The following is a 72,089-nucleotide window of genomic DNA, read 5'->3' as shown; positions in this document are numbered from 1 at the left end:
AAAGTTCACGCCAGATGCTTTTAGCCATACGCTGTTAGCCATACGCACAAGAAGGAGATTGGCGTGCGAGTCATACTATGGCAAACTGCTGAAACGGTATCACCCAGATCAAGTTTGGGCTCTTTGGATATTTAGATAGACAGTGGCTACGGTGTAACTAATTAAAACACTCCTCCTAATACATAGTTTTATTTTGTATTAATATTCTTCTAAGTATTTTGATATTGAGTTTTTTTGATATTTTTAATTTCATAGCATAAGAGATTCAATTCAATGTTATAATATTGTGAGCTGTTGCCTTTTGGGAAAACGGTAAATACAGAAGTGTAGATAAGAGAAATGTTCCTTAATTTTATGATGAAAATAGTTTAGCTAAGTTACCAATGGGCAAAAATGCTACCTCAGTCCCCAGCAAGAGGATTGTGTTTGTCTTTGATACTACCGTCTGCTCAAAACAAACCGAACTGAACTGAACCACACCGAACTGTGACTGCTAAACTGGCGTATGAATCAAACTGGGGCTTTTGTGTACATTACATCCTTTATTAACTGTGATAAAAGAAAACTTAGTTTAAATGAAGTATATCAGTAAATAACCCACAGCTGAGAGAGCTATGACAAAGACAAGTTTGATATTTACATTAGATATTTTATTTTTGTTTTTTTAAGATTATTTTTTTGGCAGTTTTCCAAGCCAGGACAGACAGGAAATGGGGTGGGAGAGAGAGGGGGAGACATGCAGCAAATGGCCACAGGTCGGAGTCGAACCCGGGGCCGCTGCCTCAAAGACCTTTTAGCTTCTTTAAAAAGGGGAACTGCTCTAACCACTCAGCCAGCCAATCATATATTTGTACATTAATACCTTTTTTCAGTCTCAGTTTCATGCTTGCTATACTACATGTAGTTTTGTCTGAGTTTGTTTTGGCTTTCTAATTATTTCTTTTGTTTAAGGAGAGATTATTTGATCTTTTTATAGGATTGGTTAAGACTGGGTCATGGTTAAAGTTAGGAAAATGTCAGTCGTGTTGTGAAGAAATGGTTCCCGGTGACAATATTGTGCTTTGTGGTTTTGCAGTTCTGTATCAGTTTCACGCCACCTTGGCTAATGTTCATAGATATTTTGCTGATGTTACACCGACTCAGTATCATGACAATGTGTGGAGGTGAACAGTGTGTGGCCCATAGAGCCATCACACTATAAACTTCTGCCTACCAAGCTGGTTTCTTCTGCTTTAGCACTCCGGCTAACTTGAATGGGAATTCAATTATATAGATCTTGTGGCTCTTCGAGATTTTCTAAATGTCTATCAGACCAAATGAATCCAACTCTGATATTAGCACAAGTCATACTGTTGGGATTGTGACGTCTTTTTTGGCATGTAAGTAATTGGGGAAAAGTACTTTTGCGCCAGAGGGCATCAACTGACCGACCCCGTAATTGCAATTCCACCATTTTGGTCAGTATGTCAAACTGGCCTCAAAGTCTGACAGTTTATGAGAGGAAACTGATTTCTTGAAAATAAAAATAACAAAGGAAAAAGCCTGTATCTACGAAGATAGCAGGTTTTATATCCGCCTGAGATTCTCGTTAAAACATATGAAATCTGATCTCAGGAGTTCAAATTAAGACGACAGCTATTTCACATTGTAATTGGTTATTGTTTGAATGACTGTATATTGCATAGATCAAGTATGGCCAAGAGAGATAAAGAGACAAAGAAAGGTGTTATCACCAATTGACAATTTTCTTTTATTACAACTATCTACAGCATCGAGGCTGTGTGTTCCTCTGGGTCTGCTTATGAAAGTATCCACAGTTTTAATATCCTTGAGGTCCTGCTGTTCCCAGCTGGGGAAAACAATAACCGTGTGTATCTGAAAACAAATGTCCTTGCTTTGAAAACTGCACAAACCTGCCTTCAGGGAATAAAAAAAAATGTTAAACTGTGCCTAAATTTCACATTTTGAGAAGAGCCTGTCCTCTGCGGTCATACACTCCATAAAGAGGACCACAAATCTGAGCTATGCATGAATTATAATAGTGATAATTGAATAAAAACAAAAGCCCAAAAGCAATTGGAGCACAGCAAAACTTTTAGAGGGCAATGGATTTTGGTCTCAGCCTCCCTTGAGTACATATTGCCCAGAATGGACAGAAAGCCACATTTATTTTCTCTCGTTTTTCATTAGTGGAGAATTAGAGTCTGCGAGAGAGAAAATGAAGAATGGCTGAAATTGAAGGTGAACAGCTGTACTTTTGCTGACTTGATTGCTTTGAGAAAAGCAACAACCATTGGGCCCCTCAGACATGCCACATCGCGGTGGGGAGTATTTAGCCCTGGGAGAGCCAGAAGAATGAAGGGTTACTTGAAGCACGAGCCAACTCACTTCCTGTCAGGGGCCACCTGTTCTTGCTCACGACTCAGACACAGGGGAAATAGATGGAGAGAGAGGGAGAGAGAGAGAGAGAGAGAGAGAGATGTCGAAGAGCTTGGAGAAGTGCATACTGTAAAAGCCAACAACAAAGTTTAAATAGGCTGTAAATGGTGCAGTGTCAAAAGCTTAAATAGGCATACGATTGCACACTTTCATGTGAAAACATGCGGGTGCTACCGTCTAACTGAGTGCAAATGATGTAAACAGTTTTATGGGCAGAATGCTGTTCTTTTTCCAACTGAAAAAAAAAAAGACTGAAATGCCATGAATTATAGATAGATGTATTTGAACACACAGTTGAGTTGAAGTTCCATATGTGACACATGCTTTAGTGTTTGTATGGACAGGAGAAACTCAGAAAGAAAAACTCACCAAATCCATTTTAAAGGGAGCAGCTAAGAGCTCCATTTGCAGCCAGAGAACAAGAGAACGCCTCATGCATTAGCGGCAGAGTGGAGGGAAAAGCAGGAGAAGAGGAGGAGAGAAGGCATCAGCTCGATCCGTCAGTTGAGCTCTGATCGCTCGGCTTCCGGAGTATCATCCCCCGAGTGCTTTGGGCGCCGCCCCTCTTTCCTAACAGGGCACTAAAATAAATGAAGGGTCATTTAGACAACTGAATGAAGCTGCAGTGAAATCCAACAACAAATGGGTGCTCTAATAGAATTATATTCAGCTGATGTCAGCAACGCCTCTGTATTATTTTTAGGAGTCAGCAGAAGCACTCCAGCAGCATGAGGTTTTACTTAATACTGTGCAGCTATAGATTTCCTGTGAGGCCAATTGAAGAAGAGGGCAATAGGGTGGGTGAATCAACCGGCGGTGCTGATGTGTGTTCGCACTGACCCGGTACAAAAAAAAGATAAAAAGTGAGCTTATGCTCTGCTAATGCACACATGAAAACTGAGCAATGATGTCCGATGAGAGCTTGTGTTAATGTTCCTCTCTACTCCTTATCTCTTTGCCTTTCGTGGCCGAGTTCAGCAAGAGGTCCGTTACATACTATGACAATATCACAATCAACTATTGTATCCTGCAAGAAGGTAAAAGTTAGATAGTTAAAAAGTCAGATGAAAGATGAAAACTTTAGGGCACAAATGACTATAAAACTGTGCTGATTGTTGAATTTAATTCATTTCATTTAATTATTTATATCTTATTGAATCTGTCGTCTAATTGAAAGTAGACATCTCTCAATGCAATTGATGTAAACCATTTCAAGATCTGATATCATTGGGTTCTACTCATAATGACAATGTTATATGTATATTGAATAATGATTTGAAGATTGATAAGATATCTCAGTCTGGACTAAAGGAGTGCACATACCAACAATGCCATTACTAGAGTCAACTTTTTTAGCTGCTAGTCTGGCTTAAAAAAAAGGTTTACCATGTTTGTGTCACATCAGTTTACCTTTTTAATAAGCCAAAATGGAACTGTCAAAAACAGCAGTTTTCTTATGGTCACTTGAGGCTGCCCCATGCTAAAATGACACAAAAAAGGTTTTGGTCTCTATAGCTAATGTCAACGTTCATGGCAGCTGTATGGAGAGGGTGGTGAATTTGTGAGGAGGCTAACTCACCTGTAAAGTTATGCATAATAAAGGTCATGGTCGCTGTGAGTGACCTGTGGGTGCTTTCACAGGTGGGTGCCGTCACAGGTGGGTACCGTCACAGGTGGGTACCGTCACAGGTGGGTACCATAGACTGAAGGCTTCATTCAGTCCACCTCAGGTCCCCCAACGCTCCACCTCATTGCCCATTTTTGGATTAGCCGGGAGTTATGCAGTCGGCCACTGCCAAGGTGGTGACGTCTGACGTAATGGTTCAATGCAATTCATTTTGTGTCACTGCAGAGCTCGTGCACGAAACCGCGGTGCTTGTTTACAGTTGCCAAATGTAATATTTCAAATGGTATGATCTAATTTCTGTTCTCAGGGTATGATTTGTTCATTTGGCCCTAAAAAACTGAACTCAGAACTCACCAGAGACTCTAAGTGATGACCTGAGCCGATTCATAAAGCCTCAGGTTCTGCAATTGTCATGCTCGATTTGAACAATTTTCAATAGCGCCACTTCAATTCACATCTTTCCAACTGCCGCGTCTATAGTTTGTGTCTGAGCACACATCAGAGACACACATCCAGTCACATCCCATTTGAAACAATGACATTTATTTCTTAATTTTAGCATTCTCTTGGATGTCACAATGTCATCTATTAAAGCCGCATTGAATCTGCTTCTGCTTTTCACTGAACCTCATCAAGGAAGCCACGCTCAAACGAAGTCGGATCATCGAGCTGCTTTTCATGCAACACTGAAACAAATTAGAACCATTTACATAATATGAGTCTTTCAGAGCACTAAGACAAAACTCTGTTTGCATCAAAAGTGTCAAACTACAAACGCACATTTAACTGATGCCCATCATACTGTATGAAGCTAATGACGTATCACCAATCTTAATAAGAATAATTACATTAGGTGGAATAGAAGTGAACAATGAACATGTTTAATTTGCTTTGGCATTAGACTCATAAGAACTCATCAAATGTGAATTAGAGTCTGAGTTTGATTAAAGAGTCGGTAAGTAACCATTAGGAATAAGACAGCTTACATGCGTATTTCCCCATCTAATTACCTTGAACTGTGAACAATTATTATACTTTTTAGTGGCATAAGATTGAATTAAATAGCAACTCAAGAGGCTGAATGAGAAGCCGCGGAAGTTTTTTTTTTTTCATCATACAATTTGTGCAGTTAACCTGGAATTCAGGCGCAGAAATAGCTCTTTGGTAGTCGGTTCACATCTTCTTTTCCAGGACATGTGTCAGGAGAGCTTATACTAGCATGCACAGTATGTAGTATATTGTTGTGTTTTCAAGGCCGTGCATTGAAACAGAGGTGCCCCTTCCCTGCGAGCAGCCCTTGGCCTTATTTGATCCAGTCCTCTGTGAAATAAGTGGCGGCCTGGGCTCAGAATGCTAAGTGGGATTTGAGTGCAACTGTTTATTCGTGTTTGAGGCAAAGGTGAAGGAGCCTGCATAGAGGTGCGGAGGGTGCGGGCTGGACCTCAGTGTAGCGAGGAAAGGGATAGAATAAGCCAGGATAAAGTGTCAGTCTGCAAAACAACAGCATGAATGCACCACAGCGGCAGTCACTTTTAATGCATTTCAAAAACCATCTGTCCATCTGTCCGTCCCGAGGCTGTTACTTTAAAATTTGAGCACAGGACAGTGATCTTCCCCCAAGTGCTTATTTAGCAGATGAATCACAGGTTGTGGGGAAGCGATGGTCGGGAGGAGGGGTGTTAATAACAGGGTATTAATGTCCGTCACTGTGGGAAAACAGAGGCTCAACGGGCTCTGATCTTGTCCCTGTCAGTCAGAGCTGCAGACGGACAAGAAGAGAGATCACGTAACGGGAAACGACAGAATATAAATTACAACTGACATCAACAGCCACGATGGCAGTTTGAATCGTCATTACAGTGAAGACATTTCACTTTTCACACTCTAGTAGCAGCGTGATAACTTTGTTAATCTCCACTTGGAATGATTTAGAAGACAAATATAAAGCATTTAGATTGTTTCCTCAGTGACCATATCATTTGATTGCATTTGGTATTGTTTGCCATATTATCATTTGTCTCCCATCAGGGATCACAATGGAAGGCAGCAATTGAAATAGTAAACAATTTTCAAGAGCTCGATAATAAAGGCTGACGCTGACACAATTTTCCTCTCAAGATAATTAAGCAAATGAAAACGCTATATTCCAGTATTTTACAAAGTTAGTTAATTAGCCAGCTGCAGTAATTACCTAGCTTAATCCTCCCCGCTGTGAGACTTTGACTTTTACTGTTCAGCTCTTTTACAGACCAGAGGATTTTCTTTTATTCTCCAGGCTTAAATGTACATGAACATATTTTTAATCACATATTTTGCATTTTAAAGCTGCGTTAATCACAATTATTACATTCACAATAGCACTACATGTGGATGGTGTTTCGCCCAACTCTGCAGCTCCCTGCAGCTCTATGGAGCATCTTAGTATCTGGAGCTCCCTGTTTTTGTTTCACAGCCTGCAGCTTTACTGTTCTGGTTCGCTCTCACTGCTCTTACCACAAGGTTGTCAGCCCCAGCAGGCAGCTCTGATAAACTCACTGTATGCTACTTGCCGATAAAGTTAGTAACTAGCTGGTGAACACAGTGGAGCATTTAGCAGCTAAAGAGCTAGATATTTCCCTCAGGAGTTGGTAAAGAAACCTCTGGGGCTGAAAAATGAAGCCAACGCTGAAGTGCCAAAAACAGCCGTTCCTTCAATGATCACTTGAGGTTGGCTCCAAAAGCAAGCAAATTTCCATACATCCCCATGTAACAGAAATACCTGTTTAAATATATTAAATTATTCATGTATTATTATATTTAATGCTTAAAGTTCTGTATGATTAAGGGAATGCTGTCTTGAGTGACAGGTGGGTGCTGTCAGTGGGGACTGTAGGCTTAATTTGGCACGCCTTTGCCCCGAAGATTGGAAGTTGACCGCCCAGGTTGACCGCGTTCTAGTTACAAAGTTTGAAACCTATTATATTTAATGGGTTAACCCTTGTTAGCAGCTGTATTTTGTCCACAGATTAAAGATGAGCAGTACTTAGCATAGCATAAGATTATTTAATGAGACACACAACACAAGTGAGAGTAAATGGTGTATACCTACAGCTTTAACTACTATAAATGCGGGGCGCTGCCATGTTGGTCATAGCTCGGAGAGATCTCAGGGGCGTTCCAGTTGAAATCTGCAGTTTAACTGGAACACAGCATGAGGTGACGTCCTGCACTGAGGTGGCAACGGCTGGAGCCACTCACACTGGAGTTCACAATGGCTCTTCAGAAACCTACAGTATGGGTGATGTCCCGGGGACTACATCCATGTTTTATACAGGTTATAGTGGAGACCAAACCAGAGCTAAAAGCACAGTCAATTGTATGCTTACGTTTGTCAGGTGGCCATAATTATCACTCCAAATAAATACTAATGTTGCTCTGTGTTTGCTGGATGTGTAAACGGACAAAAGTTTGCTAACACATTAACAATATCCACTTTCTAAGGAGAAGTTATGCCAAAGCTGTTTGCAGATTAAGTTGCTCCAAATTGGATGAAAATCATAAATTTAACTTTAAATCCCTTTTAAAAGATGCAAGTAATTATCATCATTGGGTGTCATATTTGAAAGCTTCAGATGCAGCAAAAGGAGATTCCCATGGAGCTGTTGATGCAGAGCCCTTGGCTGTATGCCAGAGGCAGAGATGCTAGTGAATAAACAGCCCAGTGTAGCAATTACTATTCAAAAGCAATACAGTTACTTTTCTGGCATCAATTTATCTTTCCTGACACATGAGAACAAATCAGATCGTTCACAATGCATAAATCTTCACCCTTCACATTTGGAGTTAATTATCGATCCAGCAGCTCTAGTAGCGGGGTGGTCAGAGGGGCCTGTGGAATCGTCTTCTTTGGGATGTGGGATGGTGTGCGGTATGAGTGCGGGTCGATTGAGGTGGAACTCTTGGTGGCAGTGCTCCAGATACACTGGGCTGCCCTCTGATCCACTTCCACCTGGAAGCATCTCTCTGGCTAAAGTCCTACTCCAGACGGAAAGCCCAGTCGAGCAAACACAGAGTCAGTGATCCGCGTTAAATTTCATCGACCGGTTTCTATGTCAGCAGAGAGATAACATAGTTTACTGTGGACATTTATTTTTCAATTCTTAAGTGTCTTCACTAGATATTTCAACTTTTGCAGTAACGGAACCATGTCTCAGTCCAACTTCAATCTGTTAAGGAACATAAATAACTTATATAAGTCTTTGTTATAGCTGATGTATTTATTCTGATATGTTTGTATGTGTTGTAAACAAAGCTCACAGTGATTGTGTTTTGGGTCTGAGTGCTGCCAAAATGCAGTTGGCGTTATTCAAGCTCCACTCAGTATTGCACCTGAATGCATCCTGCGCACCCACAGTTTTAAGGCCTTTACACAACCGGGGGCAGTTGCACGGAGGCTGGATTAAGACATCCGGGATAAATGAAGCCAGCCTTAAACTAGTCTGGTCTGATCACCCTGGCTTAATCGGTTGCATGTACGCCAAGCAAGGATGAGAAGGTAATTCAGATGGATGCGCGTTCACGGATTTAAAAGGAAAACTGCGACCACTGATTAACTTATGCAGACATGGAAAAGACGCATGCAGCTGTCTTCTCTGTGTCAGAACAGCAAGAACTGATGGAAACTTATGAGGAAGTGAGGCATGTCATTAGTTTAAAAAAAAAAAGGGAAATCCGGTCGCTATTATTAAACAACGAGAAAAGGGGTGACGGGTAACGGACCGACTGAACGTGCAAAATATACGCCTATCATGAGTAATTAGCCTAGTCTGGACCAGGCTAAAAGTACTAAAGAAATATCCATGGTAACTTAGGTAAAGTTTTTGTAGGTTCTATTCTCTGCATTTTTCGGATCTGTTAACAGCTGTTTGACCACTCAGATCCACCGCACTTATATCATCCAAACCCTTTTGATGAATTAAAATTGATTCACTTCGTCTCCCAGCAAAAAGCACTACATGACAAAAAAAGTGCAGAATTTAAAGTATCATTTCATAAACTGTAGATTATTGCCTACTATCAATGGGTCAGATAGCAATGTTTGTGGGTGATAATTAGGGGGGGGGGGGGTGAAATGGAGGATGAGGACAGCACACGGACATTATATAGATGGAGAAGGAGGACAGCTCAGCCCCTTCAGGTAGCTGCACTGCCAAATGCAAGACACAGTAAGAGTGGTGACAGCTGGGGCGATTTGCTAATTTTCCCCTTTTTTATATAATTTTTAAATTCATTATTTGGAGTTTTCCTAATATCTCTGGCAAATGCCTGGCCTGAAAAGAAGCTTTGGATAAATATACTGTAAGTGTTAAAAAAGAGGACTTTACTTTTGTTTCTTCCTGTCTTCCCTCTGTCCACCTGTTTTCCTCACACAAGCGTGGATGCAGGCAAAGGAATTGCTGTACTGTAGCTAGTAATTGCGTCGTGAGGAAAAAAGACAGTGTAACAGCTGTGATTCCCAACACATGATCCCATGGGGTGTTTGGGCAAAAATAATTTCCCAGTGTTTTAATTTCTAAACCATCAGTCATCTTTGCTGCAAGTATTTAGCAGAAAAAGTGACAACATCTTTGTCCAAGTGATGCTTCATTTAGAAGATGAAAGATGAAGTCTCTGGAGTCTGTTTTGATGCCCAGAGGTAAATCACTACCTGGTTGTCTGTCTTCAATGGAGTGAGGAAAAAAAAGTATTGTTATGATGCTTTAAAGAAAACAAAGATGCTGTCACAGTACAGAGTGCTGAGATGATGTTGAAGCTGTGCATTCACCGTAACAGACTTTATTACTTGATGCAGCACCGGCCTTTGTTGTTTGCATCGAGTTTCACTCAATCATGCCTATTTCACTCATTAAAGCACATTCTTATAAAAACACTGTATTTCTGAAAACACTTGCCATTAGTCCGTGCCACGGTTTGGCATTTTCTCAGTTTGTGTTTTCATTGTATTTTAAGCTTCAGCTGTTTGCAGAAATAGATTGTTTACTCAGAGAAAACAAACCACAATGATAAGCGCTGTGTAGCAGCATGATGACACAACCTCTAGGCACTTTAATCTCAGATATTCATTACTCACATCTCTATCATTGGCGGATAGATAAGTGTATGGTCAGGGAGATGGGAGATCACCGTGCTATCAATGCAACAAGTGGTTGATCTCAAACACACTCCATATCGGAAATACCTCAACAGCTACGAATTACTGAAATTAGTTTTTACGTATTCATTGTTGTTTGTTGTTTGTAAAGAAGTCAGTGGGAAAAGGATCCAACTTCTCACTTGATTTATTACCTCAGTAAATATTTTCCTTATGAGTTTATGTTCTCAATAGCTACTTTCTTCCATTCCACACGGTGTCCATTCTGTAAATATGGTCCTTTAGACTCAAAGAGACCATAAAGCAGGGGATGCTTTAGGCGTGGCTGCCTTGAGGACTCTAACTCTCTCATTTGTCTTCACTTCATCAACTTTAATTGTAGTTGCCTAAAAATGTCTTGATCAGCATTAGGGTTGCACCTTGTTAACAAACCTAACAATAGATAGCCAGCTCTAGTGTTAGTTGGTATTTACGGGAACTGCCAATTCTCAGTCGACTCTGTGTCAGTGCGGTGCCAGAGACCAGAGATCCCATCTCACCCACCTGCAATAGTCCACTGAATGACTCAGCCAGATGAAAACTGTCAGTTTCGCTCTTTAGCGTTTAGCTAGGTACCATATAAATGAAAGATATAAACAGCCTGAAGCTCATTTGTGTTCCTTTGTCCAAAATATGGTCATCCCATGTCCAAATAATGTCACGTCCAGTTACAAAAAAACAAACAAGATAGACATACAGCCAAAATGCCAAACTCTTGGCTTCAAAACTGTAGTCCCCAAACCAATGGCTATGTCATGGTAGCTGTCCATCTCTTATATATGATTCATTAAAGTTAACTCTCAACGGGCTGTAGCCACATTTAGCATAAAGATATGAGAGGGGTATCTAATCATCTAACTCTCAGCAAGAAAGCAAATAATTCCAACAATAAACATTAATGTCAAATAATAATAATACATTGCAAGTGTACTGTTAAAAGTGTCCATCTCTGTCATTACCATGTTTTGGAAAATGTATGAATTTTGGAACTATTGTTTTAATTTGTTGGCTTTGTGGGATTGTCTAACAAAGGATTGGTTCTCTTCTGTGTAGGTGTGTGTGTCTACTGTGTGTATCCTGTTTCAAGGTTGATGGTTCAGAGTTGATTCATATTAACTTAACAAGACTGATGCATGTTTGTTGGGAGAAGACATTTTAGGTAAATATAAATCATTTCTCCCACACATGGCTTATGCAGCAACGGCACTAGTCTACAAGGACATCAAATTAGACTTTTTTTAAGGCAACACATGGGGTTAGCCAACAAAATACATAGATGCCTCGTAAAAACCTTAAACTTAGTGTGTTAAAATCAAATTCATGACCATCCATTTACAATATAATCAAAACATAAAAATCAACTCACTAGCACTTTCAAAGCTTTTGTGACCCAGCTTTGTATAATTACACCAGCATACAGAGACACAGTACAACTCTCACTTCAGTGTATCTCTGTTTATATCCACTGATAAAGAGAAACTGTGCTTCCCATACCGTCGTCCTTAAATGCCCTGTGTTTCAGCAGCAGGGAAAAATCAATTTGGAGAGTGTCCCTTCTTTCCACGCCGCGGGAAAGGAGAATACTCCTCTGACATCTCAATGGTACGACTCAATCCCTGAGGTGAATTAGTAGATTAGGAATGGGAAGGTTTGGGATGGATAAAGTCTCTTTTCCCCTTTCAGCGATGCAAACTTCCTGTAAGCTAAATGCATTCTGATAAATGTCATTCACATTAAAGCAATCATGTAGACATATTTCATATACTGTACAGTATGTGCCTGCGTTCAATTCTCTCAGCAAATCTTCACATACAGTACATAAATACTTGCAGTGACTGAGTAAATCTAGAAACGGTGGTTGTTCAGAGCGTGCCATCCTCCTCCCCAGCATTCTTCTGCAGAATGAAGCTGGTCCAATAAATTGCTTTCCAAAGGGATGAAATGTACAGTGCACCCCGCTACACCACACAAGATTGCTCACTCGTAGAATACAATCCTGTGATTAATAACCCCACAACTTCGAGCCTTTTTCCAAGTGCTTACCAGATCAGATATACACCACAGTTCTTTCCTTTTACATACCTCAGGTATTTTGTTTGGCAAACACATGAGGCGAAACCAATGAAACAAGAGTGTAACTGTGTGTCCTGTGGTCTGCTCCATGTCTCCATCACCATAAATTAAATGACAGAGCTAAACAGGAAAAGTTGCAGTTATTAAAAAAATAATGACTATGCCAGGTTAATCAGGAAGCAATGACCCAAAGCCCATCACAGCATTATGATCACTCATGGTCTATCAAATGCTAAGCATACTTTGATTAAAAACCACATATTGTCCACATTTCAGTCAGAAGGAAAATCCTGCATATAAAATCAATTCATTTTTTGATATTTTTACATTTATAATTTATATACATCCATTCCTCACCCAGAAGGCAATGCAGGTTTTTGTCCAGGCTCTCATCATCTCTCATCTACTGCACTTCCTGGCTGATCTGCCTGCATGTGCAATCTGACTTCTGCAGCTCATCCACAATGCAACACAATTTAGCTGGTCTTTATCCTACCCAAGTTCTCCTACCCTACCCCGCTCCTCCACACTCTGCACTGTCCACCAGTGTGGGGCTCAAATACGATTCAAGTCACAGGGATTTGCCTACCATGCACGAATGGCTCAGGTCAAACCTACATCCAGGACATGGTCAAACCTTACACCCCCAGTCCGTCCACTATGCCCTGCTACTGCCAAACAGCTTGCTACTCCCTCACTACAGTAAGAGGGGGCTCTAGCAACCTCTGAACAAAATTCTGACTGTTTGCCAGCCTGGTTCCACAATGGGGACGCAAACTTCCTACTGACATTGGGGCAGCAGAAACCCTACAAATCTTCTCTCCCAGACTGAAAACTCACCTGTTCAGGCTGCATCTTGGCCCATGAAACAAAAATCAAACAAACAAAACAAATCTTTCTCTCTTGTCTCTAAAATATAGCAATTGAAGATTGATTCACTTTGGATATGAGACTAATTTTACTGATAACAAACCTAATCACTATCATGAACCAAAAGTGTTAAATGTCAACCTATTTCCACAAAGAAACTGCAGAAAAATGGCCGCAATGACCAATCAAATGGCTGTAAAAAGAATTACTCATTTGATCCAAGACGAGGCCATGTAAATACAGTAAAGTGGAGCTACGGACCTGCATCAAAATCCCCCAACAACAGGTGTTGCAGGTGACACTCAGGTAATACAACTCAGCAATCAGGACACATCAACTTGATTCTTTCCACTACTTGCCAGCCTCATCTCCTGGGGAATGTTCTTGCTCGGGGCTTTCTGCTCTCAGATGACCAGAGCCTTTCATAGCGGTCATCCTGCCAAACACGTGACCCTCCACTGCTGTAACAGGAGCTCTGCTCAGAATCATACATCTGTGTTTCCCGTTCCTCCACACAAAAAAAAACCTTGCACACACGGTTCATTCACTGGGAGAAAATGTGAAAAAATTCCCCTAAAATCGAGCTGGTAATGAATCAACCCTTTGTGAAGCATAATGTACATCTTTTTTTTTCTAAAACTAGGTCAAAGTTTATGGATTTCAATGATAGTTTCCTTTAGCAGCGTAGCTCTATGTTGGTCTGTCTCTGCACCACTTTGCTTCAGACTGGAATATCTCAGCAACTGTTGGATGGATAGTAGTTACATTTTGTACGGGCATTCATAATCCCCAGAGGATGAAGAATGCTGATTGCAGTGATGCCGTGACTTCCCTGAGTCCCATGTCTTGACAACTGCTGGATGGATTGCCAATTTTGTCATTGTCATTTCTTTAGTTGTCAATTCAAAAAAAGCTGTAAAGATTTTCCTTAAAATTGTACTTGAATAAGTGTACTAAATGTACCACTACATTTAAAAAGGCCTATTCTAAAAGTTTAGGCCTTAATGCCAAATGGCCATAAAATTGTAATTTCAACATGCTCTTTTATACACAATATGTATTAAATTTGCAATAGTGCTGCCAATAGTAGTCCACTTCTATTCCAACTACCACAGTGCTTGTATTCCTTTTTTTTACTTTCCATAGAGGAGTGTCCAAAACAATGCTCACATTGCACAGGCTACAGGTGTGCGTGCAAGACAACATTTTCACCATATTCTCCTACAGCTGGAAAAAGCTAAAGGCCCAGAGTGAGCTGAACCTGCCCGTCCGCCAGCTGGTCATACAATCTGGCACAAGGTGGGGGTCTTGTGTTAAGATGATGGAAAGGGTGTGAGAGCACGAGAAAGCCATCACACTAGCCGTTCCAAGACATCTAGGTATTCGAAGCAATCAATGAAGCACTAAAGCTGCTCTGAGATTTCACAGACGCCCTATCAGGTGAGGAATATGTCAGTCTCCTGATGTGAAGCCAGCCTTCCATCTAATAAATTCAGATATCTTGAAGCCAGAGGAGGACAACACGGGGCTGAGTGGGGACATTAAGAAGAGGATTTTGGATTACTTAAGTTTAAAAAAACAGCGAACCTGCATTTGACCATGGCAACATTTAACCAATGAGAAGGAGGAAGTGAAGAGAAGAGCAGCAACTGAGATCAAGGCCTTGGATGAGAGGACAGCCAGTCTATGTTGCCTCTTCTACATAGAGCCAAACAGAGAGTGAAGCTGCTGCAAGAAGCCCAAGTACAGCCGGGGGAGTTTTTTCTAAAAGTGTGGCAGTACCAGTGCATCACCAAAGCAAGGAATTGAGTCAAAGCTGGACAGCTACCTCCTGATAGTGAAAGCTGACAGTGAGTGAAATCCACTGGAATGGTGCCGTCTGTACTGTACACTCATTCCGTGGATAAGCCGCTTGGCAGAAAATACTAGCATCTCGGCCACAAGCTCACCCTCCAAGCGTGCATTCAGCACAGTTGGCAATATCGTCACGTGCACCGGGGCAAAACTGAAGCCAGAAAAGGTTGACAGGCTGTGTTCCTGGCAAAGAACCTGACCTGTTTTTCTAATATATTGCCGTATGTATTATTTAACTTTTTTTTTGTTATTCTATTTTATTTTTAACCCTCCTCTGCTGCACACATGAACTAAGTGCAGAGAAAACAAAAAAAATACCGTGATAAACCGTAAATTTTAGGTTGTATCATCCACCCTATACTTTACGTAAACTTCAAGATTAAAAGTAGTGAATAACAAGCAATTTCTCCTTGGATTAAGAGTCCTGACACACCTGAGCGTTCAGCAGATTGAAACCTGATATGTCAGCTAAAGACGCAATAAGAGATCCACAGCTGAGAGAAGACAATAGGGAGGCTGTAACCTTATTTCCTCCAGACTGCCATGATGAAATCCTGCAGACGGATGTGCCAATTGCTCCGAAATCCTCCGATGAGCCTTTAATATTGACAGAAGGGAGTTTAATCTCGTCTCCGGGTGGAAAACACTCGTGCTGCCCCAAGATTCACCTCTCCGTGACTAAGTGAACTCTAATTTTCCCAGTTGAAGAAAGGCTCTGAACAGATCTGCTTTGAACAGTTATAAGTAAAATGTGGAACATTTTTTAAATCATTAGAAATGTTACTCTGCTTCAACTCATGTTTCCTTTGGGCATGAATTTCCATTACATTCTAGTCTTTATTATCGAATTGGCTGAGTGGTACAATAAGAGCATACTCTGAAAAAGTGTCACACTGTACTTTTTCCTCACATCAATTTTGAACTAGGTTTCTGCACTTTGACATAATTGTATTTTTCCTCACACAAAAAAGGAAAGAAATGCATTAGAACAACATTTATACAACAATACAATACAATAACAATAAAAAGGATAAAAAGTAATCAGATGTCCCAAATCCAATGAAAGTGCAGTAGAGGGATAAATCAAGGGCACAGGAGAATAGACTTTTGCATGCAAGAGGTGCATGCAAGATAATCAGGAAGTTGGCTCCATCTGTGTGTGGATAATAGCCGAAAGCAGCCTCACCCTGTTTGGTTCTTACTCGAGGTGATATAGCTTCTGGTTGCCTCCAAAAGATATGAGGCACTTACCAGCTTAATATTCTTTTAGAAGAGTTTTATTTCAACCCTAACTTTGGTCCCCCATTATCTGATAATATTGTTAAAAATGTGTTATGGGTATTTGGTATACTATATAGTCCCAGAATGAGGAAATCAGAAAAGTGCATCACTTAAACTGTCCCTTATTTAGACATCATTGGACTGAAGCACCGGTAATATTATGGACACACAGTAGCTCCACCAGCACCAAGCTGATAATTGAAGACATTTCTCACCACTGCCTAAAACAGCCCTTTCTTCAGCTACCTTCCTCAAAGTGTAAAACACCCCTCACTTGAGGAAGGGAGTCACATATGGTGGACTAGATGGAGACAGATGCGTCTGTGAAGCCTGTATGGCTCACACAGCTAAATGAGCTGGCCAAAAACGGAAAAAATGTTCGCAGACGGAGTGGATCCGGTTTACAAATCTGACAGGGACAGTGTAAGCTTCAGAAATCAGAGATGGAAATTTTCTAGGTTAGCATTGAAATATTTGGCTTCCAGGTGAGAAACATATAAACCCAGTAAGCCTAGAACAATAAATTATAAAAATGTCATGCCTAGCGCAGGTTGTAGACAAGGCAAAAAAAATAGAAGTATATTCTGAACATTTTACAGTAGAAAGTTGATAGAAGAGGTGGAAGCAAATGAAGGGAGGAAAACATGAGATGGCATGCAATAAATGTTGTCAGCCAGTGAAAAGAGTGAGAAAGTTGCTCATGATCAGTGATGTTCAGGTCTCCCCACCAGGGAACCCCTAAGGGGCCTACAGTTTAATCAGAGTAACTAAACCACTTTTTTTGTTCGAAAAGCAGAAGGTGAAATGTTGGTAATCCTTCATTGCACAGGGGAATTGTGTGCACACATCTACAGTAAGGACGCCAGGACAAAGTCGAACCAAAGAGGCATCACTCGTGGTGCATTCAATTTACTTCGGAAGTTGGAACCAGGAACCTGGAATGATGTCACACCCGGGTTGAGCGCGTCCAGAAAACCATTATATTTAACAGGTTAGCCATTGTTAGCAATACAGTACCCGCTGATAACAATGCATTATGATGTATTCTATCCTTACAAACACAGCAACAACTGTCCACATAGGACAGGTGGACAGTACTGTGTGGATGATTATTTTATGAGACACAAATAAGACAGAAAATAGGATAAGCAGTGTAATCCTTTCTCTTTCACTTCTGTCGATGCTGGGCTAATCCATGCAGGATTGCAAGGTCAGGACTAGATTTTTAACTGAGGAACTCAGTAATTCCAACTTCCGAGTTCATCTGAATGCAGCATAAAATCCAGTCTGCACTTGCCAAAAGGCTCAATAGCTGGCGTATTATCAAACAACATGAGGATGATTGATGAATTTCACTGAGGCATCAGCAGTCTTTGGATTGTAACAAATATTTAATGAAAAATAAAGCAATGTTTATCAGCAGCCATTAATCAAGCGTACCTAAAAATTACAGTCAGGCCGAGGGCACCCAAAGTAATCTTGCATTGCCGTACTTACTCCGGAGCTGGAGATGGTCTGGGTGCATGAGTTTACAATCGGGTATAGGGGAAAAAACGCTCTGAGCTGTTTGTATTTCTTTAAACCAGCCATCCTGGATGGCACGAAGCCCAAAATGCAGCAATCATGCCGTTGGAAAATAGATAGCGGATAACATCCGGCGCCACAACAGATGTCAGGGTTATACCCACTCTGTATGTCCAGTAGGCCAAACTACACCCAAAGAGCACTATGTCTAGTGCCGTCTGCTGTAACCCACCACCATGGCACCTCCAGCTACACTGCACGCATCATACACCTAAGCACCCATGAGGTAAGAGACTGTGTCCCTGCCTTCATTTAATATCCTTGTGTCAAACAAGGAAATTAAATTTGCATGTTTCTTGCACCTTCAAAATTTGCCTTAGCAATGCTACTAATTTTCAGATCTCAGCATTAAAACTAAGACCCACATTACACGAAACCAGGTCTCTTTAACATTTTCACTAGATAACAACATTGACATTTAGAAAATCCTGTGGAACCCAGGGTTGCGTCCAATGCCAATGTTTATAAAATTCTTGTTTTCTACATTATCTGAACACACATGTTATGGTTGAGGTTTGGGAAACTCTGGTTAAAATGTGGTAGGTTCAGTAAACTCAAACATGGCTCTTGCTTGCTTCAGTGCGGTATTGAGCATGCTCACTGCAGCAGGAAAACGTACAATACGTGATTCAGGCAACTCTCATTTAAATACACTGCGTGTGTCTAAAAACCTGTACATAAAAGACTTATGACCTGTTGTCTGGCACTAAACGTGGCTCCCTGAGGCAGCTGTTGCCCATGGTTCACTGTCTAACATGGAAATAAAGTACTAAATCGTCCTATTGTCCCAGCGATGTGGGATGTCACTTAAATGGATGTCCCTCAATGAATCTCTCTGAAGAAAATTGAGTGCCACACTTAGTCTGCATGTGTGACATTGTCCTTTTAAACGCTGCAGCCGGCTGGATCTGAAAGAGACAAAGTCAACATGTAGATTCTCAGAGAGTACAAAGTGTTGGTTCCTGCTTGATCTCATCTGTCAGCAGGCTCTTCAGCCTATTTGAAGTGGCCACGCATGGTCTTTATTTCTTAAAAGGAAGACTGACAGCTTCAGTACAGACCAGAGTGAGAATATTTCACACGATTATCAGTCTCCAGCTCGCCACAAGACAAAATCCTGTGAAAAAGTACCGCCTGTCAAAACAGTCAATCCGCCTCTTAGGTTTGTGAGGGCAGAAGGTTAGAGGAAATCCCTGGGACTATCATGCCTTTAGGTCATGTCAGTGGTAAGACGTTACACTATCTGGTTATCCAGCTGGTCTCTATGCTGGGCACATACTAAAGAGACACCTAAAAATGTGCACCAACCACGTGCAATGACAAATCTCTGCAGAATAATTTTTACGATGCATAAAACTCATTTGGGAGCTTAAAACTCACCTGCATGAATAAAGAAATATGCACATGCAGTCTTTCCTCCATATTTATAAAGCAGTGTGTATGCATGGTTCTGTTGTATAAATGTAAATCTGGGCACACATGCACATAGCCTCATGAGACCATCCTGATCTTGTAAGCCCCATTGTATTTTACGTGCAGATGAGTCTGGTAACATGCGATGGAGAAGATTTTGGGACATTTTTGAGGCGAACTAGACAATCAGCGTTGGTTTTGAGGCGGGTTTAATGGTGACGCAACGAGAAACGACTGTTCAGTGTAAACAACATGGCAGCTTCCGTGGATAAGATGAGTGCAGCTATCAAGCAAGCCATGTGCTAACACTTTTTTCTCTTGGATCCTTCTGTTGGAATACGGACCGGGCACCTGATATTGTGCTTTTTACCCATGATTTTGCGTTACACAAATGGAAAATATCCTTTATCGACATATTGAGCTTTGCCTCGACGCTGTTAGTGTGTCATATGTTTCGTTGATCTGATTGGTTGATTTGGCCCGTATGTTGGTGATAGACAGACGGTTCATCCAATCAACAACCAGTGTATCCGCCCCTTTCCCAAAAAATCTCCAAATGAGACTTCCCAGATGGACATGCTGAGCAAATACAAATAAATCCATCTTGTGGAGTCAGGTTAACATGCACAAGCCTCCACTCAAAAAGTTGGCGGTAATTGGACCAATAATGACCTTTGTTTGCTTGTCAGTTTCATATCTTTCTGCTCCACCAGTCTTTAGATATGTGAACAAAAAGAATGGCAGGGAAGAAGAACTACGGTCTGTGTTGTATTGGCAAAGAATTCATCATTCCAGCATTCAGAGCCACGGTCATCTGGCGTCCTATTGGCAGTTGAGGGATAAGCTGGAGGGAGGGGGGGGGGGGTGTTACGGAGAGGCAACTGTTTGTTAAAAACAACAATGGGGGCTCCTAAAGAGGTTAGCGTAGATGCTGCAATGGCATCCATTTTATCAGAGCTTGAGAGTATTTCTTTCATTGAAAGAGGAGCAGCACTTTTTCAATCAATCGATGGAAAAGACGGTTTCACTCGTCTCCCTGCTGTTTTTGGCATATAGACAGTTGATTCGTCCAATCTCCTGCCAGGTGTTCTATGAAAGCGCCTGTCCTTTTCCAAATAGTTTCCAATGACAACAATCTCAGATGGTTGTGTAAGAAACCATCTGACGAGTCAGTTATGGAAACTTCCTTAATTGTTTTCTTTGCAGGAAGTCCTGCATTAGTACTGATAACGATGCTGATGAAGACCAATAGCCTGAGACTTTTGCACCTTTTTTCTTCTAAGAATAATAAAGGTGAAATGGATAAATAATGATAATTTTAACCATGTCAGCTTGACACTGTGTATACAGCACCATGGCTAAGTCTGTCTTGTATTGCAGTAGTGGTGGCAGGGGCCAAAGAGCTGAGGCTTTACCAGCTGATAAGATAGTGGAGAGGGTCTGTGTGTGGACACTGAAGCTCATTATCCAGCTCAGCAGATGATGACAGTAAACAAGGTAGGAGTGGGAATCCAAGCAAGAAGGCAACCCCGAGCCACACTACACCACAAGAACGAGCAATGCCAAGGCTTACAGCCTAATCAGCTCCTGAAACTCCTCCACTACTCCTCTCAATTATATCGTTTATAAGTCACACTCAGTTTGTTGTGTGATTATAAAGCAGAAAATGCATGTTAGCCGCTGAATGAGGCTGACTATTGAATAGCCCTGACAAAGAAAAAGACAAGGGTTCTTTTATTCCAAATGCAATTTGTGTGGTTAACTTAAATATGAGCATGTAGCCTGTTGATCATAGGTATGAATGCAATGACTGTTGTGCAATGAAAGTGAAACTGAAGTTGAAGTGTCTTTTGCCTCTGCACTGTGACAAAGCCCTCACCACAGCGACTTCCTGGTTGATCCAATAAGGAAGTGCCAAAAATAGAGCAATTTCTCATTGACCCCCAGGTTAAATAAGCCATTTTCATAGCAGCATAATTAAACCTATTAGGCCTTGTGCAAAAAAACATTCTAGTCAGCATGTCAAGGTCATACATCCATGACAACACTGAGGGGGGTGAATTTTTTTTTAAATAATTAGGGGCGCCGCCTCTTGAGCGAGATGGACGTATCGCCATTTCCCTCCAACGTCCCATCAAAGCCCTTTTTGGTAAGAGGAAATGAGGCAGAGTCTTACAAGACGGTGACTCCCATAGGTGAGTATGATTGGATCAAGTTGAGAGAACGGACCTCAACAGCGATGCTACATTCATTTTTTATACAGTCTATGACTTTATGACTGTATTGCCCAGTGAGACAATATTTTAGTGGTGAACAGTTATGAGAGGGATTGGCCCGATTAAAAAAAACAAAAACAAAAACAAAAAAACTACAGAGCACACACACACTACATCTATTTGGTATATATCAAGAGATGAATGATCAAACAACACATACACACTGTATTTTTATTTTTCATCGGGACTCTAAGAGATCTTTGTTCTGTTAATGTGACGTTTTCGGCGAGAATAAAAGACAATTTCCTGCCTCCGCTGGACAATAAAAGTTAATTCAATTACAGAAACATTTTAAAGCAATGTAATAAAACTGCATCTATGGGTGTAGTTAACAGAAATAAAGCTAGTTGGAAATGTCGTACCTAATAGCTGAATCATTTATCATATGTTGAATTCAGTGAGTTTTAAAAAAATGCTATAATCATTCACTAAAGAGCTGCAATTGTGTAAAATGTTCATGGAAATAATCAATGACTTCTAATTCACTTTGAAATCACATCCAAGGATCCACACGTCCTGACTCTAGGGAGCCACCACGGCAAAGTCAGTCAAAGAAGTGTCAAAACTGACTTTAACAATGCAGCGCGCCTGGCAGGAGGCTTAGTCTCACACTGACTAAAAGAGTTGTAAAGAATTAATTTTCTCTTACCTCAGCATGGAGCTATAGCATTAATTGTCCATTAAAAATCAAACCTTCATTATAACAGTCGGGTTTTGTGTCATTATCTTGCAGTGTGAATAGAACACATGGAGCTTTACACAAATTTATGTTTCCTAATGATAAATGACAGATCATTACTCACCTGCTGCATTTCTAAATAAAACACTGGGTTCATAGTGGTGGGTAGGCTGTTCTGTGGTGAAGATCCTGCCTCTAAGATGAGCTTTAAATGAACACACCTGCTCACAATATGATTGACCTCCATCCTGATTGATAATGGGGAAATTGAGTGCCAATTACTCCAAAAACAACATAAGACACTTGACGGTGTATTCATCGTTGTGAAGCGGAACTTAAAACATCTTACTGTTGACTTTTGGTTTCACACAGGCAGTGTTCCAAGAAGTATTATAATCGTGTAATTAGCAATACCACAGTGAAGGAGTTCAAGTACCTCGGGATCATGTTCCAGGTGAGGTTTTGCCGGAGAATTGGAGCAGCGCGGAGGTGTTGCAGTAGCTCTACCGCACCATTGTGACCAAAAGAGAGCTGAGCCGGAAGAAGCTCTCGATCTACCGGTCAATCTTTGTTCCTACCCTCACCTATGGTCATGAAAGCTGGGTCATGACCATAGAACGAGGCCATCCGTGAGGAACTTGGAGTAGAGCCGCTGCTCCTTTGCGTTGAAAGGAGCCAGTTGAGGAGGTTCAGGATCATCTAGTAAGGATGAACTCTGGGCACCTCCCTAGGGAGGTGTTCCAGGCACGTCCAGCTGGGAGGAGGCCTCGGGGAAGACCCAGGACCAGGTGGAGAGATTAGATCTCCACACTGGCCTGGGAATGCCTCAGGATCCCCAGTTAGAGCTGGTTAATGTGGCCCGGGAAAGGGAAGTTTGGGGTCCCCTGCTAAAGCTGCTGCCCCCGCGACCCGACCCCAGATAAGCGGTTGAAGATGAGATGAGACTGTGCATAAATACTCTTATTAGAAGTAAAAGTATGCATTCAAATGTTTACTTATTTACTCAAGTAAAAGAAAAAAAAAGTATTTCCATCAAAATATACTCAAAAAGCATTCATTATGCAGCAATTGCCCATTTCAGGAAATGATCTATTATATTGTAGTATTATAATTATTAATTATTAATGCAAATGTGAGTTTCCCCTGGGGATAAAAAAAAAATCTTAATTTATAATTATACATCATAATTTTTGCTTTGAAAACTAAATATATCCACTACTGTATATATGTAGTGGAGTAATAAGTACAATATTGGCCTCTGAAGGGTATAAACTTTAAAGTAGTAGAAAAGGGAAAAACTCAAGTAAAGTACAATAACCTCAAAATTGCACCTATCCACCACCCAAATCTTTGTCCTTACACAGTTTGTGGCTCATACCATGGCTTATAACTACGTCACCTTACTTCTTGGTAAAAAGGTAAATATGGGTTTTTATAAGCTGCTTGCACAATCGATCTGTAAAGTTGTTTTTTTGGGTGAGGATGGTCTGCTTTTGTGCATATAATAGGCATGCTTGGTGTTGTTAATTTTATGTTAAGTTAGGCTACTTACAACTGCCATTATTTGTCATGTGAGCGGCACTATACATGTTCTGGGATACTTTAAAACAGGACAGATGTAAAGTCTGATGGCCACCTCTCAGCTGGAATAATGTGCAGCTGCACGGGCTCCGTAGTGGAAGCTCGACCAGACAAGCCAGAGATGAACAGATGTTGCTGATAACTGATGAAGCTGCATAAGTGTGCAATTTCTTTTATTAAAAGCACATTAATTGTGACCAATTGGCCCAATGGTTGCAGTGTGTTTTAAAAACAGATTCTAATTGACACCTATGCAAAGAAGCATATTGACAGGACAACACATTTTCTTTTACAACAACAGGAGAAGGCACCGTCTCGGGGGTAGGACCAGACAGTGCTTATTCTGTTCTCGTCATCTGTGTTCTGGTTTGATTGAGTTATGACACCGACAAGAGGGTATGCAATTTTAGATGCAAAATGCGTCAATCAAATGTCAAGGGATTGATACATAGGTCTGTGGACGACAAATGCATATATCAAATTTTAAGATTGGCAAGAGGTTTGTGGTTAAGGATTAATAGGATAATAGGATTAGCCATTAATAGGACCGTGTATATGGGAAACTACAGTATATAGCATGGAGAGTCATGTTTATGCAAACAACCATCACCACTATTAACCTAGCAGTGTTGGGGATTAGACTCACCCCTGATGATATCCATCTCTGGATGTTAGGGCACAGTCACTGTAAGCTGTTCAGTGAAGCTAGTCGTAGTCAGAGATGAGTCATCGAGCTTCAGTTCACTGATCAACACCTCCGCCTCAGCCCCCTGGCAAAGCTTGACACACATACACACCCCTGTGTCAATCTGTCAGAAATAAATGGGGTGAGGTGTGTGTGTGTGTGGGGGGGGCGTGCAGCACTAGCAAGACAACCACAGTGTCATCACTGTACAGACGGAGCAGTGGAATACCTAACACTCTGACATGTCTTTATTTACTCAGCTATCTGCCGAGATATTTTTGTACTGATTCATGTTTTCTCGTCTGAAGACACTGAAGATATCTCATTTCAAATAATATACTTGACGTGCCCCTTGGGGACAAATAAAGTTTCTTGAATTGGAAACACTGTATGCTATTGTGAATCTTACTCAGGAGAAAGCATCATTTCCATAATTCTTCAGCTACATGTTGATTTTTTTAAAGGAATACTTCAACCTTTAAGGAAATACGCTTATTACATTTTTTGCGGAGAGTAGATTAGAAATATATTTTTCAGAAGATTTACATTTTCATGATTGCCATTGAAGACATGTATGTGTTAGGTTAACTGATTACCCTAAATTGCCCGTAGGTGTGAATGGTTGTCTGTCTCTGTTCGTCTCTATGTACCCTGCGATAGACGTCCTGTCCAGGGTGTACCGCGCCTCACGCCCGATGTCAGCTGGGATCGGCTCCAGCCCCCCTGCAGCCCCGACACGGACAAGCGGTTGAAGATGATTGGCATTGAATTTATTCCACCTAGCTTTGCATACATACTCGAAGTTGGGGAGAAACAGCTAATTAGCTAGCTCCCTACATTTAAAAAAAAATTTGCCAACCAACAATTAAATACACTAATAAACATGTTATCTTGCATAAGAGACAAGCTGTTTTTCTGGAACAATTTCTGGGCTGTTATGGGTACAGTATGCACAACTTTACAATGTCCAATGATTATAATTCATGAACCTCTTATTGAAATGTTATTTACTGAATTACTTGTACCAAATTAAGCTCATCTCCCTCACTGCTGGATGGATGCAGGGAACCAAACAGCTACTGTTGGCTTCCTAGTGCGTTAAAAAAAAAAAAAAATCTCACTGTATAGTGCACACTTTTCAGCACCTACTATGCGCGGTGTTTTTGTTGTAAACCAATAACCACAAATGTGTTGCATGCATTTCTAATCACATGAAGCATTTGCTGCAGAATTCCTTGATATATTCACATAAGGATGCAATGTTTTTCTTCTCATTTAGTGGCACATTACACATCTTATGGCCTACTTCCACCAACGAATGAATATGCATGCTGCCATCTGTAGTCAGTAAAATGGCGTAGTGCTTGTACTCTGATGCTCTACAGCACCATATATTACAAAGACTTGTTCATAAAAACATTGCTACACCATGATAGATAGATGATAGGACAACAGTGGTTTAGTATGTTTCACATAATTTTTTATGCACACAGAATGCATGAAATGATAGTATGATAAGCAATGTCTGTTGAAACTGGTTGAAGCTGTGTCAACAATTTATGCTATTAGTTGTAGTAGAGATCAGCATGTGTTTGGTCGTGTGTGAATGAGTGTGTGTGTCTGTGTCCCTATTTAAGTGCACATTAATTCCCACAACATCAAGTCCCACCATGTTGTCACCCTTGTGCGTCTTTCTGCGACTTTCAACTGTAAATCCGTCCGTGGTGATATTTGGCACTCAGAGCAAGTGTTCCAGGATTAAAGTGTAATTCCGGTGCAAAATCATCCCATGGTCTTTTTCGGCACTTACACATCGTACATCAAATAAGCCATCAAGACAGTTTTTATTTCGTGTATGAACTATTAATGGGGCGGCAGTAGCTCAGTCCATAGGTGACTTGGATAGGAACCAGAGGGTCGCCAGTTTGAGTCCCTTTGTGGACCATGAATGGAGCGTGGAATGGTGGCTCTTGAGCAAGGCACCGAACCCACAACTGCTCGGGGCGCTGGTCACTGGCAGTCCCCTCGCTCTAACATCTCTCCATTAAATTACATGTATATAGGTCCTGTTTGTGCATGTGTCTGTATTTTGGGCCTGTGTGTGTGTAACCTGAATAATAATAATAATAGAGTCAAATTTCCCCGTTGTGGGACTAATAAAGGAATTCTTCTTCTTCTTAACGGAGAAATCCAGTAGAGTCGCCAACAGCCAGACATAGCTAACACTGATTGGTTCGGGTCAATTTTACTTTATAATTCATGTCCTGTTTATCACTGCAGTTAGGAAATGGGGTTAAAATAACTGCGTTAGTATCATAACCATAATCACGTCTTCCCTGTGTTTAAAACAGTAATGTGTTGGAGCTTCATATGTTAGATGCCCAGGGTTACTGAGAGCATAGACAAGTGACACGTGGACGGCCCTGATAAAATGGCAGTGTGTGATGCGCTGGGATTGGGTTTGTAGCTATATCATGTCTACATACAGTACATGTGTATGATTGCACACACAGCATTTAAAAAGAAAACACATTTTTCTATCGGCCTAAAAATCTTTTGAAAATTGTTTAATTTTCTACCTCTCCTACTGTAACAAGCTGCAGTAATTGCAAACTAATTTCTCGTAGTAGAATTGGAGCACATTTTACAGCAACACACAGATCAGTGAAGATTTTAGCATGACTGTGCACCTGTGATCAACTGCGGCATTTGAATGAATGTCGAAATGTCAGCTACTATATATTGAAAGGCTGCTCAACAGGACAATAGTTGAAGCCCAATTATATTTTTCAGAGAACTATTTTTTGACACAAATTGCATGTGAGGCACTGCTTCTTTGGACATATGGACTACATCTGATGTTCAAAGGACAAGTTCAGCCATACTTCCGGCACTTCTGCTGGATACACACAATAAATAATAGTGAAAAACTATTTTTTATCATATGAGCTATCATATAGGTTTAATATAACATTACTGTCAAAACACCTTGTGGGATTTGTTTATGCCACCCTAATAAAAGAACACGAAGAGTAGGAGATGAAAGCTGCTTTTGAAAACTCCAATTAAAATATGTATGTCTTTGAAAATGCATGCCTTCCTTTCATCACGTCTGATTCATTAAAGCGATGTATGCGCTCACTTCTGGACTGACTGGCTTCCTTTCAACCTCAGAACAATATACAGGATTTCTCTCAATAGCACCTTTTTTTTCTTACATTTTCAACCCGTATGTATAATAGCGGTGGACTTGTCCTCCAATAATCATGCTATAGGTTGAATTTAAATTCTACTTTGTCGAGGAGGATTATTTTAGAACCAGATACCAGCTTCATGAAACGTATTTCGAAGTCCTGCTCTTGGTGAGGCTCTGTGATCCTCTTTGATGCTTTGATTTCAGTTCAAGGCAGTTTTCTATGATTGCCATGGAAATGCTTCGGTGACCTGATAAAAACCAGATTCATTTCAGCCCAGAGATTTAAAACATTTGAAGCACCCCAGCAGCCTTCCCGCCGCCCCCACCCAATTTTCAGCACAGCTTTCATCAGCTGTATCAAATTTCAAAACCCTGCAGTCCAGGACTTTGGAAAGATTCAATAATGTTTAATATCTGCTGCTCAGTCAGTCAGACACACTAGAATCCGAGCTGAAGAGCACTGCTGCTCATATTGGGGCAGTTTTAGGATTTGTTCATCGACTCTGCCCATTGTCGCCTGTTGATAAGGCGAAAGGAAATACTCCTCTTATTTCCCGGCTTCATTTCCCCCCTGATGTGTTTTTCCGTGGGGATAAGAGGCCATGAATACGCTAAGTATCCTTGAGGAAATGTGAGCAGAAAGCATGGAGTCGATCCAGTTAAGCATGAGTGGTTACTTTCGCTACTTAGCTGTGTGTGAGTGGTGTCGAAAATGAGGCACCAAACAATGGCGGTATAGTTCTCATCAGCGAGCTGAGAAGAAAAAGGGAAATACAACTTTATACCTACTCGAGGTTCAGTCATCACAAGCTCTTAAGATGAGGGAGCACTTAGTGTCAGACATATCTAGGATGGACAATCATGACAAAATTGCACAATAATGATTAGTTTGTGTCGTTTAGACATATAGAAGAAAAATACATTACTCTGACATGAAGGGTACACAGTAATATTCATTCACTAACACTGCAGATGATGCACAGCTGTTATTTTTACCCCATGGTGTGTGAGTGTTGACAGCTCAGGTACACAGTACATATTCTACACTCACTCATTTTATACACAAACTCCTGATTTAAAGAAAGATCATGTAAAAACGTCCAGTGCTAGTCTGACTTGTATTTTCTCCATAGTTAAAGCCTTCCATTGTTTTTTTCCATAATCCACTTCCACCTTAACTGTTACACAGCTTTTATTTAGACTCCAAGTGACTTCATTTGTATTTGTCAAATTCGGGTTGAAAATACAAATCATGTTTTGATTAATTTATGGTTAAAATAGTATGTAAGAAAATGCTATTTTGTATATTTTGTGGGCAGAATAGTTTAAATGCAGAGGTGGCTTCAAACATCTGGGGGCCCATTTTAAGAGCTAATGTGAGCTCTTCAAAACTTTTGGACCAAATGATCAAACTCTGAGAGAGAAACAAGCCTTTGTGTAAAGGGTTGTGATGTTCAAAACTATGTGTCCACTGTTTTATAGCCACAACAGAAGCAACTGTAAGGTAGCCACCTTGGGAGGATGAGGTCGATTGAAACTGAAACAGGTGAAACATAGCATACTGTGTAAGTATGTGGAGTAAAACACAGGAAATGAAGCAGCATAGGTATCTAACGCCTGGTATAAGCCCTGTATACATCTGGTAAAAATCTGATTGCAGACATTTTTGATACATAAACAGATAATAGCTTTGCGTGACATTGCTCCTACAACAGATATTTGATAGAATCTGATGTTTGCCTGGAAGGAAGTGCGGCATTATTTTAAAGCTCTGGGTTATTTCAGAGTAGAGTGACAAAAGAAAGCTCAGGTCCATTCACATGATTTCCCCTTAATTCATCCGCTAAACTGTGGCATCTCATAAAAACAAGCGTTTTCAAATCTGTGCTTGTCAGGGATGTGTAGGTGGTTCCGCCTGACCTCACCAAGCCTCTTCTGGCCTTGATATAAAAGACTGGCTATTGGCACAAAATATGTTATCAAACATTATTCACTGGGGGATTTCGAAGAAGCATTTCCTGCTATTAAACAGTTCCAAAATCTCCAAGCCTTGTAGGAGGATAAAGAAAATGGAAACTGGAAAAAAAAAAATATGGGGCTAAAAAATGCATTCCTTTAACACAAGCATTTAGCATGTGAAACTACACTTTAATCCTTCATGTGGAGTTCACACAGCAAACTCCATTTGCCAGCGGAACACTTAGCGAGATTAAAAAGCCTGCCGAACAGCCTTGTTGAGAGTCAGCTCTCCCCTGTATTAATGTTTTTGTAGATTAGACACAACGAGGGTGCACGCTAGGGGTCAGTGCTAGAGTCAGGTAGAACAAGCAGAGTTTTGCCCCCTCCCGTTACTGGCCAACAGCTGGTTTTTCAACACGCTAGTGGCCCTGCTAATTAGTCAGTTTATCAGTTTATCCCATCTACCAAAACACATACCGATGTGGATACAGACACAACGGCAGGCATACCTCATCCCCGCCTCCAGGTGACACTCCTACATTCAAGTTCATCTCAGGATAAACAAGAAAGAGAGAAAAGGGGAGATAAAATATGAATGAAAGAGTGAGACAGGGACCAAGAGAATAAACAACGAGGTACAATGTATGGGGTCGCCGCTTACATTCTCTGTGTGCTGCCCACAGGCTTGATGTTTCAGAAATGTTGCTTTCAAACCAAACAGGGATAACTAATTGTACATTTCAAATGCAAAGCCTGCCTACAGGGTAGTTTGGCAGGATGGTGTGTGAAAGGATTTATATGTGTCTGCTCCACTGAGAGAAGCCAACGCATGTGCATGCCAAGCTGCATGCCTCTTCTGAGTTAGACAGAAAGGCGAAACGAAACAATCAAACGAGAAGCATTAAATTCTCCTCTCAAAAGACATTTCTGGGTTTGACACAGTAAGCGGGGCTGCAGTAAGCATCTACCTAACATTAAGGAATCTCCGTAATTCTGCTAAGTGACATCACAGCTGAGAAGTAAGGACAAATCTAAGCATCGTGCTGTACCATCAACCCAAATGTAATAGAACAAGGGGAATTATGCACATCGTAATACGTCCACTGCATGTCTGTGATGCATGTTAGGGTGCTGAACTATGAACTATGCTCATGGCACAATTATTTTATTTTTGAAAGACTACTGATGGAGTGTATTCGCTCTTTCTTGTCAATGCAATAGTGGGCAAGAGCAGAGATCCAAGCCGAGCAAAATACTGAACAAGAGGACGTGTTTGTGAAGATTCTCAGTCATTCAGGTTATGGTAATCGCAGAAAGGGTTTATCCGAGGCAACTGGACTTGCTTGAAGTTTTGAAGACAAGCTTGATGATGGAGTGTACACAGCCCAGTGTGGCGAGGAATACACAGACCTGTACATTGGGGAAACAAAACAACTGCTTCAAAGCACATGGCGCAACACAGGAGAGCTAGTTCCTCAGGTCAGGACTCAGCAGTTCACCTGCATCTTAAAGACAAGGGACACTCCTTTGAAGACAACAATGTATGTATTTTTGCCAGGGAGGACTGATGGTTTGAGAGAGGAGTAAAGGAAGCCATCTTGATATCTTGGAACGACCTTCCCTCAGGGGAGGAGGGCTAAGGGCGCACTCACTGTCCATTTTTACCGTGCCCAAGCACACCTCGCGGCTAAAGTCTAGTTCGTGCGACCAGTGTGAGTACAACTGTATCGCACTCAGGCACGGCACGCTTGCTGGGGCGCGGTACACTGCTCCACGCAGCAGCGCTGTTGTTATGTGACGTCGCAGGGGTTAGAGGTTCGAGGTGTGGAGATGACGGCATCGTTAACAAAGTATGCGCTTTCGCCGTCCAGGCGACAACGCCACGGGGGGTGTTCTTAAATATTACCACTGTGGGACCTGGTTAAAGAAAATACCTTTTTCAGGCTCCGATAACGGCGGCTGTGTGTGAATGGTCGCCCTAACCGGTATTAAAAATGTGCATTTATAGGAAAACATGTTCTCGTGTGGCCAGGGCCTAAACCTCTCAAGGAGTTAAATACCTGAAACTCCCCAGTAGTCAGTTAGAACTGAAAAAGCCTTTTGGATGAGAGGTGAAACGTCTTCAAAACTTCAAGAATGAACAAAAGGACAGAATTTTGAAAGGCCAGCAAATGATAGTAGCAATGCAGGCAAAAAAGATTACTTACAGTAATTAGCATAAGGCTGCTGCTGCAAACCCCTGATCTATAAGAGGAATTTTGTGTAATTTCTTCTTTCTAAAGCCTCACTTTAATTTTAAACCTACATTCATTGTTTTGTTTTGTTTTGTTTATTTGATAAGGAAAACGCTGAGAGGGAACCAGAACTTTAAAGTCATAAAAACAAAAACTTAAAACACTTTATAGACTTAAAAAGAAGTGCGGAATATGATTATAATTCTCTGGGGGTTCTTCACTCGAACGACACTCTTCACATTGCCGTTTGATCCATTATTAATGTAAAAATATTGATAAGAGCAGCTTTAAAGACCAGGCAATGTTGGTTTGTGTTGTATTGGTATTAAATTGAACTAATCCCCAGATGTTCTGTGACCATTTTGTGCAAATTATCTCAGATCTCCAAATGCAAACATTTGTATGATTGCTGCCATGCAATAAGCCAACCGTAGCTTTAGATTAAATATTATGAACATAACCAACACTATATTCTGTACAATACGAAACTGAATAGAAATGCTGACTGCTGTTCAACTGCACTGAAGTCTAAGAAAGAGAAAGGGGCTGAGAATGAAAGAAAATGAACAAAGAGAGAGGGATTAGAGTACATGTTCTCTTTGAGGGTGAAAGAAATCCAGTCTATGAACACACGCAGATTTCAAACGGAAAACCTGCATTTCAAAGCCGATGGAAATTGATTAATGTATTCTCTTTGAAGGATGGCCAATTTGTGCTGCGGTTTACTTTCTGTTACAAGCCAAGTATCATGAAAGCATCATCATGCAGGCTGAGTGAGCAACGACTTACTGAGCCCGTGACTATATCTAATATGACTGGAGGGCAAGCATGAAGCATATGTGCATATGCCTTATATGAGCTAAAAATATCCTTATTAAAAGCACGCTAGTGTAGGTAAAGTAATGGAGTGATAATCATGACTTGAGAAAAGCAGATGGTGCATGTTTCTGGTATGAATTAGATCTGGTGAACCCATATGGGTTAATATACGTGATCTGCTGTGAGATATACTGTATATGGAGGTAGGACTTAAGGATTAAATAACACATATTACATTTGACTTGCAGTTTAAGCAAACTCTGGTGCATTTGCCTGTTTTGTCTATATTCCAGCACTGTCGTATGATCTCAGGAATGCATCAAAGAAACACCAACACACTGAGATCAAGGTGGTGCTATCATTCTACCTCATGGCCATGGGAATGTGTAATGAACGATCTCTGGTGTTGGCACAATTTATTAACATGCGGCCACATTGAAATAGAGGTTTGGAATTCAAGGTTTGAAGTTCAACCTTGGCGCTGATGATTAGGTTTCGCTTTCTCTATTAATATTGTTGCATAGTACAGATATACAGTATTTATTAAATTGCTTGCTTGGTTTTGGAACTGGCTGATTCTGCAATAACTGATTCAAATCTTGAATAGCTATCTCTGTTTATCATTGTGCAATTATTTAGATTGTGTATCTCATGAATCAAATGTCCCAGGTTGAATGGGAGAGATGACTGGTAAGGTTAGGAGTGGCTTGTCTGAGGCAAAAGCTTGGGGGCATTTGCAGGACACGGCCTTGCACATGTTTTGATCAAAATAAAAGAAGAAATAAGAATTTAGGATAAATTCAGAGAGAGAGAGAATATGTGATATGCAGTTTTCTAAAACCCTCCACCTTTAGTTACTGCTGCTTTATGCATGTAAAGCTTAATTAACACTACTGTATTAACCATGTTAGCCATAGAGCAGAATAATATACTGTAAAAACAAATTTAAGAAAGGCTAAAAAAAAGATACCTTAAAGCAGGGCTTTGACTCCGAACTTCGATTTAGATATTCAAACGAATATTAGGCAGCCCTTAATATTCAAACCTGTTATGGACATTATTTTTTGCAAATGTGTTTGCTTAATAACGTTGTTTTCAATTCAAATTATGAAGCTTTTTCAGGCCTGGTGAATCACAAGCTAATTAGCAAGGCTACTATTGGCCATCGCTTCCGGAGGGGGCGTTAGCGTCAGGCAGTGCATATACATGCACATCAGAAACCCAAAAATGACCAACAGAGCATGCAGAGACAAGGAACCCGATAATAATCCAAGAACGCTGTTGACGTGCGAATAATCTGGGAATTGAAGGGGTTCTCTAAGTCTGTTAACCAAGGTATGATAACTCTTGTTTTACCCAGGGTATGGTGTTTACATGGGGTTTAAGACTGGGGTATGCCTTTAACCCAAATATAATCGTTTTTTAAACTGCATGTAAATGCATTGAGTCAGGAACAGTCAGGAATGGGGGTGTTTACACTCATTCAATCATTTTTTTATTTCTATGTTCATGGTTTCACTCAGCAGCCCTGGTATTTTTTTTTTTGATTGGCTGGTAAGTGAGAGAAAAGAGCTCAAGCGCCGCAGCCAGAGACATTTTGGGCATTGTAGCATATTTGACATGTGGTGAAATCCAAAGCTTAGCCTGCTGGGCTTTTGGTGTGTTCCAGTTGAACTGGGAAATCGGGATATCCAAATTCCCAGTGAGAAATTTCTCCCCGTGAACTCAAATTTGCGACTCAGGAATGTCAGGACTGCAGACTTTGATGTGCCAGCACCGCAACTTTAAAGTGGAAAAAAAAAGAAGTCTCTTCATCTTCGGAGAGAATTTCTTTTTTTAATGTAATATTATTATATAAGCTGTTTTTGAAAGTGAACAGTGGTGGTGTTACACAATCAGCTTGCAGAGCTCTGTTTATGAAGCTTTACATGCTTTGTGAATATTCAGGGCTTGACTCTCAATAATGGAGGAAAATTGATTGAAATGGTGTCGTACATTGAGTCAATAATACAATACATGGGCTTATGACTGATATTGTGAGCCATGCATTCACTAGAACTGCCAATGAAAGAAAAATATATTTTTCTTTGCACTACATGCTAAATAGCAGATATTGGAAGCCTTGAACACCCATTTCTTTTTCTGTCTTGACCAGCATCAAACAACCTTTGTCGATCAAACACTCGGCTGCTCATTTTTTGAAAATACTTTTTCTTCTGTTACTCCACTCTCTTTCTCTATGATAACTCACAAACCTCAAAATGAATGCAGTCAATGATTTGGCACTAGTCCTGAAACAAGATGCGGCTCTCCATTTTTTGCCCTATTGCCTTCCCTTCAAATAGACCCTCCATCTTATTTGTCCGTGGCCGGGGTTATTTCAAAGTGGCTGAGTGTACGATAAGGCAGAGCCAGGCTGCTCATGTGTGAATACACCCCTGACAGTAGTCACAATTCAGACACTTTTGAAAACTGCCCATAAACAACAGCGGAAGGCAAAAGATGCTTACAGAGGCAGTAAGTGTAGTCGAAGTAAAGCGCGAGTGTTGGTGGAGGCAGCGGTCCATTCAGGAGAGTCCCAGGCTTTATGTTGATTCATTACTCTATTAGGCCTCATGACAGAGATAAGGACCAGCATGTTTCAAAGTGATAGCTGACCTCTGCGTTTTACCCATCACACCTCCAACACACCCACAGTGGCCGCCGTTTTTCAAGCACACATGCTCACTTACACACAGGAGGGCAAACACGGGTAAACTAACTGTCACACCCACACCCGCCTGTGCACAAAAAAACCTAAAAAGGACACATTGACAGAGAGACCCACACGAAAACAGACACAGTATCTGTTTAAGTATGCTCCTGCACAGTAGCACACACACAAAACGGACATGGGATAGCACACACGTCTGTGCCTGTCTGCAGAAAGAAGCAGCCCACATATATAAAAGACACATTTTCCACTGGATCACCTCATGAGTAAGCCTAAGCTACAATGAGAAAAACTGGCTTAAGGCTCAAATCTCATTATTCGACTGCAATACTGTATTTCCTGGAGCAAGCATCAGGTGGTAAAAAGAAGGGAATTGAAGGAAGGAAGCTCATACAAAATGCACTGTGATATTATAACGTAGATCACAGAAAGCAGCCGCTTCACTCTTGTCATGTCATGCCAAAGTCATTTCAAGTAAGTGGCTTCTTCTCCGACTCACCAGCTGGGTATGCTAGCTACGGTCGTCTGAGTCCATATAACCAAAACAACATTTTGCTGGTGTGACACAACAGATATACACCAGTCACTCCCATCAGTAAATGTCATCATATTTAGGCTACCGATAAACCCATGGCAGTCAACAAGACAAATTTCATCCCTAGTGTAATAGTGTTTATCTATTTATTATGTGAAGTTTACTTTCAATAAAATGTGTGGGTGACGAAGTTAAATTAACTCTCAAATAATTACCATTTAAACTGCTATCTCATGCGGCCAACTGGGCTCACCAAAGTATACAGTTTCCTCATGCTGCTTGATTATGAAGCCTTAACTCAATCAAGGCTGTCTCATCTTTCCAATAAAGAAGAGAAGGAGAGATAAATTTCCAGGCAAAATATCCCAAACAAAGAACCCGGGATGATGACAGGAATCAATCATACATGCGTTGGTGGCCGCATGCTATGAATATGAGTACTCATATTCCTGGATGAGATATGAACAGTCTGTTCATGCTTTGAACAAGCTGTTTAATTTACAGAGCTAACCACTTCAACACCACGTTGAACAAGAACACAAACACATCGTCTGCGAAACAATCAAATGGGTAATTTTTCCACCAGGAGACACACTTTAATTGAAATGACGAGATCCCTGCTTTGTTCTTGGACATCAAATCCACATACAGTCGACCACCTTACAGAGTTGTGAGATGCTTTGCCTGTTCCCCATTCCTAAACTAAATCCATCCAGCTTCTATTTAAGCTCTACTGGAAACATTATGGGGCAAATCAGCCACACAGAGCCACTGTGTTATTTCACACATACGTAGCTGTGGGAAAACCAGTAGGAAAATGCAGGGATGTTGTCAAATACAACTACACATTTATCAGTTTAAGTTGTTGGTAGTCGGCTGATCAACGGAAGAAATGGTACTTGAGTAAAAATGTACTTAAATAAAACTAAAAAGTAGATAAGTTAAAATGTACTCAAATGGAAGGGGGGGAGTATGATGGAGATGATTCTGTTACATTACACAATGTCCTTACTGTACAAAATAGTTGCATTGTGTAAATTGTTGAATAACATCGACAAGCTGAGCCACTGTGTCAAAACCAACAAAAAAATACCCTTTCTATAGAAAGCACTCAACCGATCAATTCAGTTATGAATTCTAAATATAGAAATGCCGTCCTCGGTGTATCCTCACAATAACCAGAAAAGAGACACAACTGAGGCAATTCAACACAAATGACCAACTGTAAATAAAAAGGGCTTTGGACACCACAGCGGCTACCACAAGCATTATTAAGCCACACACATAAAAACAAAACAACTGGCACAGAATCAGCAACAAAGTAAAAGCAAGGAACACACAGATGTATGATCTCTACAGCGGCTACAGCCACAAAAACACATTTTAAAGCACAATTTACACACTACGTCGTACATACACACAATGTCAGTTGTTGACGAGTGTGTTGTTGTACTCATTTGCCTAAATGGCCTTCTGCGAGACCTGTGCACCACTGAAAAGTCCTAACAACATGTGCATTGATTAAGATTAAACAAGTGGTTTCCCTTTTTTTTTTTTTGGCTTTTTTGGCAGAAGTCAATGAGTTGTTAGAAATTCCAGCAAAGAGACATTTCCCCTCTAAAGGTGAATACAAATTCATGCTGCAGAACTCTGTTATCCATCTTTTCCCCACCACATTAATCATCGCACGACTCCTTGGATTTGACTTGTTACCCTTTTCTTCCAAAGGAAGGCATCAGACATCGGAGAAGGCCTCCTCCTACTGTACCACTGATGAATTTAAATGAGGAAGAATCTATATACAAATGCAGTCACACTCTCTTTCTTGTATTTAAACATTTTTTTATCCTGGAAAATGAGCCTCTCATAATACAACTTTGATCTTAGCATCTACATCAATCACTGACTTTAAAGGGTCAGTTTAGCCAAGTTACCAAAAAACAAACAACTTAATTCCATGTCATAGGTTTGGTTTTATAAGCCAAGAATTTGAGATAGTCTTATCTAAGGTTTCTACTGCTGCTCTACAATTGAGACGTTTTGTAAAAGACAAACACAACACAGCAAAAACAACAGCAGTGTCTTTCCGATATCACAGCTCCTCTGGATTATCCACAGACCCCTGGAAACAGGTTTGATTGGAAATCTTTCCCCTTAAAAAGAATAGTCCATGGAAACTGTTAAAGCCTGTGGTTGGTCTGAGCATTGGAGGGATCTCTCAGCACACACACAAAAAATATATCTGCATGACTAGATACCACTAGCGTTACCTTTTGTGTTTGAATTGGTTGAACTGACACTTTAAGCGTGATTGTTTTCACCAGAATGAGATACGGCAATAGACACAGCTTGAAAAGTTCCTTCACCAGGAACCCTTAAAGAACTGCAGTTTCAACTATTGTTACTAGCAATATAGAAATATGTTTAGGAAATATGACCGTTAAAGGAAATACATTTTGGAATGGAAAAGGCTAGCGGTGTTTGAGCCACATAATCTAACACTATCAGAAATATACAGGTGCACGGTATCTCGCTGGATGCCTCCATCTCCATCCCTGGAGATCTTTAGAGGCTATCTCTCCAAACCAGCCTTGCTCTGTCAGCTGAACACCATTTGGTAATACAAACATTTACTGTATGCAGATTGCAATATTGCAGATTGACCCCACTAGAAAATCCACTGATTGATCTCTTATCTGTCTGGTGTCTGGTGCTGCAGGTCATAAATTCAGCTGAATCATGGCACAATATTGGCTCACTCACTGGTCCTGGACCTGAAAGGACCCCATGGGCTCCAATTCATGTAATATACTTAAGTATACCTAAAAAAATACTGTATGTCTAACCATGAATGCCTCATTGTTTCTCACTGCAGTTCAGATAACAGCACTTATCCACCGTTTTCCGAATGGAACATCTACTAATGGAATCTTAGTAGGCATCGCCGTGGCACACGACACTTCCTGTTCACGGTACCGCAGTTCTGGTTTAACCCTATGAAGCCTGCAGTGCAAACGAGAGAAAACAACTGAGAAGTATAGTAGTAATGGCTCCTAGTCGTTCAACATGTGCTGTTGTCAACAACACGTGAAAACTAAAAGATTTTATGAATGGGACTGTGTCCAACATAATGCGATCCACTGGACCTGTTGCCCACAAGTGCGTCGGATCAGCTGCTTTTTGAATTAACTAGTCACAGTGAGACAGATGCATAGGTGTGTCAATGTCAACAAACCAGGAAATAAACACTTCCCCTCTCTATCTCATCCATTTGTCTGTGACTTCTGAAACTTTAGGATACAAACATGTGCTGGGACATTTATTGTGCTCTCACCACAACACATGGAAATATTATACGTCTTCATTATGTAAATATCATCCATTGTTTGGTGAGTGTGTGTCCTCCCTACCACGGTCTGTACCACTGCCTTCGAAAGTAACATTAAACCATGCCATGCCATGAGACCACATTACACTGCTATTCTTGTGACATTAGTAAACACTTCACCATAATAAAAGCTGAATGCATCTAAAATGTGAAGCGCTGCGCAACTTAATATAACGCCTACATTAACTCCCGACATCAGCTGCTCATTACTGGCAAAACGCTGCTATGTCTAAACACATAGGGCCAATTTTACACATCTATATTAACACACTGACCTACTGCTGTCTACAGGTCTGCTAAAGTACTGACTTTCACCTGTTCACACACACACATACAAACACACACACACAAACAAGCAAATACAGTAAAGACACACTCACCGCACTGCCAGAGACAAACACAACAACCTCTGAATCACAGTGGGGAATGATCACAAATAAACACAGTTAAGCACACTCTAATCATCCAAATTAACCACTATCACTTAATAATCACACAATAATAACCACTCAATGTACTCACTGGACAAACTCCTCAAATCCCACAAATTTATGCCGTGTTAACTGAACTTTGCTGGACTCCATTATTCCATGCTGGGAATAAACACACCTGAGCTATTAAATTAATAAGTAACGTTATAGTGTTGAAAGTCGTTGTGTGTTAACACCTCAGACTGCTCATGTTTTACTTACAGGCTGTATAAAAGTATGAACAGGTCTCAAATACACTTAAGCCAGTTAAACTGTTACTGAGTGTTATTCACGCACATAAAAGTGAAACCTCCTACTAGTGAATTTGAGGTAGGTCGATCTCACTGCCTGTCTCTCAATTTTACAGGCATCCCAGTGCACTTTGCCCGGACTGGGTAATGTTACTTTTAAAAGGTACTAGTTACATCACAAGAATACCACAGTTGGACCTCATTTGTAAGAGTACTTTTGCGTCACTGAAACTGAAAACCCCTTTCTAATTGCTTGTGCAAGTTGGTGTTTTTTTGGTGCACATAGTGTGCACAGTTGGTTTTTCGAGTGTTTTAGCTGAAAACAGCTATATCTGATTTCAGCACTCACTGTTTTATGTATTTACACAAACTGATACTTATTATTAAAAAGGCAGGCTAAATCAATGTGTTATAATGCTGCTCATTTTGTCATTTATGTGTTGGACACAAGGCAAAACCTATTCCCCTTAAGCAACAATACATTAAATATCTCTATTTATTATCGGCTCTTTCACAGGGAGGTCGGAGGTCGGAGATCATCTTACAGCAGCCGGTGCACTCAGTCTCTTGGCTGTAGACATTTCATCCAGGTGTCCGGTGGCCCACACAGAGCCTTCAGGCTGAGTTGTATGGTTGATGCAAACAGCCTCTTTAGCTACTCCACCTTCTGCCTTCCTCCTACACACTACATCTCTTTATAGCACATTAATATACAACTAATTGGAAAACGCTATAGCACATATCGTCTGAAGCATTTATTATATAATGGATTGGATCATTAGCTGCTAAGAGCCAGTTAAGTATATATATTTTATGTAGTAAAACAGGTGTTAGATGTGCTCTTGTGTCATATTCAGACTCAAATGTTGAACTAGAGCTGAAGTCTCGTCTGAAACATGATTTTTCTCTTGTATGATACAGATACATATAGTTTTATATTGCATATGACAAAATGTCTGGATTTGATTCGGAGGAGGTGAAGACGTCCTCCAAAAGTGAGTGAGTCCCCATGTTAAAATGCTTTGTTATTAATAGTCTGGTACAAAAAAAACCTTATTTATATAAATGCTTTAAGTAGGTGGATTTCGTCACAGGTGTCTGACCGAAATTGTAGGCTTCATTTTGCCCACTTCAGCTCAATCCATGCTCTCTTTGCCCACTTTTCAATTAGCCGCAAGTTAGGCAAGGTATGCACTGCCAAGATGATGACAGAAACCTATGGGTGACATCATGGAGCCTGCGTCAATATTGCATACAGTCTATATGTGGTTTGGACCAGCTTTCTAAAGCGGATTCTCAAGGTTGCACTTATGAGATTATGTTGCTGACAATGGCAAAAGAATCTCTGTATTATAGTTTACCTGCTTTGCCTCTCCCTATTTCTCTTGTATGTGCATCGTGTACGAACCACATTTGTTGAAGGAGCTAGAACATATATTTATTTGTTTTTTTATTTGCACGAATAGCCTCTGTTTTGTTTTATTTTATTTAAATACTTCCCATGCAAATCGATGGCTTTTTGTCATGTCAATATGGTTGTTCATATTTGATTGATTATTAGATCACTTCACAGACCTTAACGGTATTCTCTTGCCCTTAAAGTAATGTAATGCATCCCTGTCCACGTGAATTCCTGCTTTCATCTCCAGCTCATCTTGTTTAAAGTGCATTGCTCTTTGTACATTGTGGCTGGAAGTCAGACTGTCTGACCACATCTATATCTGTCACTGCCGACCGTACAGCGCTGGCTTTCCTAAGCCCAAGCTTTAAAAAGTATCTTGTATCCAGACGTGTGTGGTTATGGTTGAGATTAACACATGGAATTTAAATGTGTCGCCTGTATACAGATTATCTAGTGAAGAAGCGCAGACAACCATGCATGTGTGCTGGCTCTCATTATTCCCTTTATATATTGACAGTAAACGCAGGGCTGCTTGTTGCCTGTCTGGGAGAATCCAGACAATCAGTTTAGACAGGCATGCTACGACCCAAACTGCCTGCCAACTGTTTGAATTGCATGCATTTCCTGATTAGATCTGCTCAGGAAAATATATTTCAATATGGAGCTGACAGCACATAACATTTTCACTTTGTCATTAATGTGGTCGAATGCATATCTCCAGACAGTCATTGCAGTCGTTTTAAAAAATCATTCTGTACCATGCAGAATGCGTGAATACCATCAAAACGTGTACACTAAAAATGTGTTGATCGCGGGTGTAAAGGTTGTTCCCGAGAGAATACAAAATTATGTGAATTAATGATGAGCTTTATAAGATGTCCTGGGCTATAACAATCACTGACCCTCGATTTATGTTCATTGAACGGAGGCCAGCATCTGAGTGAAGGCGAAGATATTCACAGAGACATCTCTGCTGCACTTGAGGCTCTGCCACAGGATATTACGACTGCACTCTTTAAGAGAAGCAATAACAGCTCGCATGTCATCTGAGACTGCATTTCTTAAAAGGCGTAGCGTAGAGATAACCAGCCCTTCCTTCCTCCCGCAGTGTCTGAGAGAAGAAGCAAAAGTAAAATATAGCATAATGTCAGGAAAATGTGCTTTAGGAAAAAAAAAAATTGACTCAAAAAATGGGTAAAGTCACAGTGTGAATAGGTAGATATAACTGCATTATTTGCCATGTCAGTTAGCATTTCTTTTCAGAACTTGCCAATATGACGAATTGACCGTGACTGAAAGCATAGAAATTAGAAATTATTCAAATGTGGAAGGGTTTCCTGGTTGCTATGCAAATGTTGGACCATTCGTATGTGAACTTATTCACTTTTAGGAGGTGTGTTTGAACCAAAACAAAAAGAAATCTAGGAAAGAAATGTGCTCTCTGTCTTTATTTACCTTTTCCACAGTAGTCACATCTTGTGAATAGCACCTCACCTCCTGCCAAAGCGCACACATGCTTTTATTGACTTTCCACTTCAAGGCATGGGTGTCTGAATTCTGTGAGATAAAAGGAGATCACATTACAGTGGCTGCAATCTGCTTCATATAAACTTCAGAGGCATCACTCAGACATTTAAGGAAAGTAATAAAGTATTGGTTTGTGTGCATGTGCATTTGTGTATTGTACATGACACAGTGTAAAGCCTATACGTGTCTGTGTGCATGTGTATTTCTCTGAGTTGCAGCAAAAGAGAGGCAGACACGGGGTTCCTAATACTCCCCAAGCACTCACATTTAATGATGACAATTTAAATTTTGACACGGTGGTCTTTTGCTGAAGCAGCCGGGCCAGACAAGTTGAGGAAGTCACCTATCTAATAGATGCCACATGATATTAATGTACAGAGGCGCGCTGCCTCTAACCTGGCAGCCTAGAGAAATCAATCACCACCCGAGCATTACTCCCTTTTGACAAATATGCTTTCACCGGCCAGGTAGCACAGCTAATGGCTTCCAAAGTAGATCTGTCAAAGACACGGCTCCTATTAATTATTCAGTCATCTATGTTTCTATGTTCACATGCTGCGGTGCTTCCTTACAATATTTACAGTGTTGCAAGGGGCTGCTCTCCCACCGGCTTACTTTCCCTGAAGTGGCGATCTGCTTTTGCATGATGAGCCATAATTCCATCTGCTCCACTTCTTCTGAGAGAGGGAAAAAGACAAGCCGCTTTCATCGCTATCAAGAAACACGGCAGTCTCGGGAGTTGCATGACTGAGGGCTGATGAAGGGCTCGCATTGTGTTTAAGTCATTAACGAGACAGGTAGGGTTTCATCATGCTGTGGTGGAGGGAGAGAGTTGGTGCTGTCAAGGTCCTTGTGCGTGTGTGCGTGTGTGTGTATGTGTGTGTGTGTGTGTGTGTGTGTGTGTGTTTACCCCTCATCAGTCGAAAATGTGAAAGCATGCTAAATATAGTTAGCAATCATGTGTGTATAATGATGCATTACTAATGTAACAAACAAAGCAGAAATGGGATTCTGTCCAGTGAGGGTAAATTGCAGGCAGGGTTAAACAAAGAGCACAATGGTGGCAAATCCAGCTGTTACCAGACAACTGCTGGCCACCATGCTCTCACAGAGTTAAATCCCCTTTTTCCACCCACAGGGGGGGAGCAGGGTTGTTGGCTTGGGAGGAGGGGGAGAGAAGGGCGAGGAGGAAAGGATGCTGCATTCAAATGACTATGGGAAAAGTGGCTTTCCCATCATTTTCTATTCGGAAATACCTTTTTGGAAATACCAACTAGAGAGTACCTTTAGCTTCCGAGTTGAAGACATTGCTTGCATTGATTTTTTTTTGTCAAATAGACCCTGACGGCTCCTCTATTCCACTGAAATCTGACAGTATCACCCAAACTGTGGTCAGATGTTTGGGATGATGAACCCATCTACTAGCCTGGGAGCCAGATGAACCTGCCAAGCTCATGGTTCATTTGCTGCGGCAGATACGTTTGCGTTTATTGCGTGCCTTTCTTAATACTTAATTAAAAAGTGCATCCTGAATTGAATCATGACATCAAGCTTCTGCTTTTTACTGACTTAATTGTCTAACAACGAACCAGTACAACTCTCCCCTCCTCGCTATATCCATTTCTGTTCTTCCTGTTTTTCCCTACCCATGTGATCTCTCTGATCCAATACATGACATCCCTCCTTTTCTTGGAACTTAACATCCACTTAGAACCCTGTACTCTACTCCGTATTGTACAACTGTGGCTATTGTGCTATTATTTAGCTTTTCATAACACCAGTTTTCCTGAACTTGAACTTAATAGTCGCCTTACGACCCAACAATCTGTCTTTTCAACAATATATCACTATTTCACAATACATCCCCACAATTCACTTCAATACTAGTCCACTTGTGTACTGTGTATTTCCTCAGGCCTGTTCGTCTCGTATCTTTTCACATGTGTGGTGTTCCTCCGATAGCGTGTTCCTGCTGGATTTCCTGTTTTACTCACAACTTTGTGTGGTGTTGCTTTGAATGGTGTGGTAAATTTGGCCACTTTGTCCTGTTGTATGAGAACTGTGTCTCTGATGTCTGAGTATTGAGCTCCTCTTCGTTCTTCATCATATCATTTTGCCTTTCCTTTTGGCTCTCCGTCTCTATCTCGTACCTCCGGCGCTGGTGTGCTTGCTTCATCGATGTCTGGTAACTTTCCCCTTATTTTTCGATTGAAGAGAAATCCCGCAGGGCTTCTTCCCTGTGGTGGGATGTCCAATGCTCCTGTCCACAGTCACATATTTTCTCAGCTCACATTTCCAGTCTAATCCCCTCAGCTTGAGCGATCTTTATTCTCTTCTTCAGTGATGCGTTTTGGCACTCAACTTCTCCATCAGCCTGAGCCCATTTTGGTGTCGTCTGTATCTGTTTGATTCCATTATTCCATTTCACAGTATTCCCTGAATAAGTCAGATTTGAACTGAGGTCCGTTATCTGATTTGCATGTGACTTTTCCATATCAAATGAAACTCAAGCTAGCTTACCTGCGTAGTTCTTGTTGTTGTGTTCATTCATTCATCTTCAACCGCTTGTCCCTGTCGGGGTAACCGGGGGGCTGGAGCCGATCCCAGCTGACATCTGGCGTGAGGCGGGGTACACCCTGGACAGGACGCCAGTCTATCACAGGACACATAGAGACGAACAGAGAGAGACAACCATTCATTTTTTAGAGTCATCAATGAACCGAACACCTGCACGTCTTTGGACTGTGGGAGGAAACCGGAGAACCCGGAGAAAACCCACACGGACACGGGGAGAACATGCAAACTCCACACAGAAGGGCCCCAGGGATTCGTACCAGGAACCATTTCGCGATGAGGCGGCATACTTAATTAGATCATGAGTTGAATCATGACATCAAGCTTCTGCTTTTCACTAAAATACCACTATTTTACCATTACAACCTCCCCCTCCTTGCTACATCCGTTCCTGTTCTTCCTGTTCTTCCCTACCCCATGTGATCTATCCAACCAATACATGACAGTGTACCAGAGAGTGTACAGTATGGTCGCTACTGTTGCCATTCAAGTTAGCATAGTTGAGAATTCTGTCTGTTATCGGGCTTCACTGCTGTAGTTTACCTTCATCAAGCCCAAACCACGAAAAACAGGCCCAAACCAAAAGGGCTACTTGACGCGGGTGAAACACAGCTCAGTTTTCGACTCAAACGTCAATTTGTTGTGATTGGAATAATGTAATTCCAAAGTGACTTGTAAGGTCAATGTGTATCCATGACATTCTCCTTGTTTCGTTTTTGTTTTTGTCTAAAAACTGTTTAGAATAGCATGATTCACTGGGAGAAACACATTTCCTCAGATTAATTGAATTGTGGCTTTTTATCTTAAAAATATGGAAATGTAAACCCTCTCAAGTCGGCTTCACGAAGGTAAGTTTTGGATTTGAGACATTTTTTTTATTTTTTATGTACTGTGAAAATATGTAACTCACGCCCCTTGAACGCAGCATGAGGGTCACGTGAGATGCTCCCCTAATAATGCAGTGACGTGGTAGAGTTCCGTCAGTAGAGCGGTGTCTGACAGCCTGCCTGCCCGGGCCAGCAGCTTTGTTGCCCGGCTTGGAAATCCGACAAAGGGTCGGTCCAAGACGGAGCGGAGGACAGATTCTGCAGGAGTCGAACAAAAACCAGCGGACTGACACACCGGAAAGGGAGGTGAAAGCAGAAGTTGTTTTCCCCTTCAGGACTCGAGGAGCATGTTTTGGCAGTGATTGGACTCAGAGGTGGAAGAGGATATTATTTTTTTATTCTGTTTTGGCCATGGCTTTCATTGCGCTGATGCTGTAACGCAAGCAGCAGCCCGCCGAGCATCGCGAAGGAGCAGCCCGCTCTCCTGCTGCTCTGCTGCCGCTGCTCTCCCTCTTCTCGACCGGGCTCCGGATAAACGCGTGCGGATGCTGTGGTTTGTTTTCTCTTCGTGTTTACGTCAAATAGCATCCGCGGAGAGGGGGATGAACTGGGATAGGAACGGGGAAACAACAATGAACCAAAACAATCATTTATTACGTATAGTGTGGTAGAAGGAGGCTGTTGTGTAGGACACAAGGAGCAGGAGAGGAGGAGTCGCAGCAGGAGGAGAACCAAAAAAAACTGCAGGTTTGTTCAGACTGTGGGGATGAAGACGAGGAGGGACCTAACACATCCAAGGTGTTAGTGTGATTAGAGGAGAGGGGAGCCGGACGGGGAGAGGCAATAAAAGCGCAGGTTGTACCCAATCCAAGGAGGCGGTGATGGCGGGTAAAGGCACCGGGGTTCGCACACTCCGGCAGCCGGCTGCAGCCGTGTCAGCATCCGCAGCAGCATGAGGAGGAGGAGGTACGCAGCACTGCACGTCTCATCAGTCCTCCACATCCTCATTATTCATTTAGCCTTCCCCGCCCTCCTCTCCCCTCCATTACATCCAGCCATCCACCCTTCCCAGCCTCCTCGACTCTCCATCCATCAATACATTCATCCTTTTATGCCCTTCCTCCATGTCCCAGCAACCTGCATCTCCTCTCCATCAGGCACTTTTTGGACACCCCCCCAGTGGCTTCCTTAAATGTTGCAGTGACACTCCTCCAGCAGGTGTTCAAGGCAGGTACGCCACTGGAAAATTTAGAAGAGTTTACTTTGATTTGATTTTAACTTCGCCCCCTAAGGATGAATGTGAATGACAGCCGGCCGATCTGGCATTCATCCTTGCCCGAAGCAGATCACAGATTCCTGAAGGTCTAATCACTGACATCAAACGGGTCAGCGGTCCATACCGGAGCCGTATTCTTTAGCTTCAAGTTTAGGAAACTCCTGCCAAGAGGCAAGACCAGGGAGTTCCCATTGATCCAGTTCAATTAACAGGGCTTTTTTATCCACTTCATCACATCCAGCTGCCTGAGCTGTTTGGCACTGAAAGCTTGTGCATGCTAACTGCTGAGGTAGACATTAAGAAAAAAAAAACCATCAGCTAAGCTCACCATCTGGGTATTCACTCTGCCCACTAGACTATGAAACTTTAATAGGGTCTAATTTTCAAACCACCTCATAATTTATAGCCGTGGCGTCTGGACCTGCATCCCCCGAAAAAGAGTCTGAGGGAGGAGGACACAGCCAGGCTTTATTAACAGAGTAAAACAGAAATACTGTTAGACTTCCATTCCCTGATTGAAGTTGGCATTAGCACAGTGAGAAGGGCTGGGTATCACTCTCGCTGAGTGGAAGAAAATCACTGTCATATAATATTTACTACGGCTACAGTAGCCCAGAGCTGCCAAGCTTTATTTCCCAGAGGGCTCTTGTATTTTTGAGTCCAGTTTTAATAGGCCGCCCGCTCTTTGGTTACAGCCATTTTTAAAGCACGGATGACTCTAAATGTTACCTTGTACGTCAACACTTTTATGGCTCTGAGTCGTGCGTTAAAGGATCAGTTCACACAAAGAGAGAGCAACGTTTTCTCATTATGTTTCTTTTAGGGTAAAGTTTTGAGATGCCGTCTGCGGTTTGAGTAGAAAAGCCACAAAATGGCCTTATTTATGTACTCAACTCTAAAAGAAATGCAATAAAACAATAGAAGATGACAATGAGAGTTTTCAGAAAAAACCCAAGATGACATCTTCGAATAGCTTTTTTTTGTCTATGTATTCAGATTTCTGTCATATTACAAAGAAAAGCATGACACTGGGGGATGTTTTTGCAGTTTTTCTGAATGATCTAAATTCTTATCAAAGTAGTTGCAGATTTATAATCTGGGGAGCGATTAGTTGACAAGTGGACTCATCGCTTCACGCTCCAAATACACAGATGTCACAGGGAACACTTTTCCTTGGAAACTACTGTTGTTTCTATCGAAACAGTCCCTCTATCGTACTGAGGAGGATGCAGGACAGGGGCAAATAAACCTGTCTGCATAAAAGAGAAAATATGTTTGTCATTTGGGTGAACTGACCCTTTAAGGAGTAATTATGGACATGTTTTGTGATAAAGGGCTCCAGTGGCCTGGCCCAGATCTGACCAGCCATGAAGGATAAAAAAACAACAACAGCTGGCCATCCAGTGTCACTCATCTGCTCTGCAACACTAAGTGAGAACGCGACCCTCCTTTTCTTCAGCGGGTCTATTCTATTTGAGTCAGATACACCAAACCTGCGCTCTTAAAGGGTCGGTTCACTTACTCACACATTTATTCTTCTATTTCTTGGAGAAGGTGTTTGTTTTCTATATACAGGAAAGTCTGATTATTCAGAGGAACAGGGGCACTGTTTTTTGGAAAGATCTATCACATGTCATTTGAATGATTTGAACACATGGAAAATTCCCCCAGAAGTAGATTCAGCACTGAAAATTGGCTTATTAAACATATGGCGTGATTGTCAGGCTCTTGCGCAGTGCCCTATGCCCTAATACAGGTGGCATTACACAGTACACAGTGTGTAATGCCAGAGTGGCGGAGGGTCGACACACCTCTGGGTGTACGGAGCACAGAAACAGGAAAAGGGCTTCAGATGAATGGACAGCGTCACCTTGCCCAGTGGTTAAATTAAAAATTGGACAAACGCAACGCAATAAAAAACACATAATTGTTCAGAAATGAGATAATAAATAAGTAACATTGGCAAATGCTCACTGCGTGAACAGAGCCAAATTTTTAAAGTTTATCCAATCTCACTCATACCAATATTTTACACCCGGGCCAGCTTGCACCACTGTAGTTTCCAGGAACTGCGTGGAAAGTAAGTAAGCTACGCTGAGTAACAGCTGGACACCGATTGAGACTGATTAAAAACTGGTTAGCAAGCAAATTGCAAGTAATTAAATAGTTATAGAGGATTAATTGAATATTAGCTAACATTAATATAGAAATGGTCGAAATAGCCCAAAATGAATGGATAAACAGCTGGAATAGTTAGCTACAAGTATGATTAATGAATAGTTGAAATAGTTAGCTAAAAGTAGCCTAATTAATAATAGGCTAATACACCAAACCAACCTAAACATTAACAGTTCAACTGAATAAAATTATTGGAATAATACCCACTTCGATATAGTAAATAAGTGTTTGGAACATGTCGGGTGGTGTAAATGGATAGGCAGCTTGAGTCCATCTGATGGACCTGTGAAGGAATATCTGAAGAGGGGGAAAAAGCAATTAGCAGCCATTGAAATGAAACATTGAAGTTTGCTCGATATTATGAAAACCCCATACCTCACTTTGGTAAAGGACAAGTGGGACTTCCAGCTTGTCTCATAACACCCAGAAAGTTAGCAAGAGGAAGAACAACAACACCGCCCTCGCCTCTATCTCACTTGTTTTCTCGGCAGTGAACTCCTCTCTGCAATCAGATGGTAAACAGCAGTTAGAAAATGACAGATTGTTGAGGGGAAAGGGCATCTGAACAGGAGAGGGAAATGACCGGGATGAGGAGGGATTAAGATGAGACCACAGCAGCACTCGGAGGAGAGGTGCCGACTCAATAGCAGTCTATTTACTTTCAAGTGACTGCTCTGAATAAAGCCCCGGTCTGAATTTGCTGGAAGGTTTCTTTTTAGGATGGGCCCAGCGTGACCTCATCGAACAAAAGCAGATGTGACACTCTTAACTCAATGCCGTGCTGGCCAAACCACAATGGAAGTGAAACTATGGAGCTATGCGAGCTACGTTTCTTGCAAACATCAGCAATTAAACAATGGAAGAAGAAGTCTCAAAGAGAGCGTGAGTGATTGAAGAGGTTGTTTCCCTCGACGAAGACCGTCTTTGAGACTTGGGTTTTGTTTTTTAGCTCCCAACCTTTAAATGCTAACGGGAGCCAGGGCAGAGTCTCATTAGACAGACACAAAACAGTGGGCATTCTCCTCATAATTATCAGGCATAGCAACTGTATTCTCACCAGGCTACGATGAAGCGTCAAATGGACAATTTTTACCACCAATTTAAAGTTGGTTAGTGCAGCACTTCAGGGTTTGCAACAGAATTAGAGCGAAATAGAAGAGGATTGTTTTTGCATTTCCTCCCAATCATTTGAATGTCAATTTGAAATTGACAATTCTTTCCTCCCAAAATCGAAAAACCTTGGTAAGCAAAGGGAGGACGCTCAAATTAGATGAGTTGATAGTTGCTCAAGATCATCATTTTGTAAAAATCAGGAAAATGCGTCACTCGAGCTGAGAATACAAAAGTCATCAGAGTTCTCCAGTTGTAAAAGAAAAAGCAGGATTCAAGAAAACTGTATTTATCCCCAGGGGGTAATTACAGAAAGAAGGGGAAGTGTTTGTATCCTCTACTTAAGTAAGAGTAGAAATAATGTACATTAAATATAGATATTGATAATATATAGTAAATTCAGTCTTGTATTCAAATTTGCACTTGAGTAAAAGTTCATCAGTGTCATCAGTAAAATGTACTAAAGTTATTAAAAGAACTCATCATGTAAAATGTCCAGCATGAGTGTAATATTACTGTAGGCTTTATCATCACTGATGTGTTAATGTAAAAGCAGCACATAACCATTGTTGTTAGTCAAGGTGGAACTACTTTATTTACTGTTGGTGAGTATATGTTATAGCACTTTTAAGCTTTAATTAAAAATGTATTAATGTAACTAAGAAGTGAATTAAATGAAGTGGTGTAATGTTCAAGTATATATATATATATATATATATATATATATATATATATATATATATATATACTGAATATATAATGCTGCCTTAAGCAACTCTGACTCAAGCTGAAACAAATATTTAATTAAATTAATTAATAAGTTGATTGCAAACAGCATTTTTGAGCATCTTCAGTAATTTGAATTGACATGATCGTTAACTGAATATATTAAAGTTATTATGGGCTCTGGGCAATCATAATGGCCGTTTTGACACATAACAAACAAACAGTCCATGACTCGAGACAATAATCATTGCTTTCAACCCTAGGAGCAATCGTCCTCTAACAGCCACAACAATCATCCTCCATACTTCTTTGTGAAGGCAGCCTTGTGTCTTGTTCTTCATCTGGGACTTTTCTTAAGCATTCAGACTTTTCTTTACCCTGATGAATGTCGTGTAACATTAGAACAAATCATAAATGTAGTGATTGAATGGGGATTGTTGCTTCAAGGCAGTGAACCTCAGTCTGCCACCTAATTAGGCCTGTTTCAATAAAGCAGAATTTAACCTCTAAGTTCAGGGAACAGCCACTCTCAATGGCTCAAAGTGCAGAGCTGTATTTGTCTTGAGGAAAATGTGTCACTATCACAAAGTGCACTGCTTGAGTGAACGAAGGTCATATCCCCATTGACATCAGCAGAGCTTGTTTTGCATGCATCACACACAATGCGGAGGCAAAAATGGTCTAGGCTGTTTAGAAAGGCGTGGAAGCAAAGAACGCAAACTGTGGTTAATGGCATACTTACCTCACTGTTTTTCCTCCTTTTACTCTTTGAAGCTGATGTTGTGACAGAGACAACATTATAATGTAACGCCTAACATGTCACTCCTCCAGCCTTCGTTCTGATTATTGACCGCTGCAGAATCGCTGGGGCTTTAATTAGTGCTAGTGTAACTAATTGGCTTGCATAAAAGTGACATTGATGGGAGGCAAGGAAATGCATTAATGAGGAGAGACATTGGCGGATTAAATAGAACTGCTAATAAGTAAAAATGGACGCCCAGCGAAATTGACATTTACGTCGAAAACACGAAACACTCATGCACTCAACCATTCATGGCCGTCTACATGTGAGTGCGTGGGTGGGTGGGTGCGTGTGTGTGTGGGCATCGATTACATGTGAACCTCTGTGTAAATGTGTATTTATATGTGTATGTGTGTGTGCACACTTCATCAGAGCTCACGTAACTAGATGTTCATTTAGTTGACAGGAGAAATCTCTCAAGCGTTGGATATGCTTCGATGTAAAGTATGTTAACCTTTAAAACAAAGCCGGCCCTGGCCCCTCTCATTCTCCTGTAATTGCTCGCGCTGGGTAAGCACACTCGCCTGAAAAGGTTATCGTGTTCCTTGCCAGTTGTCATGATGAATGAGCAAACGTAGCAGGAAATGAAAATTGGAAGTTTAGAAATTCTGCCTCACACCGAGCCGGCATGTAGCATTCGCAGAAAAAAATGCTCTGTTCGGTAGCTGCGAAATATTAAAAAGCAAGCAAACAAATAAACAAAAAGGCAACGGAGGAAGTCGGTAAATTATCACACGAAGTAGAGGGAGGTTGAATTCAAGACTTGCACTGCTGCTACATTAATATTCACTAGAGTCTTGTACAACCTGCAGGTTTCTGCTGGCATATACTGTTTTCCCTGGCGGTCTGTGTGTGTGTGTGTGCGTGTGTGTGTGTGTGAGAGAGAGAGAGAGATAATGATGTATGTTTCAAGTGTGGATACAATTATGTTTGATGTGCGCATGCATCTTTAGTTTGGGTCTATAGACACTGTGAGTCACTGTGTGCATTGTTTGCGGTGTACATCATTCTGATCTGCATCACATGTTGTGATAGTGAGTCTGTGAACACCAAGAAATGATTACGTGTGCTGTTTTCAGTGTGCATATGATTATGTGCAATGCACAGTAAAGTTTTTGCTTGTGCAAACTGATTGTTTGCCTTGATGGTTACAGAATCAGTGTGCGCCTACATGATCGCCTTTATGCTTCCCTTGGCGCACAACTCCCCGTGGGCAACAGATGCAATCATTTGTGTCACATTTTGAGTTTGTGTGTATGCATGTGTACATATCTGCGCATGTTTCCTTGTATGTCCTGTATTTATATATGTGTTACAAGATCGAGCAGCCTGGGTGGTCCCAACTCCACTCGACATTAGGCGGCATCGATAAGCTGAAGGTGCAAGGTGAATGGCGGGTGAAGGCTGTTATCGCCAGAGGCTGGCTCAGGCTTCAGCACCACTGACTGCTGGACCCTGAAAACTCATTTTGACAGATGCATCTCCTCCCTAGCTGTCGACGTGCAGTGGGGGGTTGATGACACTCGCTCACCCAAGCAGCTCTGTGTAGCGTTAGCCGGCATCACGTTGAGCAAACCTGCAATCTATACTTCTGCCCCAGGCATTATGCTGAATAATGACATGCAAGAGGCAACCGACATCTCAAAATGCCCAGCTCCAGACAGTCAGCTTATAGTTTACATGAAGAATTAGAGCATTTTATGTTCTTTGTTATTTATAACTGTGAGATGTGTTCGTGATGATCTTGGAAAAGTTCTTATTTTCTGTCATTATGTGAAGTAATAGAAGTATGTGCTCATTTAGTCAGTTTTGTTTACGGTGGGATTGATCGTGTGTTATGCTGTATTTCATCAAAGAGGCACACATTTGGATGCACCTTTCTTTCAACCATACATATGCACACTTATATTTACAGCAACAATCTTCTTCACTTTCATCAGAAAGCCACATCCCCAGAGCCTGTTGTGTTCTATATCTCTGTCCAATCAAAGATGCTACAAAGCTGTCGTATTGATTCAGCTTCTCCCTTCCAAAATGTTAACTCATCTTACCAAAAGTGCCTTTTACCATAGTGGGCACTGCATCCGCAGAAAGCTCTAATTGGGACTTTTGCAGAATTGTCTGAGTGTGTCAAAACAATCCATGAATAAAATGATTAAGAAATATGCTAGGCTCTCCCCACAAGTAGAATAAAAACACATCTGCAATTCAGACAATTGGCATGTGGCTCCGTGCCAGTGAACAGGGGGTGCTTTTCAGACTGCTGCCAACACTGTTTTCTCTGTTTTTTTCTCTCTTTTCAGATAACAGAGAACAAACACAGAGGTGACCCTGATCATATCCTGAAGGAGACAAGGCATAGAGCATGACATTGTGTTTGTCTACAGTGCCAAAGAAGAGCCAGGGAGAAGCCTCCATGGCCAGAGAATCATCGCCTTCCTAGCTCCACCAGGAGCCTTTTTAACCCTGCTGCAAGCTGCACTGAGGGGCTCAAACGTTCCCCTGACTCCACCAGGAGGCTCACTCCGACTCATCTGCCAGCTCAGATAACCCTCTGACTGTTGGCAACCACATGTTTGAGGTGACTGTGTGTGACTGCCGCCGCCGCCCATTCTCGAGCAGCAGCAGCTTCCTGCAACCCCGATCTGCACCATGCAGTGGAGACGGCGGCACTGCTGTCCCATCAAGATGACCTGGACCGTCAAGCGTTCGCTCTTCAGGACCCATGTGGCCGGCCTCCTCTCACTAGCTCTGCTCTTAACCCTCTTCTTATTTTTCAGCCACCAGGACTGGCTGCCAGGACGCAGTGGGCCCCGGGAAAACCCGCTGGCATATACTGTCAGGGGCTTCCGCAGCCCAAAAGGAGAAGCTAACCAGAGCAGCTCCCTGAGGAGCCTGTGGAGGGAGACTGGGTATGTAGCACCAAAGCCTCTGCTCAACCTCAGCTCTCAGCAAGCCGACGGGGCAGCGGGCGAGGCAGCAGTAGGGGGAGGAGGAGCCAGGATGGGCGTGATGGGGCTTGGGGACTCTATGAGCACTAATAACAGTTTACAGAAGGAGATGGGTGTGGGAGGGAGGCTCAGCGCTCAGCCCTACCGCTACATCTTGAACGAGCCCTTCAAGTGCAGGGACAGCACGCCCTTTCTCGTCCTTCTCATCGCTGCAGAACCCGGCCAGGCTGATGCCCGTAACGCCATCCGCCAGACATGGGGAAATGAGAGCATAGCAATGGGCTTGGGGTTTGTCCGTCTTTTCCTGCTCGGCACAGGAAAGACTTCAGACACCTACCTCCAGAGCAGTATAGAGGAAGAGAGCCGCGTTCACCACGACATCATCCAACAGGACTATCAGGACACTTACTACAACCTGACTATCAAAACCCTCATGGGCATGAAGTGGGTGGCAACCTATTGCCCACAGGCCTCCTATGTGATGAAGACAGACAGCGACATGTTTGTCAATACTGAGTATCTCATTCAAAAGCTGTTGAAGCCCGAGCTGCCTCCCAAGCAGAGGTACTTCACTGGCTACCTGATGAGGGGCTACGCACCAAACCGTAACAAGGACAGCAAGTGGTACATGCCGCCGGAGCTGTACCCAAGTGAGCGCTACCCGATATTCTGCTCAGGCACGGGCTACGTGTTCTCAGGGGACATGGCCGAGTTGATCTACCAGGCCTCTCTCAGCATACGCAGGCTGCACCTGGAGGACGTTTATGTGGGGATCTGCCTGGCGAAGCTGCGCATCGACCCGGCGCCCCCTCCCAATGAGTTCCTCTTTAACCATTGGCGAGTGTCTTACTCCAGTTGTAAGTACAGCCACCTAATCACATCCCATCAGTTCCACCCCAATGAACTCATCAAGTTCTGGAACCACTTGCAGAGCAACAAGCACAATGCCTGCATCAACATGGCCAAGGAAAAGAACGGCAGGTACAGACACCGAAAGTTTCATGGAGAGAGGCCTCCGTGATGCGTCCTGTGACTACCACCCGCCTCAAAAAAGGGAGATGGGCGCACTGTAACTACAGCCGGCGGAGGGCATATTGAACTCAGCACTATTCACTATATGAGGGAAAAGCACATTGTTTTTGGTATTGTGTACAGTCGATGATTCAAACTATTTTTTTAATTTGAGAAAAAAATGTTAAGTATCGTGAACCTGTTGAGCTATTTCTAAAAGGAAGGTGTCTGTGATGTGAAGCATGCACAGAATTGCTGCTGCTCAAGAGTGGTCTTTATGATAATTCAGGTGCCAACAGAAGGTGGTAAATCATGCTACAGTTCATGTGACGGCTTTCCTCGAAAGAGTAGTACAGTATGTCGCACTCTACAAGTAAAAAAAGAGACACAATTGTGTTTACACAAAGGGAAATGCACATGTATTTTGTCGAAAGTTACACTACCTAAATATGAATGAAAGTATCTTTGACGTTGACCAGTTATGCTGCCCTGTTTCTCAGTTGTTTACTGTTTACTTTACAGATTGATCAAAGAACACGACTCTCACGAGAGTTTTATCTGTCATATACTGTATTTCATTTTAAAAAAATCTACATGAAAGCACTCATGTCACGTCAGAGATGACTGAGATTGTATTTTTTAAAGCTTTACATTGAGTATGACTCTGCACTTGAGCAAATGTGCAATGAATTAATTAACAATTAAATGTACTGAACTCATTCTGTCTGTAGTTGTGTGTGCTTTATCAGGGACTCATACGTTCAAGCACCTTTAGTATAACTGCATTGTCTATTGTCATGGACAGCAAAATATAAACACTGGCCGCCGATTGGAATAGGAGGTCTTGGCCCAGATATCCACTGGCTACACCGGAGCCCGAAATAGAAAGACTTTATTGTTCACCAGAAATTGGAAATTGGTTAATTGCAACATGCTGTGGGGGGCGGTCGGTGCACACGCTCCTAATGAGCCATTGCCCCCCAGAGACTAAATTTGACAATCAACAGTATTACCTTGCCAATATTTCCTTGTGATTAGATCATATAAAACAATGTGGAAAATAATCAACATATCTGATCTGACATTTGCCATGGTTCCCACAGATCCTTGAAATCATTGAAAGTTTTTGGAATTAAACAGATATGGGTCAATGAAAGTGCTTTAAATATTTAATGCAAGTTGAGCCATGGAGAAACTGTTTTTCTGAGTTTTTTTTTACTTTTTTACTAACATCACACATTATGTTGTTTCACTGTGCTGCGTTGGAGAAGGTGGGAGACGACATCATTTACCATCCCTATAACACAGCACAATGAAAAGTGTTCACACATTCAATTCAACGGTCTGCTCTCGTTATGTTGTGTTATAACAGTAATTAAGCCTGATCCGAGTGTCAGACGTTGCCGTGTTAGGTCCTTGGATATGAAGGAGGTGTGCCTGGAAAGTACTTGAATTCGATGTTTCAGACCCTGTGTTTAATAACAACCGAAGATTTAAAATATATCTCAAGAAAACGACTCAAACTGCAAAACAGTTTGCTTTAGGTTAGTATAATTGAATATTTCACACTTACTTTAAAGTGAACTCTGAAATAAAAATATCTCTGTGTAAGCACATATAACTAAAACAAAGAACTGATACCATTTACAAAAGACGGGCAGTTAAATTGAATACGGGGCCTCACTCAGTTGTTGAGGCAGTCATGTGACAGCTTGTGATGCTACTTTCTGTTCACATACTGTACTTGATTTCATTTTGATGGCGCTAAATACTTTTGGTCATGACTGAAAGAACGAGGTCGCGGGTACAAGCGGCCGAAATGGGTTTCCTCAGGAGGGGGGCTGGAGTCTCCCTTAGAGAGAGGGGGAATAGTTCAGCATCCGTGAGGAACTCGGAGTAGAGTCGCTGCTCCTTTGCGCTGAAAGGAGCCAGTTGAGGTGGTTCGGGCATCTAGACGTGCCTGGATCGGTGTTCCAGGCATCTAGACGTGTACACCGATCCGAGCTGGGAGGAGGCCTCGGGGAAGACCCAGGTCTAGGTCGAGAGATTATATCCCCACACTGGCCTGGGAATGCCTCAGGATCCCCCAGTTAGAGCTGGTTAATGTGGCCCGGGAAAGGGAAGTTTGGGGTCCCCTGCTAGAGCTGCTGCACCCGCGCCCCGACCCCGGATAAGCGGATAAAGATGAGATGAGATAAATACTTTTCCACTACTACCTAAGACTCTGTTTTAAGTTATTCAGTGAATCATTAGTTCTGAGCCTCAGACAAACTCTGTGATGGATTAGGTGACGCAGCTCAGTCCAGGAACTTGCCACTGGAGAAGATGTAACCCAAAGAACGCATCCTTCTCATCACCTCTTCTTATTACGAGTGCCCAGAATTCTCTCCTCACTTATTTTCGCCATTGTTTCCCCTTTTATGACTAACAGTGGTTGCATGTTTACTGAACAATCATGCCATCTAAAAACATCATTTCTGAACGAACCAGGCAAATAATGTGTACTTTCTGCAAACATAACCACCGATCGTTAATACGAGGCGGCGTCGTATGCAGTGGACCTTGAAGAAATGCATTAACTTCCTAATAGAAAAGTTAAACATTCAGGTAAGTTCAGGTCAGTTAGAAACAATGTGAAGACAATCAGGCTGAGTGATGAGAAATGAATTAAACATAAACTCTCTTCAGTGTCCCCCGGGGAACATAAAATATTCAGCCGCAAAACACTAAGTTTAGATTTTAATTAAAAATGAATGCATATGATTTTGAAAGGCTGCCTGTGATAATCCAGATGGAACTGCGCGCGTGTGTGTGTAGGTGTGTGTGTGTGTGTGTGTGTGTGTGCGTGTTAGACAATAACTGAATACACACTCCAGAGCTCAGGACCAACAACAACAAAGGCATATATAATTGGGTGATGACTTAAAATAACTTATATCAGTTTGAGGCATCTAAATGAAGGAGTGGAGAGCAGGGACTCCTTTATTTTTTTTATCCGCCGCACATCTGTCAGTCTCGTTTTAATCGCCTATATGTTTGAGTGATTCCGTTGAGGGAGCGGTAAAATGCGTAAAGTTCACACAATAGTATATTTTAAGCCGCTAATCACTAAGCAGAAGGGTCTCCGGGGAGGAGGAGGCTGAGAGGTAAAGACAGAATATCAAGATGTTCATCTCAGATAAACTGCACGGTGCAAAGAATTATTTGATGCTGGAGCCACAGGCAAAGAAACAACAGCTTTATTTGTGTCGTTGTGTGCAGTCATGACAGTTTATTCCTGCATACCAACCTCAGTTTAACAGATATCTACAGTTTAGGAAGGTTTTTAGGGAAACATCACATCAAGATCTCCTTAAAGTCATCCCTTTAGTATTTAGTGCATATCTTTTCCTGCTCTGAAGACTCCAACGCTACTTACAAAGACAAAAAAGGTAAAAAAGCAGTGTTACTATAGTTACTAAAGTGGTCAGTTACTAAAATGTACTGTAGATTGTTCACAGCAACTAACAAGCCTGGCCTTTTTTAATTTTTTAATTTTATAACAAGCTTATCTAGTGAATTGCCCTGAATATATGAAGTCTGGTTTGATATTGTTGAGTTACTTCATTAATTTAACTGGCTGCTGTTGACTTGGTAATGCTCATGTATGTCAATGTTTGTTTAAAAGTATGTTCAGTTAAAAAAAAGAGGCTATTCATGTTAAACAGGTAGCAGAGTATGCTACGTTTAGAGCACCTTCATTTCCTCCATATAGGAAATAGTTCATGCCACACCACCTGTTTCAGGACACAGAGTATTGTTTAAACAACCTGGGCATGCTGTCCTACCATAGACAGACTCTTTGTCCCCTCAGTGGGACACAGAAATTACAACTGCTCTCTACCTGTGAGTAAACCACCGGGCCTGGATTCACAAAACATTTCACCTTACCACTAGGATGTCTCCTAAACAGCATGAAGAGTTCCTACGAGAGTGTTCCCTTGAACCTTTGGGCTGTTTTGGGTCTGTCAGTAAATTCTTATAGAAATACTGAAGAGGGTATGCTGCCATATCCAAATACAGATTTTAAAATCAAACGTAGTCACTGATGTAACATCAAACAAAGAGTATTACAGGCTCCTGACAAGTTAAGTGTGCAGCTAATTGTCTAATTGATAGGGAACGTAAACCAAAATGGACACAAGAGCAGTTTGTACTTATTGTCCAACTTGTGCATGAAAGGAAGGACATTAAAGAAAAATTCAGAGTCAGGATAATTACAAAAGATAAGAAAGAAGTGTGGGAAAATGCATCCCTGGAAATAAACGGGGGCTTTCCCACAATCATTTAAGGTTTCGAAAATGTTGATGTGATAACAAGGTGAATTACAGGCAGTCGCCATTTTAGGATTGTTTGTGTTTGTATGTATTTAGGATTTGCTCTGAGTGACTTCCTCTTGACTAATTCTAACCGTTCAAAGACTTAGGAGCTGGTTTTAACGCTAAAACGCTTCCTGAAATACTGTTAAACCAAAAATGTAAGTACTGACGTAAGAGTTGCTCCTAAGTCAGAAAGGTAGACGCTTCTTAGGTTTAGGCTGTTTTGGGAATACGTGCCATGAAATCCAACAATGCTATATGGCTAAAGTTGCAATTACTGGGTGAATAACGATTTAATTATTATCAAATAGAAATATATCAGTTAGTAAACAAAATGCATGAAGTCCAGTTTTTGCCATTACCTTTAAATCATAAAAGATTCTTTCCTCTGAATTCCCCGTAGGTGGTCCTGATAAATATAGTCTGCTATATTAAAACCACCTTTTCTATTTCATCCTGTTTGTTCAAATTTCACTTAAATTGTTTTATGCCAGTTATGTTGTGTGGATGTATTACCATGCAAAATGTAAAGCCTACTGTCTTTTATTTTAGCAGAAACTCTAAACCTGGCTCAGTATTTTGTAATTTTGTGACAAAAGAACTTTTTGAAAACGCAATTACAACTTTGGTGTTACTAATTAGAAAAAACACGCCGAGACTGTCAATGACAAAATGATTAAGAAGCATGAAAACAACCTTGCACATAAAAAGAGAAAGATGACCTTGGACAGAGCAGTAAAATAAAGCTGACTCAATCAAGTAAATGGGCTTTAATATGAGATTTATTGTGTCCAAGATATAACTAATTCATGATGGTGGAAAGAATCCACTCAGCTCCCCCGACTCTCAACCACAGCCTCCCACAAAAGCGGAGAGATCAGCCTTTGTTTTGGACACAGCGGTGGTGGAGCCTCACCACAGCACTACAAGCTATTACACCTGTACCTCTCGCTGCTTTACTTACGTGACTGTGGTACCAATTGAAAGGTTACAGTTTATGAGGGGTTTCCTGTGCTGGTTTAAATCAGTTGTGAATTCAAAAAAATAAAAAATATACCAGAAATATTGGTACGCCCGTTTGGGAGAGGTGGGCTTTTGTAAAGCACATTTGCACATGTACGAGCACGAGCGTGCGCACGTGTACAAGCACAAGCACGAGCACGAGGCCTACGGCGGCTCTGACGTCATTTTATATGCGCCTGTTCGGAAATTTAATAGAAAAAAAGTTTACTTCTTTAATTGAGCTGGGGTTCAACTCAGTGCTAAATGGAGATGCACCGAGGCATTCTCTCAGAGCAGTTCTGCCTGAGCATGACATCACACGTCACTATACACTAACTTGTAGAGCATGTAGACATGGTGAAGATGATGTGCTGCAGTTCAAAGCGGGCATCAGAACGGGGAAGAAAGGTGATTTAAGTGACTTTGAACGTGGCATGGTTGTTGGTGCCAGACGGGCTGGTCTGAGTATTTCAGAAACTGCTGATCGACTGGCAGTTTCACGCACAACCATCTCTAGGGTTTACAGAGAATGGTCCGGAAAAGAGAAAATATCCAGTGAGCGGCAGTTCTGTGGGCGCAGATGCCTTGTTGATGCCAGAGGTCAGAGGAGAATGGCCAGACTTGATGGAGCTGATAGAAAGGCAACAGTAAATCAAATATCCACTGGTTCCAACAGATGAATGCAGGAGAGCATCTGTGAACGCACAACACGACGTACATTCTAGCAGATAGGTAACAGCTGCAGAAGACAGAAGATTAGGCACCAGGTGTGCCTAATAAAGTGGCCGGTGAGTATATATGTTAAGGGCCCACATCTGTAAATCGTCTATCTCCTGGAGAGCCCCTTCATGTTGCATGTTATTTTTTCAGATGGGTTCCTTTTGTGCAACATGACAACACATTACCTGGGGCCTCCCTTATACAGGTTTTCAGGACACCAGATGAGGTTCCTTTCAAAATAAGATAAACATTCTTCATGGCTTTACCGATTACACATGTATCAACTTACAGTCTCTGCACTATTTGATGATATTTATATTGAATTATAACAGTATTATTTAATAAAGCCTATTTAAACATGTTTTAGAGGTAGTTTTCACAAATCATGTTTATTCCTAACATAAAAGCTAGTTTATGGCATTTTTATCAGATGATATTTTTAATATATGCTTAGAAAAAGTTGGAAAAAATCAGATTCTGGTCCTGACTTTGAGTCAAAATATGGAGTTGCTGCATTTTGGCTTTAGTTAGGCGACATTAATTATCATAATTTTCTGTGCTTTAAAATGTTTATTCCCCTTGTGGCTGAAATGATACAATGGCTTTTCGCAGCAGGTGACATTTATCATTTTCTTTGTCAAATTCAGTTATTCCTCACCTAAAACTTCCATTAGGATTCATCAGTCATGTCCACGGAGAGGTATTAGTCGGGTTCCAGGCCTGGCTGTTATGGAAAGGTCAGGAGATTTGTCTCTTCCTCAAGTGTATTTTCTCTCTGGTTTCTGAGGAACAGTGAACTGTGATGTTAAAGCCGGGCCACGGCCTCCACTCCATCATGGCAGACATCTCAATCCGTTTCCACTGTTAGCCTTTTATACCACGTTTACAGCAGCACAGGTTTTCAATACTGATCAGTCACTGCTCCTTTCCCCTTCATTCATCACTCCCTCCTTCCTGCTATTTTTCTCTTTCCTCCTCATCCTTTTCTCTTTTACTTGTACTTCTCCAGTGGCAGACTAGTCTATCTATCTCTGCCTCAGTTTTTCCTCTCACCTCTTTCAGCTCTCCCTCTGTGTTTCCTCCCCCACCACCCTGTTTCATTTTCATCATTTGTGGAAGGGCTGAGTGCGGCCGGATGCAGGTAATCTGGCGCTCTGATTGCATAGGACATGCATGAATGATACCAAACCTTGTTACAAATATGCTCCTGCTTTGAGTCATGACTTTAATCATAACTAATGGAAAGTGATGAATATCTGGGACCAGTTGGGGATTTTCCGTGAATTGCACTGTGCTGGATTTAGGGTGAACAGACAGTCCTGAATTATAAGCAGATGTCCTGAAACCTGAATCTTGTTCTGTTTGTCCCGAAATTCAGACCAAACCTTAGATCTGATTAATTATAGTCAAATAAAATTTTAAATAATGATACATATATGTGAAATATTATTTGAGAGTTGCCACAGTGTACATGTACTGTTATGTTTGTAGCCGACATAACTGTAGTTTTTTAACTGTCTACAATAGTGCCTCAAATTGATAAACAACTACGCGCGGAGGCAATGCTTATGGCGTTAAATTACAACCTTTATGGAGGAAAATTGACATCGAGCCCGGGGCCAAAAAGCAAGAGTGTTGCTGCAGGTACTGAGAGGAGTAGAGAGGGAAATGCCCAGGGATCATTGCTGCCTTACGAGATCCAAACAAAGCATTGTGTCTGCAGGAAAGAATTAGGCATTTGGCACAGAGGAGGTTCAGACATCAAATGGACTTGTACTTATTTAGCGCCTTTCTAGTCTTCTGACTACTCAAGGCGCTTTGACACTACTTGTAACATTCACCCATTCACACAGACATTCACACTGATGGCAGTGGACATCTACATACCATCTCATCTAACCATTCACACCACATTTACACACCCATGTGCAGCACAGGGAGCAATTCGGGGTTCAGTGTCTTGCCCAAGGACACTTCGACATGTGGACCGGGGGAGGTGGGGATCAAACCATCGATCTCTCGAATGGAGGATGATCCACTCTCTCACTGAGCCACAGTCGACATCAGACAGTTGACTTCATGTGTTTGAACAAAAATAATACATTTTAGTGTTTAGTGAAAAACGTATGAGTTCATCACACGTTTTTCTATGACACTGAATGTAATGTACCGGAGGCCACACCCACCCCCAACTCCCCAGTCCCGAATTTCCCCCTCATCTGGTCCCCCTCTTTGGAGTGACAGGGGCTTTGGATGGCCTTGATTTCCTATTTGACGCCCACAAGGTTTGGTTTAATTTAGCTAACGTTTTTTATTCAAAGCGACCTACAATTGAGTGCATTCAAGCATGAAGATAATGCCCAAAGATTGCAAAAATGATTTGAGTAGGCTACATAAACATCATCAAATAAGCTAAACAGCTTCAATATCTTAAATGATTTGTGTAGGGTACCTCTAATATTAACTCGTAGATTAATAATAGTGATTTCAGTAGGCTATTAGATATTGATATACTTAAATACATGTAAACATATTGATCCAGAGCTCACAAAAATAAAGATTATTTTTTATCTAGCATAGGCAAAAAAGCTGAAGTAACATATTTTGATTACTTTATTTATCCCCACTGACGATTATCCCAAAGCCAGGTGCAGATATAGCGCTGCAGGAATGACATTTTTACAGGCTGACTCAGAAGTCAGCATCACCCAGGTTGCCTCAACAAAAAGACAGTGGGATATTTCCATTGGATTTTGAATAAATGCAGAAAATAAGTCTGTGACTGACAAAAGTTTATCATACTTAGAAGTTTTGTTCAGCGAGATAATCTACACAAATGAAGACCACTTTTACGATTTTTGAAGAGTAAATTCAGACGCCAGAAGTAAAAAACTACACCAACAACTACCGTGTAACTCATTTTGCTGGTACGTTGTGATGATGTTTGCCTTTTTAAAGACACGTGCAAGCTTCAATATTCTTGAGTGGGGCAGTACCGAACGTACAGTACAACCTAGGTGGGCGCTGGGAACGTGAGTGTTTTTTGTGTGTTTGTTTTTTACATTATTAACTTTAAACTAATAGTTTTCAAATATTTTTGAAAAAATAGGCTACCTGAAATAAATAGCCTATTTTCATTCATGGGTTTCTAACCCCTCTACTGTCTCTGCAACATTTACTGTCTATCTATGCTCAGTGTAACAGTGGTCATACAGCGCAGTACGGTCCTGCACACGACAGACACACACTACATCAGCTATCCACGCGGAAATAAAAGCTTTTAACTGGCCAAACATGAGTTGACACCTGCAGTGTCAATCCAGGTCTATGGTCACGGTCAGCGTGTCTTCTAGTGTGGGATTTCTACACCGTAAAAGAAGAAAACAGAAGGTTTGCAATTTCCAAAACGCCAGTGGATCAAGGTAAGGTCAGTGGGGTTGAGAACCACTGATCTAATCCCATTGACTTTGAGACGAGGGAACCGTAAGCGCAGAACTGCTAACTGACTTCCAGGTTTTAAGACTCATTCCTGAAGCATTCTGTTCTGCATTCTCAGGTATTATGTGTACATTGTATATTTTGGAGTTAAACCATACAAAATCTATGGGCTATCACGTAAAACAGATTGCTTGTCAAGCCTAAAACTCAACTCCCCTGTCTTATTTCGTAGGGCAAAAAAACCTCAACCTCATCTCTTACAGTAATTTCTACAGGAAGAAGAATCCGCTGAGTCCTATCAGTCGAGGAGGAACTCCATACCGCTTTCAGACAGATGGCAGATTCCAGCCAGGACTCCAGGTCTCAATGATGGGGTGGTGCCAGCATTGAGCCAAAATCTATTTAAAAATATAATTGACAGTGACACTCCACACTGCAGGAGAAGTGCTGAACATCCAACCTGCCAGGGCCCACATAAACAAATCCAACCCTGTTAGCACTTTGAAGAGCTCTCTGAAGACGTGTGGTTCTGATTGTGTGGCACTCTGGCCATTAGCCAAACAGAGCAGCTCCAATGAAAGCTATCCATTATTATATCACAGACCTGTACACAGGCGGCAAGGGTCAGTAGAAGCAGTGTAGTTAATGCCACGTAATATAAGGTCATTTCTCCAGTGTTGTGTGGACAAAGACAAAGAGAGACATTTAAATTTAGGTTTATTATTAAGACAATAAACTGCATTGTTTCACACAAACGCATCCATTTGCAACTATCACTGACTTACAGTGCAGTAGAGATTCAGGGCAGTGACACATTTTCCTCTGGTTTTGACTCTGTACTCCGGCACAATGAATATGTGGTTGAAGTGCTGACACTCAGGCTTTAAGGACCTGTAGACGCTTTTCAGGACACTGCAGCAGACGACCATGTACATATGTAAAAGGCTACGAAAGAGTGTTTTTTATGACTTATTTCAACGTTATTCACCTGACCCAACTGCACTTGTGTAGATCAAATTGAAGGAAAAAATGCCCAGAAACAAGCAGGTTAAAAGTAAAGATAGCTGCACTAAAGGATCACCAAGGAAGATATTGTGTCTGCTGATATCTGTGGGTTGTAGACTTCAGACAATCACGTACTCAGTGCGTTTACATGCAGGTTAAGGGCATATTCCGGTTTCTCAAACACTATGTAAACACCGTACCCGGGGTAAAATCAGAGTTCTCATACCCAGGTTTACAGATCTAGCTAATTCCTTCAGTACCCTGATTATTCATGCATGTAAACAGCTAAACTGGAGTATTATCGGGTTTTGCGTCTGTGCATTCTCCGAGGGTTATAACTCCCCCTCCCCACTCTGCGGTGGTGGCTTTTGACCTAGAAAAAGAATAAACCAGAAAGCAATGGCGCCTTTCAACCGAGGGAGGACCACCAAGAAGACCCTTTTCTGTTGTAATTCTGTCCAAAAGTTGGCCATTTCCCCCTCGCTTGTAATTTTGACAAAGGTGAACAGGAAAATAAAGCCGTATTCCGTCAGGCTGTATGTTGGCGGAGCACCACCTACTATACCTGAGTTGTTTCGTCATTTTCCAATTCAACCCCCTCTCATGTATATGTGGGGAACTTCTATAATCCGATGATTCCCTTACTGGAGAAAGACCATTTTCGGGTTACTGTGCATGTAAACGCACTGACTGAGTCTGTTGCAGGACACATTTTGGCTTGTCATGATGAATGAACGAGATACGAGATGAATAAACCCCGTTTTGATTAGCTTCACCGTCATCTTGACATTAGAACTGCTACTGCTGATGTACTAGCAGCGAGCGAGTCAGAAATTTTTTTCCCACACATGTAGCGGGGTGATGCGTTCGTGAGTCAAAACAAATGTGCATTTTGTGTTGGACACAGAAGGAGCCATTAAAAGAGAGGGAGCCATTAATCTCAATGTCGCCAAGTCTGTTGGAGGAAGGGGGAGATGGGGGTTAACCTACTTTAAAACACTCAAATTAAAACCACAGTAACCACATAGTCATCGTTTCATTTAAAATCTAATATGCTGGATTGGAGCCATCACATTCAAAATTGCATTGTTCTTCTAACAGTATCATACAGGCACGACCCATCCTGTAGAAAACTAGTCCCATTGTTCTGCGGTGTACCTGCAGAGCAGTTTTATGTTTCCCATTTGGTCAGATTTAACAGTGTAGCAAGAAAAGAGCAGCAGCTGCATAGAGGAAGACTTCCTAAACAGAGAAAATCCAAGGAAGGAGACTTCACAGAAGCACCCTCAGTGATTGACAGGTGATCTCTGACTGCAGGAGTAGTGCAGAAACCCCACAGTAATGAGCGACCACAGATGGTGACAACAGTAAAAAAAAGGAGCTCAAGTACTTATTACCATGGTACGACTATGCAGACACTTCCATTTACGAATCTGTCACTCATTTTTTCAGATTACTTTTTAATCTCAATGTGCAGTTTTTTATCAGTGCAGAAAATCCTGTTTGTTGGTCATTGGAAAGTATATCTTTTACCATTTGAGGCCAGACATTTATCCTTGAACAACTTGAAACTGTGTGCCGTTACCAGCAAGTAAAAAATAGAATCACGACTGTTTTAAAAAGTACATTAATCCACACAAATCAATAAGAGGGGTAGCAATGATCTCCCCTCACCTCCCTGATGGGAGGTTGTGGAGGGCAGCAGCCGATACAGCTCATCCACCTCTGTCGGGCTCGTGTTTCGGCCCGGTGTTTACCCTTGCACTTTCTGCGATGACAAACGAGAACAAATCACAGGCCAAGAGTGCATTAGTAGGGTTATTGGGTTATGTGGCGGTAAAATATAAGCCTGACAAAATGCTTTTTCCTGAAGAATCTCAGAGGTGTCATGCGGCAAAGTAGAAAACAGAGCTCCTGCTATGTAACAATCCTTCTTAGTGCTCCAGGCAAACGTCTGGTGATACACATTTGGGACCGGTGTTGTGGTATCCATTTTAATATAGCAGAGTGGCTCCCTAAACCTTTTCAGTGTGGGACCACAACTCTGAGCCGGTTCCCAATTCCATTTTCAAACTCTGGTTGGAATAAAAACTCAAGTATGTTTGTATGCTTCTTCAATTTGACTGTTTATTTCCTTTGAGGGGCACAATCGTCCCGCAATGCTATGCAACCAAATTTATGTGATTGCACAAGGATTGGGTAACATCCAGGAACATTTCAGAAAACAAACACAAATAAATATGGTGATCAAATATCCAGTGATACACATCTGATATAATTTAGTATGGTAAACTGCACTCATTTCTTGTAGAGGCTTTAACTGCCTGAACATATGCAGATTAATACTGTACATAGTGCATACTTTATGGGATGAAACTAGGACACAGCTGGCGTATCACCAGGGGATCCAGTATCAAAAAAACGTATCAGGGCTGTAGTGGATCGATTCATCATTTGCAATGACCTGACAGTCAGATTAACTCTCTGTTCTTGTAATTTATTTGTTTTAGTGTGTAATATTTTCATCAACTGACACAAACCTCTCCAAAGGGATCAAATCTATGCCGCAAGTGATGTCCCCAAAATGTACAATCTCTTTTTTATAGACATCAAACTACATGTACTAACCCTATACATGTTTAAGGGCGCACTCACACTGTCCGTCTGTACCGTGCCCCGTGCTTTAGGGTACTTGTCCCCCCCCTCCAGGCCCGTTTGTACTCACACTACCTGGGCCTCGCGCAAATGCTTCTTGCTGTCCATACGTCATCACGCCGTAACACGTCACACGCATTGATGACGTCATTGCGATGCATCGCTTTGTTTACAAATCTTTCCGTAGACCTCTGAGTTTTTGTGCGTCTTGTCGACTGTTTTTGAATATTTTCATCGACCAAATCTGCAGTAAACACTCCACCTCCACATCACACCAACGTGAACCTTTCGCCGCCATTGTTTTAGATGTCTGCACATGGTCCGTCTTTCTTTTTTTCTATGTCCGAACAGGCGCACAAAAAATGACGTCAGAACTGCCGTAGGCCTCATGCTCATACACGTGCTCGCACTCGTGCTCGTACATGTGCAAACGTGCTTTACAAAAGCCCACCTCTCCCAAACGGTCTGTGGCCGGCAAGCGTACTGCTCCTAGACGAGGTACGGTTGCACTTACACTGGTCAAACGAACTAGACTTTAGCCGTGAAACGGGCTTGGGCACGGTACGGATGGACAGTGTGACTACGCCCTAAGATAAGTAAATGTAGAAATACTCTGTGAATGCTGTTTATCTAATGACGTGTTCTGTTAGCCTAGCTCCCCAGGGGTGGAGCTAATGTTAGCTAATGTGGCTAATTCTGTAAACGTCACCCAGACATAACTATGACTTTAAATATTGTTCAAACATGTATTTAATATGGCATGAATCAAAAATGCGTCACCTGTAAAATTTATGACATGGTGCACCTTATTGGTGTCAAATGATCCAGTGATCTGAAGTGTTCTAGGCCAATACAGTAGCTGCTACATTAAGCACTATAATGCTGACATCAGCTTGGCAGCAGCCCCCTCATCTCTTTCAACACACACACACACACACACACACACACACACACATTTTTGATCATCTATTTTTGTGAGGACACTCATTGGCGTAATGCATTCCACAGCCCTTTATCCTAACCATCACAACTAAATGCCTTACCCTACCCCTGACCTAAGCTAATGCAGACCTTAACCTTAAAGCCAAGTCTTAACCTCCAATCCATAGACTGTGTAAAAAATAGACGTAGCATACCCGTCGGGGTCTGTTCTCTCAAGTCGCCTGCGGGAGTCGCCATCTTGTCAGACTTTGACTCAGCCTCATTTCCTCTTACCAAAAAAGGGCATTGATGTGACATTGGAAATACGTCCATCTACCTGACGTATACCTCCGAGGAGAAGTGAGGGCCAGCGGCTAGCTGTCACTCAAGACTTTAACCTCCAATAAAATAAAAACTAGCCTGCTACAAAAAAAATCACCCCCCTCAGTGTTGTCATGGAGATATGACCCAAACATACAGACTAGAAGGTTTTTTTTTCACCATGCCTTAAATAGGTTTAACTATGCTGTGAAAAAGGCCTATTAACATGGGTGTCAATGAGAAATTGCTCTATTGTGCAAACTACTCCTAGTGGCCACTCAGAGAACTGCAGTTGTCTGAACATCTGTGTTGGTTCAACCAGGAAGTCGCTGTGATGGTCTTGCTACAAACAGACCTCTGAGGACTGAGGACTGGCCAGAATGTCCTTACTCCGTTTGGAAAATTCTAAATTCGGTTTCAAAAAGTCAGCTGTACAAGTGTGTACACACACACACACACACACACACACACACACACACACACACACACACACACACACACACACACACACACACACACACACACACACACACACTCTTTAAGCCTCCATTTCTCTCACACTTTTTACCAATAAACCCTACTATGGAGCTGTTGCTGGCCCCTTCACAAGACCTTCAGGAGACCTTGTTAGTGGATACCGGCGGTGGAATGTAACACAGAAGAGCACGCAGCCATCTGCAGGAGAGTCAGATATATGGCAGAGAAAAGAGATTGTGACAAGGCTCTTTGCAGATGGCAGACAGGTCTGACAATCTCACATTGTGCTTGTCCCTCCTATCTGCCGAACGGCCTTGGTTAACAAAAGAGAAAGGCGAGATAAGATGTTCGGAGTGGAGAGAAAAATTAAGAAGGAAAGCAAAATGACAGAGACATTTAGCAACTTCAACAGTGTATTAACTATATAGTGACAAATATATATCTAAAAGAACAAAATATAGGACATGAAGATTTAGAGCATTTTAAAGTTCACTTTATGTTAAAGGAATCTCTTTGCAGCCCACAAGCGCACACACACAGACACACAAACAGAGGAGTAAAGGATGCACAGACTATAACTGGAGCTCCCTCTTGCCTAATTGAGGTGATTGATGCTGTGCACTAACTTCTAACATCCAGAGTTTCATTAAAACAAAATGCAGGAAATCAAGATAACGGCACAGGGGGCCTAAATAAAAGTGGCAGCCTTGAA

At 41.6% G+C, this 72,089-nt stretch overlaps 1 protein-coding gene across 2 annotated transcripts; it reads left to right on the top strand.

Annotated features, from left to right (window-relative positions):
• Positions 1-46,659: 46,659 nt before the first annotated feature.
• Positions 46,660-57,116, top strand: b3galt2 (UDP-Gal:betaGlcNAc beta 1,3-galactosyltransferase, polypeptide 2). 2 transcript variants are annotated; one of them, XM_083940483.1, is made up of 2 exons: positions 46,660-47,392; positions 54,822-57,116. In XM_083940483.1, exon 2 carries the CDS (start codon positions 55,171-55,173, stop codon positions 56,488-56,490), a length of 1,320 nt encoding a protein of 439 aa, XP_083796609.1. In that variant the 5' UTR covers positions 46,660-47,392; positions 54,822-55,170; the 3' UTR covers positions 56,491-57,116. The 2 variants fall into 2 exon arrangements, with proteins under 2 accessions (XP_083796609.1, XP_083796608.1); XM_083940482.1 differs by having other exon boundaries at positions 46,660-47,657.
• Positions 57,117-72,089: the final 14,973 nt, after the last annotated feature.

This window comes from Echiichthys vipera (assembly GCF_963691815.1).
Source record: "Echiichthys vipera genome assembly, chromosome: 3".
NCBI lineage: Eukaryota > Metazoa > Chordata > Actinopteri > Perciformes > Trachinidae > Echiichthys > Echiichthys vipera.
Note: the sequence above shows the minus strand (reverse complement) of the source record. Positions and strands in the feature narration are given on the sequence as shown.

Bases quoted from the DNA above. Each gene is read 5' to 3' on its own strand.
- b3galt2 (XM_083940483.1), top strand. From the start codon at position 55,171: ATGCAGTGGAGACGGCGGCACTGCTGTCCCATCAAGATGACCTGGACC.